The sequence below is a fragment of the Chiloscyllium punctatum genome, chromosome 40, assembly GCF_047496795.1.
Source record: "Chiloscyllium punctatum isolate Juve2018m chromosome 40, sChiPun1.3, whole genome shotgun sequence".
Lineage (NCBI taxonomy): Eukaryota > Metazoa > Chordata > Chondrichthyes > Orectolobiformes > Hemiscylliidae > Chiloscyllium > Chiloscyllium punctatum.
Window position 1 is genome coordinate 47618789 of NC_092778.1, and position 72089 is coordinate 47690877.

The window sequence follows — 72089 nt, forward strand, 5'->3', positions numbered from 1 at the left end:
CTTTTCCATCCAGAGGACTGGAGTAGAAAGATTTAGAAGTTATGCAGCAGTTATACAAAACCCTGGTTAGATCCCATTCGGAATACTGTGAGCCATTCTGGGCAGCACACCTCAGGCAGGATGTATTGACCTTGGAGGCAATCCAATGTAGGTTTACAAGAAGGGTACCTGGACTTTAGGAGTTAGGTTATGAGGAGAGATTATACAATTTATAATTGTCTTCTCTAAAATTTAGGAGGTTAAGGGATGCTCTGATCGAAGGCTTCAAGGGAAATTAACAGATAGATAAAGATAAAGAATTTCCACTGGTTGGGACTCTCGAACTAGGGGCATAGCCTGAAAGTTAGGGCCAGAGCGTTCAGGAGAAATGTTAGGAAATACTTCTATACACAAAGGGTGGGAGATGTTTGGAACTTTCTTCTACAAATGACAGTGGATGCTTGGTTAGTTGTTTTAAATCTGAGATAGAATTTTTTTTTGCAAAGGTATTAAGAGAGATTGGCTAAAGGAAGTTACATGGCGTTAGTCCACAGGTTAGCCGTAAACTCATTGAATGCTGGAACAGGCTTGAGGGGCTAATGGCCTACTCCTGTTCCTATGTTCCTAAGAATGATATCCAATAGTCATCAAGTCGGGTCATGGGAATGGTAGCATGCTACTGGGCTAGTAATTCACAGGCCTGGACTAATGTCTCTCAACTTGAGTTCAAATTTTACCATAGTAAGTTGGAATTGCAAATTTGGTTAATCAAAATAATTGCAATAAAAGTCCATTTGATTCATTAAGTACCCCCTCCCCTCTCTCCAGGTGGAAAATCTGCCATCCTTCTCTGGTCTGGCCTACACATGACACCAGTTCCAGAATAATGTTCTGTATTCTTAGAGTCCCTTGGAAAATGGCCTGGCAAGACACTCAGTTGTATCGACTCACAGCAAAAACTGAAAGAACACTCTGGGTGTATGTGCACCACCTGGACCACAGAAGGTAGCTCACCATCACCTTCTTGAATAGTTAGGGATACATGTCGTTCTGCTGTAATGTGCATTTCGTTAATGCAAATTCGCTGTAATGTGATTGGCGAATTGGGGACACTGTTTCTATTGCATGAAGCTTTAAAGCGTGTGTTGGTAATAATGCAGTTCCAGCCCCATTAGTTGAAATGGTGCTGCTATTACATGATGTTCTATTTACATATGATTGCACGAGAATGGAATTACCGTGTTAGACCAGAACCGACTGTAGGCAACAAATATTGACCTTGCCAGCAACGCTCACATCCCAAGAATGAATTTTTAAAAACATTGGCCAAGGAAGGCAGGATGACATGAAAAGGATGCATCTGGTGACCAATGATGAGGTTGGGTGTTACGAATTCAGAAGATGGAGACCATGCAGTGCCACCTCCAGGACAAGGTCCAACCAGAACTGGCAACCCCTCGTGGTTTGTCAGCCCATTTTGCCCCCTTTGAGGAGCCTGGAGACATTCCTTTACATGAGAAATGCTGTGTGAATGTACGTTTTGAAGTTATTCACCCGATTGCATCCAATAGATTGAGCAGATGATCAACCATGCATCACAAGAACTATTATCTGGTCTCTTGATGAGCTCAGCCTTCACTTGCATACAAGGCTTGAATTAACCAGGGAAAACCTGCTCCTTTGCTCTCAGCCCTGAACCATCTGCTACTTTATAGATGATGCTGATTGTTATTGTTTCAACTTAGCTGCTTGCTAAAGAATGGAAAAAATAGTCATGTTGCATCACCATAAGGAGATGGAATAAGCACACATGCAAGTTATAATTAAGAAAGCCATTTGCTTAATATTACAAAAAGAATTCAACGTGAGGCCTTTTCTGACATCTCAACTCAATACTCAAGAAACAGGAGTTAATTAATCTTCTTTTGCAATAATAGCACGTTTCTTTTAAATCTAATTAAATTTAGCTGACGGGTGAAACAGCTTAGATTGGGAAGTTTAGCAATGTGTCTACATTCAATCAGTTTCCTTTTAATGTGCAGTCATTCACATATCACTGTACTCGCAAGGATTTGAGTGTTTTTATTAGTATTGTATAAAAGTTAATCCCTCAGCTCATCACTTAAGTAAAGCATAGATTTTCTAACAGGGAATGATGGATTATCACCAATTTCTCCATCTGCTTTCATCCCAGTCTTCCCACTGTCCACCTGTTCTCTTTAGAAAAGAACAACACTGTTGAAACATAGAAGGAGACCATTTGGCCCACTGAGTCTCTGCCAGCTCTCTGTAAGCACAACTCACCCAGTCCCAATCCTTTGCCTTTTCTCCACAGCCATCCCAATGTTGTTTCTGCACACAGTTATCTATCTCACTTCTGAAGTCTGCAATTGAATCTACCTGTGCCACACTCTCAGACAGTGTTTTCCAGATCCTAACCACCTAATACACATCAATGCTTTCCTCAAGATATCATTGCTTCTTTTTGGCAATCACCTCAAATCAGAGATTTAACAACCTGATCCCAAGTCAAATAAAGGTCATGGTCACAAGCTTGGTCACATTGGTGGTTTATTAGGAGAGTCTTAATGAAGGGGAAAGAGGCAGAGAGATGAAGGGATGCAATTCCAGTGAGCTGTTATCAACTTCCAGGGCTAGTGGCTCAGAGTATATGTCAGCATTTATGGTGAGATGAGGAGAGACAGCTGAAGAAAAAGAATGATATGGAAACAGGGAAGGTTTCTGTGATTGTGTGAAGTAAATGCAGACACAGATGGGTGGGGCTGATTGGTCTGTATCTATACCATCCATGTTTGGTTTTCAATATTGTTTCCAGAATGACAGAGTGTTCTTGTAGGTACTTACATGGGTTTCCGAACAAAAATGGGAAGGTTATGTTAACCGATTACTTTGCTTGAATGTTCAGTTTAACTAGCACCAAATCCCATTCTTCCACCACACTTATGCTCGCAGACCTATGTTAGCTGCCAGTCCTGTAACACCTTGATTGTAAAGTATTGTTTTCAAATCGTTCTGTGGCCTTGCCCCGTGAACCCTATCTTTGTAATCCCCTCTGGCACCAGACTCTTTCTTGCAAGATTGCTGCATCCTGCAACACAGACCTCTCACCCATTCCCAATTTTTAATAATTTTATCAACTAATTGCGAGGTTACTTTTCAGTTTCTTACCACTTAAGGTCTAGATTTCCCTCCTGTCTCCATCTCTCTATCTGTCTCTCTCTTTCTCTACTCCTTTCCCAGATGTCATCTTTTAATCACCTGTTTTACAAACCCCTTTCGTAACTCAATGCTATGGGATATTTACTGTTGTGAAGAATTTGGGGACAGTTTACCGTACTGAAAGTTCAATATAAATACAAATTATTGTGTCTTTCAAACCTCTGCACTCGATGCTTGTCAACTGCAGCTTTTACATACTGGCTCTTTGAAGAGAAGTGGGAGGTGTTTAGAACATTGTGTTTCTACCTATGGGAGCAGGATTGGAATTCTGCCCAGGCAGAAAGGATGATGGTTTTTTTTTTATCTTGCCTGTGATGGTGTTTAATGGTCTTCTGTGAAATGACTGTGGACTGTCTCAATCCATTACTCAGTACCCATTAGCTCACAGCACATGACTGACTTCAATTCCACACCTATTGACCCCAGAAGCTCTATTCTCAAAGTGCTCGGTGCTGCTAAATTACGTTTCCCCTCCCCCCCAGCCCTGCTGTTATCCCTGCTGTTTTGTATTTAGCCAGCGATTTGTACTCACACTGAATTCTGCTGCTTTCCATCGGCTCCTGGGTCAGCAGAGAGCTCATTGAGAACTGATGGAAAACCAAAGCATGCTGGGAGAGGTGGTCTCAAAGGTTTGTCAATCAGTGAGGGGTCTCTCTCTCTCTCTCTCTCTCTCTCGCTGTCCCTATTGTCCATTTTTCTTGAATTGCTTTGCTCATAAACCATAAACAGATAGCGTGCACTGAACAGGAAGGTAGACATGTTCAATCTCTCTAAATGTCAGCTGTGGATCAATGGATGGTATCCTGAAGTTGACCTTTATGAATCCAGTGACAGGAATTCAGACCTGGAGTTCTGGGAAAGATGGGACAGGATTTTACAGGTGACAATGCATTTGAGTGGAAAAGGGATTGGAGATGGGAGGTATTGTGGGTGTGTTTTTAATGTCACAAGACGAGCAATCCAGAACCCCAGGCTAATATTCTGGGGACATGATTTTGAGTCCCACCATGGCACATGGTGAGACTTGAATTCAGCAAAATTTGGAATTAAAATTAAAACTAAAAGCTGGTACAATAGCGACTACTATTGTTTGTCATATAAAAATCGAACCAACATCCTTTAGGAAGGAAATCTGCCTGGTCTGGCCTACATGTGACTCCAGACTCACAACAATGTGGTTGACTCCCAACTGCCCTCTGAAGTGACCAGAGCAAACCACTCAGATCAAGGGCAATTAGGGATAGGCAACAAGTCACAACCTTGTCCATGACACCATGCCTGAGTTTAAAACATATCTGTTCAAGCCAACTCTTCCTTATTCTTAAATTATTTGAGATAGCACAGTATGGTGGTGAAAAATAAATGCTTTTCACTGTGCTTTATTGTATTCTTACTGTAAAATACCCATGACAATGAAATCAAAATCTAAAAGCTAAAACAATGGGCTGCACGGTGGCTCAGTGATTAGCACTGCCGCCTCACAGCACCAGTGACCTGGGTTCGATTCCAGCCTTGGGCGACTGTCTGTGTGGAGTTTGCAGATTCTCCCTGTGTCTGCGTGGGTTTCCTCTGGGTGCTCCGGTTTCCTCCCACAATCCAAAGATGTGCAGGTCAGGTGAATTGGCCAGGCTAACTTGCCCATAGTGTTATGTGCATTAGTCAGATGGAAATGGGACTGGGTGGGGTACTCTACGGAGGGTCAGTGTGGACTTGTTGGGCCGAAAGACCTGTTTCCACACTGTAGGGAATCAAATCTAACCTAATCTAAATGTGCTGTGGATCGGGATATCCGCTTTCTGGTCTAACTAGAACAATTATTGAGTAAACAATATGGAGTTTAATGCAAAACTGTAACTGTTTACAGGTTGTACAAATGTAATCTAAATGATTATATAAACTAGAGGCACACAAACTCTGGGGCTGTCTCCTACTTTTATTCCCATCATGTCCCTGGAATATCATCAAGCAATCAGGTGTTAATCCTTTCAGGCTCTTTCAGATCCATGTGTGATAGGATGGTGGTTTGTAATGTTGGTAAGGTCAGGGGCTGTTTTGTTGAGGAGAGGGGTAAAGAAGCGAGGGTCAGCATTTGTAGAATGAGAAACATTTGCAACATCAGCTAAGCTGGGGACCAGCAGGGGGTGTTGAGCAAACAGTAACCCAGTGGGAAGAGGACCAAACGAGTGGGGAGATGGGTCTCACGGACAGAAAGAACTCAGAGACTAGATGATTGGAATTCTGAGTGAAGTTCCATTCTGGCTGCTTGAGGACAAACATCTGGGTTAGCATCCCGGTACATGCTGATGGAATTCTGTACTGCTGGAGATAGGCTCTGTCAGATAATCTGACTGCTCCCTTGGGTGGTTAAAAATCCTAGGGTACTGTGTCAAGAGTGTATGGGAGTTATCCTCAGTGTGCTGGATTAGTGTTACATCAGAAAAACAGATAAGCTGCCCATTGTCACATTGCTCCTTTAGTTTACAGCTCATTGTTACACTTCCTACATTCCAACAGAGACTATAACAAAGTACTTCATTGGCTGTGAAGCACTTCAATTCATCATGAAGTTAACTGTGAAGGGTGCTATAGAAATGAAAATGTGCCTTGGGAAGGAAACCATAATACCCATGGTTTGTTACCATTGGGGTCCTTTCGCTGAAATAATCAGGGGGAACAGCATCAATTGGCTGCCTTTTCATTACGTTTTCTTGTTGTTTTAAACCAGAAAGGCAGAGGAATAGGAGCAATGCAGTGCACAGCATGCTCATGGTGCAGAGAGAATCGGGGAACACACAGAGGACAAAGGTGAAATGCATTCCAAATAGCTCTCAAGGGTTAATATATACACGTGTGCCTCATCACACCACTCATCGTTTCCACCTCCACTTTCATACAATGCTTGGGACCTGGTAAATGAGAGAAAGGATGTGTCCTTTGTTATTGTTTTTCAGTGTGATCTTGATGGATGTTAGAAATACATTGTAGAACTCAATATTTCATGTGAACTACAACACGCACGTCCTTGATTTTTGCAAGCAGTTCCATATTCTTTTTAAAAACGTATTTTTACATATTCTATGGAGCAGTTTTGAGGGCAAAAGGGAGCCATTCAGATGGCCTAAGTGAAATTTTCAAGATTTTGAAATTAATGAACAAAACTGTTCCAGACAAATTGTGTTTGCCTTAAACACCAGCTCACATCTCACGGGGAATGTGGTGAGAGTGGAGATACACAGTTGAAAGTCAGAATGAAGGTCAGATAGCACTGCACTGGAGAGGCTGTTGAAATGAGCTCTAAGAAATGTGTAGAACCAGGGAGAATAGATCATCTTGATATAACCAGAGATATCTCCAGGCAAAGAACAGACTGAGGCAATAGGTGAGAAGACAGTTTTAAGAAAGCTTAAGGTCTATTAGGATGGAACTCACCTGCCCTTTTTCACTCATCTTCAGTTGGGTACCTTTTTCATCTGACCACTATCTGAGTGGAAATTCTGATGTGAGAATTATACCTTTGTTAACTGCTGCTAGCTGACATTTTATAGTGGAGGTCATTGAGGACAGTATCGCTAACCTTCCACAATTTCACCCAGTCTTCAGGAATTGAAGATTGATCTTCAGGCCACCACTGCCAGCTACAACTGGAAGAGGACATTAAAAAAAAATGGTTTGAACATTTTTTAATAAAATTATTGGATAGTGTGGAGGAATTCATCTGATAGGGTTGAGTATCATCCAATCAGGTAGCAAGGAATTTGTTCCTTTTCCAGTTGGTTTGCGAAGACAGTGTGGACAACCAATGGTGTTGAAGATGAGTCATTTGATGAATGCTCTAGGAATCTATCTACCCACAGTTGGACAGCCTGTGAGTGGAGTTTCGTTACACAATCGTTTGATTCAAAACACCCAAGCATTTCCCATTAAATCATGTGTGTTATTGTTGGCCATCTTGTGTTTACCTAATTTCCTGGATCATATAATAAGTCTACAGACAGAAGAACATCTGCTCAGGTTTGTAAAAATGAGGCAACAGAGATTTGGCTTTAAGAAGGGAAATCTCGCTTTGCAGATCCAATGGTTTTGTCTTGTCACACATGACTGAAGGAAGGATGTCCATTAAACTACCAAATAGCCAGCTTCACTGTGGCTGCTAAATGTTATGAGTTTCAATTTGGCTTCTTAAACATGAGTTTTCAATTAGGTATATTTTCCAAACTGCATTTGTGTTGAACAAACATTTAATATTTATGATTTGGAGTTGCTGGTGTTGGACTGGGGTGTACAAAGTTAAAAATCACACAACACCAGGTTATAGTCCAACAGTGTATTTAGAAGCACTAGCTTTCAGAGAGCTGTTCCTTCATCACAATCACCTGATGGAGGCTACTGCTTCCAAATAAACCTGTGGGACTATAACCTGGTGTTGTGTGATTTTTATCTTTGTCAACATATAATACTCTTCCACTGAATATTTTGAACAAAGTGTAGAGAGATACTAATTTAAAAATTGTTGCCTTTAAGCTTGTTAACACCAGAGTTAAACAGGAATTTGGAAAAACTATGGTGAACATTTATCCTGTTACGATACCATTTGGAAATACACCAAAAACATTCAGCAGGGTGAGGACGCTGCTCACATTAACAGAATATCTAAAGCTGATGCACAAGATTTGAGAATTGCATAAATAGGCCAAGGCGTGGCTTGCTCTGATTTAATTTGAAATTGAGAAATGAATTTTTGATTGCCTTGCAATATTTAATCTTGCCGGGCAATCTATCTCCTGAGATCACTGCTCCCATATTAGCTCAAGGATTCCAATGTCATTAATCGTTTAATAGTAAACTGGTGACATTTACTGCTGTAGATTTGAAGTTATTAAGGGAATATAACATGCTTCAATGGGCACATTGAGTTTCCTGTAACTGGTAGAATGGTGTGGCTTGCTGTGAACTCAAATACCTCAAACTGATTTGAAGGATGTTGAGGATTATGTTTTGTTGTCTTATTTTACTGACATTTAATAGTAATAATGTTACATTTCCTTTATTGATACCATTCTTATTGTTGAACTTTATCATTTATAAAATGTGATAATGTGGAATCAATTTAAACCATCTTTCAAATGATCTGTGGTTTCTGAAGCTATTTATCTCCATTCACCTTTAGTCAATTACCTAAATGCCACAATCTAGTCCACTGAATGACACCTACACGCATCTTTAGCTACTGGTTCTGTTCAACTTAGGTTCCCAAATAAAGCATCAAAAGTTGCTAATCACACGTTATTTGAGACATTGGACAATGGTTGACGCACCCTGTTCCTTTTTTGAAGGTGGGAAAGGGACTTGTAAAATACTGCGGGAGACCTATCCACCCCACCCCTTATCCACGCAGTGGTGCTCACATGATGTGAGGCGGTGGACAATGGGGCAGTCTGCCCACCCTATTGATGCCCAAGTAATCGCCATTTCAATGGCTCTTCGTCATTGAGTCCATGCCAGGTGGGCAGCCTGCCAGCTTTCACTGGGCAAGCCAGTTTCAGGAAAAGGAGAGGTTCCAATGAACCCACCAAGGTCAAACCTCAAATCAGAAAATAAAGAACTGCAGAAGCTGGAAATCTGAAACAAAAACAGAAATAATTGGAGAAACTCAGCAGGTCATAGAGTCACAGAGATGTACAACATGGAAACAGACCCTTTGGTCCAACTCGTCCATGCTGACCAGATATCCCACCCCAATCTAACCCTCCTATCAGCACCCAACCTATGTCCCTTCAAACCCTTCCTATTCATATACCCATCCAGATGCCTATTAAATGTTGCAATTGTACTAGCCTCCACCACATCCTGTAGCCGCTCATTCTACACATGCACCACTCTCTGTGTGAAAATGTTGCCCCTTAGGTCCCTTTTAAATCTCTCCCCTTTCACCCTAAACCTGTGTCCTTTAGTTCTGGATTCCCCCACCCTAGGGAAGAGACTTTGTCAATTTACCATATCCACGTCCCTCAAGATTTTAGAAACCTCGATAAGGTCACCCCCCAGCCTCCGACTCTCCAGGGAAAACAGCCCCAGCCTGTTCAACCTCTCCATATATCACAAATCCTCCAATCCTGGCAACATCCTTGTAAATCTTTTCTGAACCCTTTCGAGTTTCATGACATCGTTCCGATAGGAAGGAGACCAGAATTGCATGCAATATTCCAAAAGTGGCCTAACCAATGTCCTGTACAGCCGATCACGACCTCCCAACTCCTGTATTCAATAGTTTGGTAGCATCTGTGGAGAAAGAAAGCAAAGATAACATTTTGGGTCCAGTGACCCTTCTTCAGAACTGGCCGTATCCTAACTTTAACCCTCCACAACACCCACCTCCCAACTTCCCTCATATCTCCTGAAGGGTTCAGATAGCCAGGCTCCTGCTGACACTCTGGTCTTGAACTTCACCATCCATAATCATCCCTATTGGTGGCACGGTGGCTCAGTGGTTAGCACTGCTGTCTCACAGCGCAGGGACCTGGGTTTGATTCCAGCCTCGGGCAGCTGTCTGTGTGGAGTTTACACATTCTCCCCGCATCTGCTTGGGTTTCCTCCGGGTGCTCTGGTTTCCTCCCACAATCAAAAGACGTGCAGGTTAGGGTGAATTGGCCATGCTAAATTGCCAATAGTGTTCAGAGATGTGTAGGTAAGGGGCATCAGTCAGGAGTAAATGTAGAGTAATAGGGAAGGGGAATGGGTTGGGTTGGGTTATTCTTCAGAGGGTTGGTGTGGACTTGAAGGGTCAAATGACTTGTTTCCACACTGTAGGGATTCTATGAAATGAAAGTTTCTTGATGGACTGGCTGTAGTCCTAATAGTGGCTATCACTCAAACCTGACTATGTTGGAACTGCAGGCTGAGACAGCTCTCTAAGGCAGATTTCCCCCTTTAAATGGGGACTGACACCCTGCACTGACTCCCCCCTGAGGCAGCTAGTTGTCTGGTGGGCAGATGCCTGACTGATGCTATGGTCACGGTGGGCGTACAAGGAAGTGGGATCGAGGAAGATAGCACCCTGTAAATTCTAATTCACTCTTTTAGGGGTTCTCCTGGTTAAATGGAAATTGCTTACACTTCTAACGTAAACGAGAAAAAAAGACTTGCATTTCTAAAGAGCCTTTCATGACCTCTGGATGTCCCAAAGTGCCTTTGAGCCAGTAAAATGCTTTTTATTTTGTCCTTGCTCATTATTGTAATGTAAGAAACATAGTGAGCTATGTACAGTAAACTCCCATAGTGGTAATCAACAAATCATTTGTTTTTTGAGGAATTTTGGATGAGAAATAAATATTGATCTGGACACTGTTCTGTAAAATAGTACCGTAGGACCTTTTATAGTGCCCTGTGAGAGCAATCTGGGCCTTTGGGTTTCTGTTTTATGTGAGGCAGTCTCTGGAGTGTCAGCCGTGATTTATCCACAATAGGGGCGACTTGGGGCAGGCATTAAAATTGTGGCCCAGCCAATGATGCCCGGGTCCCTACAGTGATTTAAGAACCATCTCTGAAGTGGGTTTCGAACTATAACCTACTGACTTAGAGCTGGCGTGTTTATAAATCTCAGCCTATAAAACCTGGGCAAGACCTTGACTCTTGAGTTTTAGCCGTAAGTGACAATATAATTTGTACTTGGAGTTTCACTTGAGCTGATACATTTACTGGATCTGGAGGAATTTCATCTATTATGTAAGGCAGGGTCCTGGGAACAGTCTTGCTTGGAAGGTTTATTATAATGTGATATTTCTTTGTAACTTTAATTTAATGATGCATTCTTTGCCTGACCTGTGGCACTCCTCATTCCTCAACTGTTATTAGGTTTCTTGTTCGATGAATTATACCTCTGTTTTTGAGGAAGTTTAGGTTAAGTACACATTGCAGGCGTAATTCAATTCCTTTTTCTCTCAGAAGTACCTCGCTCTGTCTCATACAGTAAGCTGCTCTGGGAAGCTTTCACATAGAAAGGGACAGTCAATTCAAGGTGTTTCAAATGTCAAGAAGAGATGTTTTTGAAGCCTGTGTTGTATTTTTGAAGTCAGCACATTCTCTGAAGCTCCCCTTGTCTACTCACTTAGCCTCATGGGAACGTGTCCCCGTTTCTCTTTACCGAAATTGACATTGAAGGTAGCTCCAATACCACCTCCTCTGCTTCAGTGAAGTGTTTGAGTAGGGAAGGCAAGAACTCAACATCTGTGAAAGTGCACAGATGGTGGAACAAACATTTCAATGGTATCTTTACCTGTCCAACGCATTATAAAAGAAGAGTGGAGGTGGGGGTCCAGTATCCTCCTGTCCTTTTTAATCTGCTCTTACTATACTTGTCAGTGTGCTCCTTTATTGTGTGGAATCAAAAGATTCCATTGTCAGAAAAGTAAAACTAACAGATTTGCCAACTTTCATTTTGCTTTCCTCGGGTTGCATACTGTGTAACAATTTGAATAAATTTCCCTATGGGCTATTTTAATGTTACCATTACTAGCTTCGATAATATCAAGCCTTAACCTACTGCAGTAAAAAAGAAAAAAAAGTTCTACTTTCAAAGAGCCTTTCATAGCCTCAGGATGTTGAAAAGAGCTTTACAGACACTGAAGTGTTTTTGCAAAGTAGTCATTGCAATGTAGTAAACACTGCAACCAATTTGTTAACAGCAAGCTCTCACAATCAGCAATGTCATCATGACCAGAGAACCTGTTTTATCTACCTTGTTGAAGTGTTCAATATTGGCCCCTCTTCTTCTTCAGGGTGTATTGGAGATACCTCTGTATCAGCCTGAGAGGGCAGATGGGGTCTTCTTTTAATAGGTCCTCTGGCATTCAGTACTATTCTAGAACACCAGTCTTGATTTGTGTCCAAATCTGTGGAGTCAATCTTGAATCCATGGCCTAAAGAGTGAAAAATTATACAATACATGTGTCTTGTCTTCCAATGTCATCAGAACAGCAAATGTTCCTCATTGTAGCTCCTGAATTCCAACAATTGTGTAAGAATAGAATTATGGAGTCATACAATATGGAAACAGACTCTTTGGTCCAACTCATCTGTGCTGACCATGTCTCAATCTGACCTAGTCCCATTTTCCAGCACTTGGACCATATCCCTCTAAACCCTCCCTATTCATGTACCCTTCCAGGTCCCTTTTAAATATTGGTATTGTATCAGCCTCCACACTTCCTCTGGCAGCTTGTTCCATACACACATGCCCTCTGTGTGAAAAAGTCACTCCTTAGGGCTTTTGTAAATCTTTCACCTCCCATCTTCAACCTATGTCCTTTAGTTTTGGGCTCCTCTCCCTGTGAAAAATAACTTTTCTATTATCCATGCCCCCTCATGATTTTATAAACCTCTGTCAGGTCTCCTCTCAGCCTCCGATGTTCCAGGGAAATAGCCCTAGCCTATTCAGCCTCTGCCTATAACTCAGACCCTCCAGTCCCAGCAATGTCCTTGTTTAAAAAAAAGTTTAACAACATCCATCCTATAGAATGGTTATCAGTTGTACACAGCATTAACCTCACCAATGTCCTGCAAGCTGCAACATGACACCCCAACTCTTATACTCAATATTATGACCAATGAAGGCAAACATGCCAAATGTCGCCTTCACCACCATGTCTACATGTGCCACCACTTTTAAGGAATTATGCACCTGCACCGCTAAGTCCCTGTGTTTGGTGACACCCCCAAGGATCCTCCCATTAACTGTATAAGTCTTGCCCTGGTTTGCCTTATCAAAATGCAACACCTCACATTTATCTAAGTTAATGCCCATTTGTCTCTCCTTGGCTGATTGGCTCATCTGACCAACGTCCCGTTGTACTCAGAGATAATCTTCACTCTCCACTACACCACCTATTTTGGTGTTATCTGCAAACTTACTATCAATATCTCCTGTGTTCACTTCCAAATCATTTATATAAATGACAAAAAGCAGTGGGCCTATATTTATGGTACATTGCTAGTCACAGGCATACAGTCTGAAAACCACCCTCCACCAACACCACCACTCTCTGTCTCCTACCTTGAAGCCAATTTTGTTCCAATTGGCTAGCTTTTCCTGGATCCCATGACCTTGCTAACCAGTTTACCATGTGGAACCTTATCAAGTCCATATAGACAATGTTTACCGCTATGCCCTCATCAATTGTGTTTGTCAACTCTTCAAAAAAAACTCAACCAAGGGTTAGTGAGACCCATTGTTTCCAACATACAAAGACATGCTGTCTATCCCTAATCAGTCCTTGCCTTTCCAAATGCATGTAAATTCTGTCCCTCAGAATCCCCTCCAACAACTTGCCCACCACTGACATAAGGCTCATCGATCTATAGTTCCCCGGCTTTTCCTTACAGCCTTTCTTAAACACTTGGCACCACATTAGCCAACCTCCAGTCTTCCAGCACCTCACCTGTGACTGTTGATGATACAACTATCTCAGCAAGGGGCCCAGCAATCTCTTCCATAGCTTCCTAAAAACGTTTTTGAAACACCTGATCAGATCCTGGGGTTTTATCCACCCTTATACATTTTAAGACCTCCAGCACCAATAAACTATAAATGCACAGGAACAAGAGGCAGCTAATCAGTTCCTAGGGCCTGTTTCTCCATGACTGATCTATACCTTAACTCCATCTATCCACTTTAGTCCATAACCCTTAATGCCCTTGCCTCACAAAAATATCCCTATAGTTTGAAAGCAGGCCATTCAGTCCACACTGACCCTATCCCTGCATTTCCCCTGACTCATGCACCAAACCTACACATCTCAGAACGCTATGGACAAGATAACATAGCCAGTTCACCTAATCTGCACATCTTTGGACTGTGGGAGGAAGTTGGAACACTCAGCGGAAACCCACACAGACACGGGGAAAATGGACAAACTCCACACAGACAGTTGCCCAAGGATGGAATCGAACCTGGGACCCTGGCTCTGGGAGACAGTAGTATTGACCACTGAGCTACCATGGCATTTTCTATTGACCCTTAGCCTCAATGCCTTTTGGGGCAGACAATTCTAGAGTTCCACTCCCTTTTGTGTGAATCCGTGTTTCTAGTTTCACCCTGGATGACCTGGCTCAAACATTAAAGTTACGCCCCCTCGTCCTGGATTACCCCCCCAACAGAGGGAATAATTTCTCTTGATCTACCCCCATTGAATCTCTGAACCCTTATGAATGCCCTAATTCAAACACCCTCTATGTTTGATTACAATGAGTTATGAAACTCTTACCATCAAGTGAAAGGTTTGTTTGAAGTTTCTCTAGTTTCAAATGGAACCATCTGTTAGGTTTTGCTGTTTCAGTCCCTGTGGCACTCAGCAGATATCTCCAAACAGACACATGCATACTGATCAGGAACTCTACTCGTGCCTTGGCACTGCATGCACCAATGGGGGTCCAGTTACACCATCTATCTTGCCCTCGAACCAAATGCTCCTGTGGGGGAACATCCTGCAGATGGCCGAGAAGTGCCTCTCAATATGGAATATAACTTTGAGGCTTTGGTGCTCCCACTGCAACAATCAGAAGTGATAACATTCCCTGCTGCTGGTGGTGCTTGGATTTCAAAACAGGGATTGTATGCCTCTTAAAGTTGTCAGCAAAAGCAATTAGTAGCTGTATTTTTGTTTCATTCATTCATGGGATGAGGACATCACTGGCTAAGCCAGCATTTATTATCTCATCCCTAATTGCCCAGAGGCAGGGTAAAAGCCAGCCACACACTGGGTCTGGAGTCATATGTACCAGGTAGGGATAACAGATTTTCTTTCCTGAAGGACATTAATGAACCAGATGGTTTTTCCTGATAATGGATTCATGGTCATAAACCTCCTCTTAATTCCAAATTTCTTTTATTATTGAATTCAAATTTCACTATCTGCCATGCGGGATTTGAACCCAGATCCCCAGAATATTACCTGGGTGTCTGGATTAATAGTCCATCAGTAATACCACTAGGCCATCACCTCCTCCTACCATGCTTGCAATAAAACACATGCAGGTGTTTCACAGGAGTGATGGTCAAATAGCTATTGCCACCAAACCACACCAGGAGATTTCAGGAGAGGTGACCTAAAGCCTGGTTGAAGAGGTAGGGTTTAAGGAGTGCCTTGAAGAGGAAAGGGAGAGATGGGGTAAAGAATCCAGAGCATAAGGTCATAGCAACTGAAGGCACAGCCATGCATGAGATGGAGCCAGGGGAATTGGCCAGAATTGGAAGCTCACTGAAATCTTGGAAGATTGTAAGCTTGGATGATGTTGCAGAAATGTGAGGTGCAGAATTGTAGCATAGATAAACCTTGACAATAGTTCTGTCTTTGAACCTTAAACTGGGGAATTTGTAAGCTTAAGACTCGTCATGTCCTCTTTGCCAGCTATTCAGAATCTTCTTTTCCTCGGAGCCTTTTAATGCAGGATTTGCAGTCTGGCCTTCCTAATTAACTCATAGTGAGGGTTTTCCTCATGCACCGGTGGGGCATTCACCAGTTGCTGCTTGGCCCTGACCTTTGTTTAACCCCCTTCTGGAACAACCATAGTCTGTATGGTGCAGTTACCACCAAGACGTTGTTAAGGAGTGAACTGAGTTCCTTGACTGGATCATTGCAGAGGACATTTAATAGTTGGGAGCATTGTTGTGGATCTTAAGACACATGTGGGTCAGAGCAGGTAGGAGGGCAGATTTCCTGCTCGAGAGGTCATTAGTGCTGAGCTTATGTTGTCACCATTAGTTATATTGTCATCATTACCAAGACTAGCTTTTTTAAATTCAGAATTATTCTGGTAATTGAATTTAAGCTCCCTAGCTGCCATGCTCGTACCTCTGAGCATTAACCTGGAATTGCTGCTTTTCTGTCTGTCACACCATTCCATACAAACCTACCACCACCTCGGCTAACGAGAACAAAGACATCCAGGTACATGTAATCCTCACCTTCTGCACTATCCTTAACCAGTCCTTAACGTGTGAAAACCCTGTCCCTCAGAATCCCCTCCAACAACTTGCCCACCACTGATGTAAGACTCACCAGCCTATAGTTCCTTGACTTTTCCTTACAGTCTTTAAGTAATGGCACCACTGTAGCCAACACTCTCTCCCACTCTTTCACGACCTTGTCATAGAAATATGGCAGTGTTCCCTCTTCGGGGTTGGGACAGAATCATGAGAGCCGATTTGCCCCTAGCTCATCACACTCTCCATCAACACTGCAGGGTTTACCTTCATCTCTCTTACACCTCCATTGTTTCAGGAATCCAACTCACCAAAGCCTTCTCAGATGCCAGTGATGCTTACATTCCGTGAATTAATGACAAAAAGGAATAAGCAGCACCACTCAAGCTGATTTGGCCATCACTTTGTGCACTAATGTATTCTCCTGTCAGACAAGACATCTCCATTCACCCTGCCTTCAACTCATCAATTATAGATCTAACAGCCAGTCATGTCTTAAGAACCTGCTCTGTTTGTGCAATGTTACTGGCGTTGAACAGAACACTTCAAATCTGTTTTAAAATATGTTTCCAAAGCACATTTTAAAGTAAGGACAGTTCATTTTTTAAAACACTAATGCAGTTAGATGTTGGTTACCCTCCCCATTCTCTTTGTTTACTGATGCACTTGAAGAGTCAAAACAAGGCAGAATATCCTCTAATCTGATTGATCCAATGTACAATGTTTATTCATCTCTCTGGACCTTTCACACAACAATATTAATGACCTGTTACATTTATATTGTAGCTTTAATGAAGTAAAAGTCCCTAGTCACTTCACAGGAGCATCTCAAATGCCTTAAAAGGGAAGAGAGAGAGAGTGAGAGACAGAGGATCCTGAGGCTGGGCATCCAGGCAGCTAAAGGCATGACCATGAATGGTGGAGCAATTCAGATGAAGAATTTGCAAGAGGCAGCAGTCAGTGGAATGCAGAGGGCAGAGGGATTGGAGGAGGTTAGTGAGAGGCAAGGTCAGGGAGGACCTTGAAAGCAAGTGACAATTTGAGGATTATGGTAATGCAGGGCAGCAAGCACATTGGGTGATGGGGGAACATAGCTTATTGTGAGGAAGGGTACAGGAAGCAAACGCCAGCATTACAAAGGAGGCCAGTCAGGCAGCATTGCATTAGGCCTGTTAAGAGACATGGAGGTTAGTCTTTCCTGTGCAGTAATTTGCATGTAAAGCCATATAAAATGATGGAGGAATGAATGTTGACTGAGTTAAATGTTTATCCTGAAGAAGGGCTTATGCCCGAAACGTCGATTCTCCTGCTCCTCGGATGCTGCCTGGCCTGCTGTGTTTTTCCAGCATCACATTTTTCAACTCTGGTCTCCAGCATCTGTAGTCCTCACTTTCTCCTAGTTCCTCTTAAATGTTTATCTGTTAATATTGCCAGGTTATAATGATGGATAGGAGCTTTAAACAGTGCTGCATTACCTGGACCACTCTATTTGATGCCTCAGTTACAATCAACCTTTTATTTACAAGGAAGCTCAATTATCCACTAGATTTGGAGATTCTGATGTTATAGAATTGAGATGATGTGATGAATTTGCGTACAAGTACTGTATGCATGTATCCTATCTTCCTTTCAGCCATGGTTCACTTTTGTTTCTGAGTCAGATGGTAAGTGGATTCATAGCTCCACTTCAGAGGATTAATCATCGCCCTTATGCAGACACTGGCAGTGCAGCAGTGAAGGGCACCTGCACTATTGACAGTGCCACTTTCAGCATGAGGTGTAACACTGATGCCTGGCCTGTCCTTTCAAGCAGCCACTAAGAAAATCCTATGGCACCAATTTGAAGAAAAGCAAGATAATTATCTACGGTTCCCTGGCCAGTACTTTTCACACAATCTATATCACTTTGATATGCTATTTATCACATTATAGTTTGGGGAGTTGACTGCGTGCAACCGGGCTGCCATTGTTCTGCATTACAGCAGTTGAGTTTAGAAAAAATAGCTCATTGGCTTCAAAGGATGTCCTGAGGTTGTGACAGGTGCTATATAAATGCAAACCTTTCTTTCTTTCCGCCTTGTCCATGTATAAGAGCACAGATGTCTCACAGCAGTCAGCTCAGCACTGTACTCCCCTGTGCTGCCTTTGGCCACATAGATATCTGGCCAAACATAGAGTGGGATTATCAAGCACATTAATCAGAACTGGTGAGTGCAGGAAGTGTGGTTAGTAAGTTTGCAGATGACTCCGAAATTAGTGGCGCAGTGGATAGCAAAGAAGGTTATCTCCAAATACAATTGGACCTTGATCAACAGATCAAGGAGTGGCAGATGGAGATTAATTTAAATAAATGTGAGGTGTCGCATTTTAAGAAGGCAAACCAGGGCAGGACTTGTACAGTTAATAGCAGGGCACTGGAGAGTATTGCGGGCAGCACGGTGGCACAGTGGTTAGCACAGTGCCAGAGACCCGGGTTCAATTCCCGCCTCAGGCGACTGACTGTGTGAAGTTTGCACATTCTCCCCGTGTTTGCGTGGGTTTCCTCCGGGTGCTCCGGTTTCCTCCCACAGTCCAGGTGAATTGGCCATGCTAAATTGCCCGTAGTGGTAGATGTAGGGGTATGGGTGGGTTGCGCTTCGGCGGGGTGGTGTGGACTTGTTGGGCCGAAGGGCCTGTTTCCACACTGTAAATAATCTAATCTAATCTAAAAAAGGCTCAGGTGTGCAGTGCATAGATCTTTGAAAGTGGAATCGCAGGTAGACATGGTGGTGAAGAAGGCTGTTGGCACGTCTGCCCTCATTGGTCAATGTATTGAGTATCGGAGTTAGGATGTCTTGTTGCCGCTGTGCAGGACATTGGTGAGGCCACTTTTGGAATACTGCATGCAGTTCTGGTCTCCCTGCTACAGGAAGGATGTTGTTAAACTTGAAAGGGTTCAGAAAAGATTTCAAAGGATTTTGCTATGGTTGGAGGGTTTGAGCTATAGGGGGAGGCTGGATAGGCTGGGGCTATTTTCACTGGAGCATCGGAGGCTGAGGGGTGACCTTATAGACGTTTATAAAATCATGAGGGACATGGATAGGGTGAGCAGCCAAGGTCTTTCTCCCAGAATAGGGGTGTCAAATAACTAGGGGGCATAGGTTTAAGGGGAAAAGAGAAAGATTTAAAAGAGTCCTAAGGGTCAACTTTTTCAGGTAGAGAGTGGTGTGTGTATGGAATGAACTGCCAGAGGACGTGGTGGAGGCTGGGACAATGATAACAGTTAAAAGGCATCTGGATGGGTGCATGAATAGGTGAAAGTGAGATGCTGGAGATTAGAGTCAAGAGTGTGGTGCTGGAAAAGCACAGCAGGTCAGGCAGCATCCGAGGAGCAGGAGAATCGAGGTTTTGGGCAGAAGCCCTTCGTCAGGAATGAGGCTGTGAGCCGAGGGGGTGGTGAGATAAGACGACCTGGGGGAATGCAGTGAGAGAGAAACTCACTGAGATCCTTGTAGAGAGAGGAGGAGAACTTCTTCAAATTGGACATCCTTGGAAGAAGTTCTCCTCTTCTCTCCACAAGGATCTGGATGGGTATATGAATAGGAAGTGTTTGGAGGGATATGGGCTGGATGTTGGCAAGTGGGAATAGATTCAATTGGGCTATCTGGCCGGCATGGACGAATTGGACCAAAGGATCTGTTTCTATGCTGTACATCTCTATGACTCTATCTAATATGCAAGTGTCACGAATTTCTAAAATTAATACATGCACAAATCAGGAACTTGTATTTCTGTAGTGCTATGCATGAACTCAGTGTTTACAGTCAATGAACATATGAAGTGTAGTCACTGTTGTGAAGGAGGAAGCTTGTTACTTGTGACTCATTGGGTAAAGCAGGATCAGAGGATTGAGGCTTAAAGTCCCTGAGGGCAGAACACAAAATCCAGGCTTGACAATCTCATTGAGCACTGAGGAAGTGCTGTAGTGCTTAAGACACTCTTTCAGAAGAACTGTTAAATTATGGCCCTATCTATTTTATCAGGTGAATACAAAGGATCTCATGGCACTGTATTGAAGAAAAGCCGGGGATTTCTCCCCTCAAGGAATATCATCAAAATATACTGACGTCCATTAACTTGCATTTTTGTAGTGATTTTCATGACCTTTGATCTTCCTAAAGTATTTTACAGGAAATAAAGTACTTGTTGAAGCGGGGGCATGTAATGGAGGGAACAAAGCAAACTCCCACAGACAGCACTTACTAGGGAGTTTGTGATTTTGTTCCACCCAAGGTAACTTGCCCACAGGTGAGACAATTATTTATGACCTTTAGAGAGTGAAAAAGAAACAAAAAAAAATGACGTAACTGAGATATCTTAAGAAAAACCCAAACTACTGGTTAAATAAAAGTGCTGAGAAAAATTGTAATGTTGACTTCTTGCTTCATCAGTTGTTTATCACTCACTCTGAGTGGGGTTCCAAGTCTGAATTAAACTCACTAGGATCCTGAACTGCTGTCCTCATCTCACCAAGGTGAGTTCATGTGCAAGGTTGCAATTAAAGCTGTTATCGTTTAGCTTACATCCATCCTGGGTTGCAAAGAATTCCCTGGATGAAAACATATCAAAGGCCTTGTTTTCAGTGATGAATTACTTGAGTGCAGAATAATTCATATCACTAGAACCAGTTCCTTCCTAATGTCACCCTTTAAATTCAAGTGTTTTTTTCTCTCTGTGAGCTGAAATCAACCATTCAAAACCTTGCTATTCTCTTTGATCCTGGGCTGAATGCCCGACCCATATCCGTTCTGTTAACAACCTGCCTGTTCCCACCTTTGTGTGTACATAGTATAGTCCTATAACCTCCTCCAGCCCCACAAAACTCCATGATATCTGTGCTCCTCCTCTTGTACATCAACTCTGTCACCCAATATTGGCAGCACATCTTCAGCTGCCATGGCCCAAAGGTTGAGAATTCCCTCCTTAAGTAGAAAGAGTACTCTATCTTCCTTAAAATGCTTCCTAAAATCTATCACTCTGATCCTTTGGCCTTTTATCCTAATGTGTTTAGGTACCACCTCTTGTTTGATAACACTTCGACAAAGTGCTTTGGTTTTTTAAAAAAAATCTACATTAAAGGTGCTAAATAAACACAAGTTATTGCCCAGGCCGTGATTCCCAGCACAAACAAAATTGCCTTACGGCTAAGTTTCTGCTGCCTTATGGTATTTCTCACAGCATAAGGATCAAGTAAATTGAGTCTGTCTCATATCTTTGCTGAATCACTTTCCCCAAAAGCCTAACCCTTGTCATCTGGATGTTTGTGTTTATCTGTTTTGTCTGCCTTGTGTAAAAATAGATGCTTCAGTGTGTTGAGATAAGGAAATGAGAGAGTCTCCCTGCTGATAGATATGCTCCAGAATGGGTCTTGTGCTCTCGTCTTTGTTTTCTGCTGGTTTTCTCCCCTTGAAAACACAGTCGACTTATCATCTTAAAATTTGTTGAGCTTGCTCTGTGTGAATTGGCTGTCATATTGCCCTCCATTATAGCAGTGACTAAACTATTTGACTGGCTGTAAGGTGTTTTATGATGTTCTGAAAGGCACAAACATTTTCTTTTGGTAAAGTATTGGGTAAAGTATATTCTGTGTTGTGTTCATTTTGGCTCTGACTGCTCCCTCACCCAGAGCAGTTAAGCTCTGATGGTGGTTATAAAAATGCAAGTTCTTTCTTTCAGTCTCTTCTTGTCATCTCCATTTGCATTTGTTGTAGTTCTGCAGCGAATGAATCACACCGACTGGGGAGAGCTGCAGCTAGTTACTGTGAAGTGTGTCAGAGTCAACCTCGCACACCTTCCCGGTGGTTTACTTGAAGTCTCTTGATGTAGCCCTGGCCCATGTGAACTCATGATCAAAGCTGCTAATTAGGAAGCTATCATTTGGCACTGCATGGGGGTGGGGGTGGGGGTGTGTGGGGTGGGGTGGGCAGCAGCAAATGTACTATAGACCACAGTGCTGGTGCCCCCAGGATAAAAAGGCACCAGGTTCAATCCCTGATGCATGCCAAGTTCAATTGAGTCTGCGGTTTAATTAGGATTAGAGGAACAGGAGGAGGCCATTCTGCCATTTGATTATGCTGCAGCTCATCTGAATGTTAACTCTGTCTGCCTGATTTGTAACCCTTAATGTACGATGCCTCGCAAAAATGCAGTTTTGGAATATTCGGTTGGCAGCCCAGCTTTGCAGGTTAGAGTAGCAGCTTGCTTTTGTTTTAACAGGTTCTTCCTAACATCACCCATAAATGGTCCGGTCTAATTTTAAGGCTATGTTCCTGTTATGCTCGTGTCTCCCCACTAGAGAAAATACTTTCTCTTCCTGCAATGATCAAATCCTTTAATCATGCCGCGTGCCTCAAATAGATTGCCTCCCTCTATGAGAGGGAGTACGAGCCTCATCTGATAATTTAACCCTTTTACCTCCTCCCTTTGTCCTGGCATCTGTGGTGCAGCCACTTGGAAGGCTAATGTCCCATTCCTGATATACGGTGCTCAGAACTGTGCACAGTTACTAATGAATGAGCTTCTGATGCCCTTACAGGCAGTTCCAGATTGTATCAGCTCTTGAGGGGGGCCGGCGACATTTGGCTAATGGATGTTGCTAGAAGTTGAAAAACATTAGGCTGGCGGATCAATTTTGCGTGCTGTAGTCTGCAGGTACAAGATTAAAATTGTAGACTCTCCAGGGGGCAGCTAAATCAAGTAAATATCGTACGGCTGCCTTCTCTTATCAATAATTCAGAGAGTGACAGGATCTATCATCCTACTGCAATCGCTGAAGGCAGAAAGAGGAAGCTCAGCCTAATAGCCTGGCTTACCAGCCGCATATTGTCAGCGAATGTCTTTCTGATGAGCAATAAACAAGACAAATACATCATAAACGCACAGACGGCCCCTAATAGAAAGTGGGTCTGTGCATGTTTCATATGCTACAACAGTGATTATGCTTCAGATGCTCTTAATTGGTTGCAAAGTACTTATGGGGCACCTTGAAGTAGTGAGAAGTGCTGTAGAAATGGAGGTCTTTCATTCTTTCTGCTAAGAAAGACACATCGCACCCACCAGTCAGCAACAAGACAGAGTCCCAGAGGATGATCAAATCCTTGTCCGGAGGCTTTAATGTCTGCAAGAGAAATGGCGCAGACAGGAAGTTGACACGTATTTACTGATCAAATTAGCACTGGGAGAACACAGAAGCCCTTGTGGGCTCTGGTGAGTGTTTTTAAAAAAAGCAATTTCCTATGCCTCACAGGGAGTTAGATCTCTGGAGTGGAGTCCAAACTTCTCTGAGTAAGATTGCTCCTCACTCACTCACAGAGCCTCAGTTGACACGTGTTGTGTGGAAAGGGGAGGGCGGCAGTACTCCCCAGTGTGTTCACCAACATCGTCTTCTTCATCAGCCGACAACTGAAGCTGAACATCCAGTCATTTGTGTTTGAAGATCTTTGGTTGTATATTATTGTCCACCACATCCAGTGGACTGTAGCAGTTCAAGATGGCAGCTCACTACTGCCTTCTCAAGGGGCAATAAATGCTGGCCCAGTCAGTGATGCCCACATCCCACAAATCAATTCTTAAAAAAAATCCGACCTATTGTTCGATTCATTCATGGGATGTGGCTATCACTTGCAAGGCCAATTATCATTGTCAATATGGGAAGGATGTGTTGAGCCACTGTCTGGAAAACAACAGAATGGCTTGCTGGGCCTTCCTCAGGTTAGATACGGTAGTTAAGAATCAACCACATTGCTGTGAGTCTGGAATCACATGGAGGTCAGACTGGGTAAGGAGAGCAGATTTTCTTCCCTAAAGTACATGAGTCAACCAGATGGGCTTTTACAACAATCAGTAGTTTTGTGGTCACCAGTACCGAGCCCAGTTTTTGGATTCAGGTTTGTGTCATAGAATCATAGAGTTGCATAGCATGGAAACAGACCCTTCAGTCCAATTTGTCCATATATCCTAAATTAATCTAGTTCCATTTGCCAGTATTTGGCTCATATCTCTCTCAACCCTTCCTATTCATGTAACCATCCAAATGCCTTTTAACTGTTGTAATTGTACATGTCTACACAACTTGCTCTGACAGCTCAAACATGTACCATCCTCTGTGTGAAAGGTTGCCCCTTAGGTCCCTTTTATATCTTTCCCCTCTCATCTTAAACCTATCCCCTCTAATTTTGGACTCCCCTACCCTGGTGGATCTGGCTATTCACCCAATCCATGCCCCTCATGATTTTATAAACCTCTATAAGATCACCCTTCAGCCTCTGACACTCCAGGCAAAATAGTCCAAGCTTGTTCAGCCTCTCGCTATAGTTCAAACTTTCCAACCCTGGAAACATCCTTAGTAGCAGCAGTGTGTACCATCTGCAAGATAAATTGCAGAAATCTGAGACAGATCTTTAGATTGTACCTTCTAAACCCACAACCACTACTACCTAGAAGGACAAGGGCAGCAGATACATGGGAATACCACCACCTGCAAGTTCCTCTCCAATTCACTCACCATCCTGACTTGGAATATATCATCGTTCCTTCACTGTCACTAGGTCAAAGTCCTGGAATTCTCTCCCTAAGAGCATTGTGGGTCTGTCTACAGCACATGAACTGCCATGGTTGAAGAAGGCACCTCACCCCCACCTTCTCAAGGGCAAGTAAAGCTAGCCCAGCCACTGACATTAGACTCCCACGAAAAGAATTTAAAAAAAACTTACTGAACTTAATTAAAATTCCTCAGCTAATGGGATTTGAAATTGAGAGTTTTGGATCGTAACTCCAAGCCTTTGGATTTCTAGTTTGAGCAGAACACTGTGAAACTGTAGCCAACCACAGAAGAATAGTGAAAGATTTACATAAAGTAGTTCTTTGGCTGTAAAGGTCCTTTATAGCAGCATATTATTGTGAAAGGTGCTATCAAAATGCAAGTCTTTACCTTCTTTTGTTTCGTTGAGATATTAACAGGTGCTTATAACAGACAATGTGAAAGAACCATATTATTGTTCTCTGCAATAATTTATGCTGCTGTATCACGGAAGACTGATTGCTCTCTGTTGGGGAGTTTCAAAATGGAGAAGCTCTGGGGATGTCTAAGGTTTTGTAATTCTGGCTGAAATTTTCCAAATGGACTGGAATTTGTGTCATCCGTGTTCAGTGTTGCACCTGGAATGTCTAGAGAATACAGGCAGAAATAACAGGCAAGAATACAATCAACTGATTCAACAAAACTACTGCACCCACCACAGTGGCTGAAATATTAAAACTAAACACCTTCTCTCTCCCTCATTCACACCCCTCTCCCCATCCCCATCCTCACTTTTTCATTTGAACACCCCCATCTCCTCTCTCCCCACCATCCACACACTCTGTAGGTTAGAACCTGGAGAGTGAAAATCTGATTAAATGCTCCAACCACACCCCCCCCAAAACTCCATCAGCATTGCACTAGATTTCTGTCTCTAGAACAATACAGCATCAAAGCAGCCTAACTGGTCCATTATGCCTCTGTTAGCCGTCTGAAAGAGTTCTCCAATTTCTCCCACTCCCTTGCTCTTTTCCAATAGCTCTTCAAATTCTAATTTCTGCCCTGACACACCTCCGCTTCCCAGCACTCCCTACTTTCACTTCAGATATGTATCCAAATTTCTTTAAAAGTTGATATGAAATCTGCTTCAACCACTCTTCCAGACAGAATATTCCAGAGTGCTAGGAAGGACTTTAATGTTAACTTTTACATTTATTTCTTTATATTTGTGCATCTACGAAGAACACGGCAATACTGCTTTGTATCTAGGTACTTTCATACCGAAGATGGCACCATGTGGATGTGAATTTGCTCGCTCAGCTGGACGTTTCGTTTTCAGACATTTCATCACCATGCAAGGCTCATCAGTGAGCCTCTGGCGAAGCACTGGTGTTATTGTTGTTTATGTGTTTAGGTTTACTTGGGTTGGTGGTGTCATTTCCTATTATTTTTCTCAGGGGGTGGTAAATGGGATCCTTAGTCAATGTATTTGTTGATAAATCTAGAGGAACTGACATCACCAACCCAAGGAATCCTGAACGCATAATTAAAAAGCGAGCCATACCACCAGTGTTTCACCGGAGGCTCACTGAAGATGTTCCCTAGTATAGTAACGAAACGTCTAAAAACAAACCTTCCAGCTCAGTGAGCAAACCGACATCCAGAACCTCAACCTGAGCTACAAATCTTCTCAAAACGTGATGGCACCATGTGTGCCGATATTGTGCATGTTTCACTGTACTTCTGTACTTGAGTACATGTGACAATAAAGTTTAAATTTTAAAAAATCAATTAACAAATCAGCTTCTTCATGTTTACTCCAGTGCTATTGTCGGTTACTTTAAGTCTGTCTCTCTTTTGGCTGACTTTTCTGACACTGAAAACTATCTTTGATATTGCACACCTCTGCTGAATCTTTCTACACCTTTCAGCTCCCAGGGAAACAATCCCAACTTCTCCAGTCTCTCTGTAGAATTGGTCCCCTATTGTATCCACCACCTGTGTCCTTCAAGTCGGATGTGATTGTGGGTTTACACGGTTTTGTCTAAGGACCTTTGGTGAATTTCTGCAGTGCATCATGTAGCTGGTACACTCTGCTGCTACTGATGTAAACCTGGAATCAAAAAACAGTGTTGATGACCAAAAAAGTAACTAGATTGTTGTCCTTCTCCGAAAGATCCATCTTACTAAGTCTCTTCTGTACCCTCTTAAAAAGTCTTGAAATCCTTCATAAAGTGCAATGCTCAGACTGGACACAATACTCTGTTGCACAATACTCCAATACAATACACGAATTTTTCATTTAAAAAATAGAATGGTTCCTTTACTTTTGTTCTCTATTCCTTTTTCATGAAGACCAAGGATTCCATATGGATTTTAACATCCCTCTCAGCATGTCCTATTTTGAAGATTTGTGAATCGTCACACATAGGTACTTTTGTGTACTCGTTTGCTTGTTTCAACTACTCAGTAGGTAACTTTATAGACATCAAGGCAGCTTGTAAATAAAGCTAGGAATGCAAACAGAAAATTTCGAAAATACTTACACAGTTAATGGTGAGGCCCTGGGAAGTGTTGTTGAATAGAGAGACCTAGGGGTGCAGGTACATTGAAAATGGTGTCTCAGCTAGACAGGGTGATGAAGAAAGTGTTTGGCACACTTGCTTTCATTAGTCATGGCAATGACTACAGGAATTGGGACATCATATTATGGTAGTATAAGACATTAGTAAGACCACATTGCACACGACTTTGGTCATCCTGCTTTAGGAATGATGCTGTTTAACTGGAAAGGGTGTAAAGAAGATTTATTAGCATGCTACAGAGAGTGGAAGTTTTGAATGGTAAGATGAGGATGGATAGGCTGGGGCTATTTTCCCTGGATCCTAGAAGGCTGAGGGTGACCTTATAAAATCACCCTTATAAATCATATGGATTGAGCGAATAGCCAAGGTCTTTTGGTTTAAACTGAGAGGGGAAAGATTTAAAGCGGACCTGAAGGACAACTTTTTAATGCAGAGGGTGGTGTGCGTATGGCACAAGCTGCTAGGGAAACTCGTAAAGGCCGGTGCAATTATGACATTTAAGAGACATTTGGGCTGGTAAATGGATAGTAAAGGTTTAGAGGGATATGGGCCAAATGCAGGCAAATGGGACTAGTTCAGTTTAGGAAACCTGGTTTTTATGGATGAAGTGAATCAATGGGCCTGTTTCTGTTCCGAATGACTCTGTGACTCACTGGGTCGGATTGACGGGAGGGTCAGGGCAGTATACAACAGGTTAAAGATTAATTATTTATCCTAAACATGCTATTTCAGAAAGGCATGCATAAGTGTACAGATTTCTGTCAATAAGGAATTCTCCCAGTTTATGGAAATAACTTTTCACTGTGAACTCAACACAGAAGACTTAGGATTAAGCCTGAAATGTGACTGTCATATCCCATGTAATTTACCATAACTTTGTCACTGATGGCACTTGTTATGTCCTTGCTGGGGAGGAGCCGGTGTTGGACTGGGGTCGACCAAGTTAAAAATCACACACCAAAGTTATAGTCTAACTGGTTTATTTGGAAGCACTAGCTTTTGGAATGCTGCTCGTTCATCAGGCAGCTAGTGGGGCAGGATCATAGACCCGGAATTTATAGTAAAAGATCAAAGTGTCATACAAGCCCGTAGTGTTAGGTGCATTAGTCAGAGGGAAATGGGACTGGGTGGGTCACTTTTCAGAGGGTCAGTGTGGACTTGTTGGGCCGAAGGGCCTGTTTCCACATTGTGGAAAATCTAATCTAAAACTGATGTGATGTATCGAACAAACCAAGATTGCTGTTAGGTCTTTAATTGCTTAGAATAGGGTTGCAGGTTTTGATTAATTAATATGTAAATCCCAGAACTTCTTTCAAGTCACATTTCTGAGATAACTTAAGGTTTTTTAAAAAAGAGATGACATCTCAGCTCAGACAATGCACTAAAGGTGTGAGTCTGTCTGTATCCCAACCTTGAGCCAGTACTTCCTTGCTGAGATCACCAACATCCTTAACAGGAAAGTTCTCTGAACCTATAAAGTTTCTAACAATCACTGAAAGATCAGAATAAAATACAGGCTGTAAAGCTGAAGGTTGAAAATATCGCAAACAAATGGTGGCAATGTTAGCAAAGGTGGAGCAAGTAAATTTGTCAACAAATCTCCCAAAGTGGTGTAGTGGTGGGAGATCACTGCTCTGAGGAGTGAACACTAACTGGCTTTATTCAATGTAACTGTTTCAAAGGCGTGGTAAGAGAGGACAGCTTACTGAAGGTTGACAGACACGGGCACCGGTTCTGTGTGATCTAACACCTCTATGATTTAGTTCCTTTTGCACAGGCTCAGCTGCCATTCCTACATGTCCTTCCAGTTCTTTTATGGTTCCCTGTTTAATCATTACTCGTTATCTGTTTAGTATCACTTGCTGCGCACTCCCACCTTTTTTGGCTAGAGGTATTAATCTCCACCAGAGTTCTCAGCTGAAGATGCATGGGTTCCCTTATCATATTCTTGGAAAGTGAATGCTGTGTTGGAGTGAATGGAGCTTCTCTCCAGTCAGGAGTGTTTCGACAGCTCCATGGGAGTGTAGAAGTGCATCATCTGTGCTGACAGACCAGATTTTTGGACCAGGGTCTGTAAGAAGCTCCTATATAGTACAGCAGACTGCAGGCTGGTGATTTTGACCTTGGGCTTCTTTAATGTTGTTGACTGTCCCTTTATTTCTTTGTGAGCTTGCAATTGGTGAATTTTCATAGTGCTCATTTCTTCTCTATCCTTGTAGATAACTTTGATTTGCAGGGATGTTTGATATTCACTTATTTTATTTCTTGCTGTTTGCCACATACTCTGCTGTGGTTTTCTCCCACACTCTTTCAGCTCTCGATGCTGTCAGTCTGAAGCTGAGGTTTTGAACAGGTCAGTGCTGCTGCTGAGCTGCTCTTCAGTTTTTAAATCAGTTCTGACGTCAGATTGTGGGGCTGACTTCTGGTTTAGCTGTAGCATCTCTGTACTTCACTCCACAGCCTCTACTACCACTTAACCTCCAGTAACATGGGTCTCATCACAACTGCTACCATGTAGTAATAAGAGACCTACTCTTCTCAGTGAGTGTTGGCATGCTTTCATTTAACATAACTGCCTTCAAGGTCTTGACAAAAGTACACATCCCACTGAAGCCTTGAAGACTCAAGCTCCATTGTAATCTGATGTCATTAGGTCCTAACTCTCATGCTCAGCTGCTACTCTTAGAGTAAAGGTGTAATTAACCCTTTACCTACAGGTGACAGAACACATTGAGAAAGCTGTGAACATAGTACAAAGAATCGTTAGCTTTACTTTTTGTACAAGTTGGTTTCTTTCTGTTATGCTGTTCTGAGATGTTAGGCAGCATCCGAGGAGAAGGAAAATCGAAGTTCCAGGGAAAAGCCCTTCATCGAAACGTCAATTTTCCTGCTCCTTGGATGCTGCCTGACCTGCTGTGCTTTTCCAGCACCACTCTAATCTTGACTCTAATCTCCAGCATCTGCAGTACCCACTTTTGCCTGTTCTGAGATGTGTCTCCCACTCCAGTCTTGTGAGACTGGGTGGTCCAGGATGCACATCTCGATTCAAATGTTGTCGATACCTTTCCAGTCAGATGGAAGAATAGATATTCTCTGTCATAATCAAGTCAAGGTTTTCCAGACAGAAGACAGCTCAATTTTTTTGTTGATTTAAATGAATGTTTGGGAACTCCGAGATGGTGGGCATGTTGTTACTCAACCAGGCTGTGAGCTTCTCTCTTGGACTATCCATTGGGCAATCAGTGACCCAGCTTATAGCTGTACAGAAAATCTTGTGCCAATGGTGAGCTTTTACGATATTCATTCTTAGAACAGGGACAATGGTGTTTCGGACATGTTTTGTATCTATATCTAATGGCTGGTGAGCTGCTTTCTCAAACTCCTGGAGTCCACCCACTGTAGGAACACACAGAGTGCTGTTAGGGTGGTGGGGTGAGGGGGTTGGGAGTTGCAGGATTTTGGGGCAGTAGCAGTGAAGCAATGGCTCCACAGTTTCTGTTATATGGGCATGCCAGCTTACCAGGCTGTATGAGCTATAGAAAGCTGGCACCATCCTCTGTCAGTGCAGAAAATACAGGGCCACTTGGTCACATGTGGTCAAGAAAATAAAAACTCAGTTTCTAGCTAATAGATAAGGACACATAGTTCATTGCATGTCAACAACTAATTACAGGTTACAGTGAAAAAGTGATTCAGTGATATGAAAGATACTGTTAGAGAAACTTTGAGGAGGACCAGATATTACATATCACTTCTTTGGATGCTAAGCTGTTCTGCTCACAAATTCAGCTAACACAGTGAGTGGCACTCATGCAGCTTCTCAGTATTATCTCTTCCAGACCCATAGGCAACATCTCTGTGTCTGGAGGGTGTATTATTTGGAAGGGAACATTCAGGTATTGGTGCCTCCATGCCCCTCTACCTTTGACCTTTAGGTGGTGGAGGTCATGCCTATCTTCCTGGCTGTATGAGATTTACTGATGATATTATTTGGCCATTCTCATTAAAATTGTTGTAAGTGGCCTCTTCCACTTATCAAACTGTCTGCATAAAGTCATGATGCCAAGCCATGCTCAGGACAGACTGAGGTCAGTGAAGCCACTCTTAAAATATTGGATTTTTCTTTTATCCTCAGAGCTTGAAAAAAATACACAGATGTGATCAATCAGCTCCAGCCTCTGTTTAACAGTCAATCTAAAAGATTAAGGGCTGAACCAGCCGAAGGCTGTAGAGATGTACCTTGGAACTACTTGGCAGTCCTGAAAGGACAGAGCATGGAGATGCCAGAGGGCTGTAGGGCTGGGCAATGTGAGACTTTACCCTCAACTTCCCAATAATTCCCCACTGCACCCACTTTCTGCTGGTTCACCTTTTAAGCATAAGTCTAGGCTCTCATTTCTCAGTGTTAGGACACCCATGGAGACCTTCAGCAATATTTTGATATGTACCAGTTGGATCAGCCGGTCCCAATTGCCGTTTACTGTGTTTTTTTTTTCTTTTCCTGGATCCCATTTGAACCTCGACCTCTCTTTTCCCCTTTAAGCTGCTGCTTTAAAATTGACCTTTTTGACCAAACTTATTTTGACCTGTCACAATATTTCCCTACGTGGCTGAGTGACAAATTTTGTTTGATAACATTCCCGTGAAATACATTGGGGTATTAAAGGCACTGTATACCTGCATGGTATTGCTGTCCTTTGGAGGATCTGTTACACAGCCACATTCAGCACAATTACCCAATTGGCACGCATATCATTGAGTTCCAAACTAATGAGATTAACCGCTGATAGACAAGAGCTGCAATGGTCTTAAAGAGATCTAAACTGAGGGTGACAAGCCAAATGATTCCAGCAGCCTCATAATTAAGATACATCTCAAACCATTACCATCTTTTAGAGATCTCTTATTACTTCAGAATTTAGTAGTAAAGCCAATAAAAAGGAATTAAGTGCAGCATTTGTTCTCTGCTTCCTAATTGCAATGCGGTGAAGCTGCATAACCATAAACTTTGTTGAACAATTACAGTCCTTTCGCATTATGGAAGAGGAGAGTTCAAGAAGAGGTCATTTGTCCCATCATGCCTGTGCCAGCTCTCTGAAATCCTACTCTCCAAATCTTTCCAAATCAACAGCTTTTTCAAGTTTTCTCTCTTGCTTAAAATATCTGCAAGTGTCCTGTGGTACTGTGGGTAGCATACCTGCCCAGATGCTCAGAATTCATTTTATAAGTAGTATGGCCGAGGGAGATGTGCTCATAACATGACCAAATGGGTTTTTTTAATCAACTTTCAAAATGCACCAATGATAAGAACAGGAGAGACATCTGGTCAGTTATTTGCAGAAGGCAATGGCAACCCCTTGTAGTACCTTGCTGGGCATGAGCTACTGAATCTAGAGTGTGGTGCTGAAAAAGCACAGCAGGTCAGGCACCATCCATCAGGATGAAGAGCTTTTGCCCGAAATGTTGATTCAGCTGCTCCTCGAATGCTGCTTGACCTGCTGTGCTTTTCCAGCAGCACAATCTCAACTCTAACCCCCAGCATCTGCAGTCCTCCCTTTCACCTAGATGAGTTATAGAGTTATTGAGTCATAGAGATGTACAACATGGAAACTGACCCTTCGGTCCAGATATCCTAACCCAATCTAGTCCCATTTGCTTGTACTGGGTCCATATCTGTCTAAACCTTTCCTATTTATATATCCATCCAGATGCCCTTTAAATGTTTAATTGTACCAGTCTCCACCAGTTCCCTTTGCAGCTAATCTCATACACACACCACCCTTTATGTGAAGAAGTTGTCCCTTTGGTCCCTTTTAAATTTTTCCCCAAAACTTATGCCCTCTAGTTCTGGGCTCCCTCAACCCATGGAAAAGACTTTATCTATTAACCTATCCATGCCCCTCATGATTTTATAAACCTGTCTAAGGTCATACCTCAGCCTCCAACGCTCCTGGGAAAACAGCTCCAAGCCCATTCAGCCTCTCCCTATAGCTCAAACCCTCCGGCTCTGGAAACATCCTTGTAAATCTTTTTTGAGTCCTTTCATGTTTCACAACATCCTTCCGATAGGAGGGAGACCAGAATTGCACGCAATATTCCAAAAGTGGTCTAACCAATGTCCTGTACAGCTGCAACATGACTCCTATTCTCGATGCTCTGACGAATAAAGGAAAGCATACCAAACACCTTCTTCACTATCCTATCTACCTGCGACTCCACTTTCAAAGAGCTATGAACCTGCACTCCAAGGTCTCTTTGTTCAGCAACACTCCCTAGGACCTTACCATTAAGTGTATAAGTCCTGCCCTGATTTGCCTTTCCAAATGCAGCACTTCACATTTATCTAAATTAAACTCCATCTGCCACTCCTTGGCCCATTGGCCATCTGATCTAGATCCCATTGTACTCTGAGGAAGGGATTGCCAAAGCCCTCTAAAGGTATGATCTCTAAAGAGGAAGTAAGAATTAATTTCCCTTTTAACATTCAAATTCAATATGGCGCCACCTTTCCAGATCAAAATAACCCTTTGCGTGAAAACAAATTCTGCAATCTTTGTGAAAGTGGTTAAATTGGTGTCCTTTGATTTCAGATACTTCTTTGTCAGTTCCTCTTTATCTCTCTTCATATGGTTTTTTTCGCAGGTTGACACAAGGCGGGAAAGGTGGGACACCCTGTTGCTTTACTGTCCCTATTGGCTGGAGACAGTTCTTGCAAGTGTGCTTGGGTCACAGAATGCTATAATGCATCAATTATTGTAGGCGATGACCGAGATTAGCTTGTGTGATATCTCCAACATGCACTGCACCAACTCACCAAGTCTTCACTGCCCGTACCTCTTCAACCCAAAGGAGCTGCAGGTTCCCTCTATGTCTCTTTGCCGTCTCGAATTGGGCCGATTCCTCCTTGTCTTTGAGGTATTATCGGAAATTACTTACATCATCATTATTAACATATTAGTGATGTAACTCTAACGTGTTACTGAAATTTGAAGAACAGAGGAATGGAAATAAAAACATAAAGTGCTAGAGAAACTCAGCAAGTTCTGCAGCATCTGTGGAGAGACAAAAATAGAGTTTATTGGTTCAAGTCTGATCTGACTCTGCTTTGGAACTCCAGAGCTGTGGGATGTGGATTCTGCCAGATCGGCTGAATACCTCCAAGACTTTTGTTTTGAGTCATACAACAAAGAGACAGGCCCTTTGGTCCAACCTGTCCACACTGGCCAGGTTTCTTAAACTTAGCTCGTCCCATTTGCCTGCAACAGGCCCACATCCCTGTAAACTTTTCCTATCCATGTACTTGTCCAAAAGTGTTTTAACTGTTGTAATTTTACCTACATCTACCACTTCCTTGGGCAGTTCATTCCATTCACACACCACCCTCTGTGTGAAAACATTACCCCTCAGGCCCCTTTTAAATATTTCCCCTCCCACCTAAAACTTATGCCCTTTAGTTTTGGAATGCCCTGTCTTAGGGATAAGACTTGGCTAATCACCTTATCCATGCCTCTCATGATGTTATAAATCTCTATAAGCTCACTGCTCAGCCTCTGATGCTCCAGGGAGAAAAGTCCCAGTCTATCAAGCCTCTCCTTCCAAAGCCCCAAACCTTCCAGTCTTGGTAACATCCTTGTAAATCTTTTTTGAATCCTTTCCAATTTAATAACATCCTTCCTATGGCAGGGCTGAGTCCTATGCACCCTGCTCTAAATGTTGCCATACTACTGTTTTTATTTCAGATTTCCAGCGTCCTCAGTACTTTTCCTTTCATTTAGAAGGATGGTGATGCTGTACAAGAGAACTGTAATCAGTATTCTATATATTAGAATGTAGGTAAAGGGTTTACAGAACTTATTAAGACCATGGGAGAGGTACCTTTAGTCAAGGTAAACATAGAGACGCAGTAAACCCAGACCAGAAGGAGTCCTGCTGTCTAATGAATGGTTTCTGGACTTGAAATATTAACTCTGCTTTCTCTCCACAGAAACTGCCAGACTTGCTGAGTTTCTCCAACAATTTCTGTTTTTATTAGAGTACAAACACACAGTAGCCAAAGATCTCATGGATTTTGGCACCCACGAGGAATAATGGTTCAGGCTTAAATCCATGGAAGTGGCACAGTCTGTTTCCACAGCAGTATCAATACAAAGCAGACTTTTGTGTCCAACTCCAGCAACGATCCCTCCCTAACAACACCATGGAGCACCTGGGACCTTTCAAGAAGGAAGCCTCCTCAATTAGGGCTGGGCAATAAATGCTGGCAATGCCGTGATGCCCCCATCCCACGAACAAAATTAAAAAGAAAGACAGTGTCTATATGATACCATTTGGCAGCGAGGACTCGGATTGTCATGAGTGTTTTGCTGTGAGTGCGCTGGGAGCCCGAACGACCACTTTGTAAATTCAGTGCTATTGAATAATGAACCATCACATCGCTGTGCTGGTGGAAGCTGCTGCCGGGTCTCTGGGCACCTTGAGTCGACCAACTCTTATGAATAATTTAAGAGTGTATTAAGGGACAGATGTAACAATCTCACAATCCCAGACTCATTCTATTGGCCTTTGTGTTCAACACCACACTAGGGGACAGTGGTACTGTCTTTCATGTAGAAGTGCTGCTTGAAAACATTTAATTTTCCAAATTTCTTGTCAGTGGTGGAAGGTTTGAGTTTGTCTGCATTTTTAGAAAAAGAAAATCTGAATGTTATTTTTTGTTCAGAAAACTGTAATGATGTTGATATTGTGGTTCTTGCTCATGGCAGGTAACTGTTTACATCACGTGGAATTTGTAAAAAAAAAACTGGCCCAGAAACCTGAATAATTCCAAAAAGGTAAAACACAGATGGTCCCTGGGTTGCCAATGGATCTAATCCTGAGCCCGTTTGCAAGACAATGTATTCCAACTTACAAACAAAACATGGGATAATATAAAAGAGCAGTTCATTAAGTACAGGAAATGTTGGTATGTCAGAAATTTAAAATTGCATCCCTGTATGGGATTGCAATCATAATTCCTCCTAAGCCTTTGCAATGCCTTAACATTGGAAGTTGCATTAAGTCATGATAGCAGTGTGTCAGTGGGTAGCAAACCTGCCTGAGATCTGAGTGAAGAGGCTCTGGGTTCAAGTCTGCAACTTACAGCCGGATTGGATAATGCACGATGACACCGTGTTTCAGTTCTGTCGAGATGGTGCCTTCCACAGGCACATATTAATCCAAAGTCATCGGTGCCTTCTCAGGTGAGTATTAAATATCCCAGGGCATTATTGAAGAAAGACCAAGCAAATCATCCCTAGAGTCTTGGCCAATGTTTATCTTTCAACCCGCATTACTTAAACAGGCAATCTGACCATCATATTAGTGTTACTTATGGGATCTTGCTGTGCAAATATGTCTGCCACATTCCCTACATTACCACAATGCTGCTGCTCCCGTGCATCTGCTGCCCTTTTCCTTCTAGGTCCTTGAGGTTAAAATTTTGGAAGATGCTGTCGAGGGACTTACACTGAAAGACTGGAGCGACTGGGCTTGTATACTCTTGAGTTTAGAAGACCGAGAGGGGATCTGATTGAGACATATAAGATTATTAAAGGATTGGACACTATGGAGGCAGGAAACATGTTTCTGCTGATGGGTGAGTGCCGAACCAGAGGACACAGCTTAAAAATACGGGGTAGGCCATTTAGGACAGAGATGAGGAGAAACCTTTTCACCCAGAGAGTGGTGGCTGTGTGGAATGCTCTTCCCCAGAGGGCAGTGGAGGCCCAGTCTCTGGATTCATTTAAGAAAGAGTTGGATAGAGCTCTCAAGGATTGTGGAATCAAGGGTTATGGAGATAAGGCAGGAACAGGATACTGATTAAGGATGATCAGCCATGATCATATTGAATGGTGGTGCAGGCTCGAAGGGCAGAATGGCCTACTCCAGCACCTATTGTCTATTGTCTATTGACACGAGTGATTTTGCAGCAGCAGCAGCAGCAATGTCTTAAGCATGATGGCAAGTTCCGAAAATGTCAAAGTCATCACTGACCACAGAGCATTGGCTGATAGATGCATACACTTTTATTGACATTGTAGGTCTACAAACTGCACATGTGGTTCAAGAAGGCAGCTCACCACTACCTTCTGAAGGGCAATTAGGGACAGGCAATAAGTGCTGGCCAGCCAATGACACCCACGTCCCATAGGTCTATATAAAAACAAAATCCTCCCCGACTGATAAATCGGACATGTCTGCCAGGTGGGTCACTTGACGTGTGATGCAGGATATTAAGTGTTCTAAACACTTACTAATTTATCTTCCCAGCTCTTGTGGAGAGAGAAACTGTGTGTGTGCACGAGATGTAATAGGAGAGTTTTTAAAAAATTTGTCCATGGGCTGAGGGCTTCATTGGCCAGGTCAGCATTTATTGCCCATTCCTATTGGTCAGAGGGCAGTTAAGAGTCAACCACGATGACAGATTTCCTTCTCTAAAGGGCAGTAGTGAACCAGTTAGGTTCTTCCCCAGCAATCATGGATTCATGGTTATCATTAAACTCCTAATTCCAGATATTTATTGAATTCAAATTCTACCATCTGCCATGGTGGGATTTGAACGTGGGTCCCCAGAACATTACCTCGGTCTCTAGATTAACAGTCCAGCAGTTATACTACTAGGCCATTCCCTCCCTTGTAAGTGTGTGTATGTGTGTGCCTATGAGCTTGGGAGAATGTCAGGTGATGCAAGCTGTAGCCAAATACTCTGTAAATAACAGATACAAATTACTCAACCTCTCCATTACACGAGGTGCCTATATTGCAAAACTGCAAATCTGTAGTACTTTATGTTCTCTCAGAGAATAGCACCATGCATAAAAGTGAATGTTTCTGCCACCTATTGTGTGTAGTTGGGTTGGAATGCTGCTTTGTACCAGAAACAACAAATCTGACATGACTTTCTTCAGAACATCGCCCGTGACTCTTTTGAAGAGTAAAACCAGACTTGCAGTTTCTCTCTCCGACAGATGCTGCCAGATCTGAGTTTCTCCAGGACTTTGTTTTTATTTCAAATATCCAGCATCCACAGTAGTTTGCTTCTATAGTGTTGACTCTTCATCACCGACTGAACTGTTTAATGAAATGCTCAGTTTGTGACATGCAAAAGAAACAGTCCTTGTTAGCGATGATTGATGCTAATAGCCTGCAAACGTAGAAAAACAAGCCCCAAATTAGGTGTCTGCCACAGAACAGTGCGTGGTCCTTGACGTATTTATTCATTCAAGATCCCCACTCAGTCTTGATCACTTATTATAGGTTTACACTCACTGAAGAAATTGTCAGAGATGCCACCTTTCATTTGAGACATTAAATCAAAGTCTTGTCTGATTCCTCAAGTCAAAACTTCTGCACCACTATTTTGAGGAACAGGGAAATTTATCCCAGATGTTCAGGCCAATGTTTATCATTCAGTCAATGAAATGGATTATCTGTCTATTATCGCAATGTCATTTGTGGAGATTTGCTGACTGCAAATTGGTTGCCCTGCTTCCTCCATTACAACAATGAATAAACATCACGAACTACTTTGTTTTTATTCATTCATGGGACATGACATGACAAAGTCAGCATTTATTTTCCCACCTTAACTGTCCATGAGAATATGCGAGCTACCTTCTTGAACATAAAGCATCTGTTGTAGGTCCACACTCAGCCCAATTTCCAACTAAATGGTTTCTTCGGAGGGTTCAAAGGACAATTATAGAGATATACAGCATGGAAACAGACCCTTTGGTCCAACTTGTCCATGCCGACCAGATATCCCAACCCAATCCCATTTACTAGCATTCGGCCCATATCCCTCCAAACCCTTCCTATTCATATACCCATCCAGATGCCTTCGAAATGTTGTAATTGTACAAGGCTCCACAGCTTCCTCCTATAGCTCATTCCATACATACTACATTCTCTGCATGAAAAAGCTGCCCATAAGGTCCCTATTAAATCTTTCATCAATTACCCTAAACCTATTCCCTCTAGTTTTGAACTCTCCTACCCTGAGTATTCACCCATTCCATGCCCCTCATGATTTCATAACTCATAAGGTTACCCCTCAGCCTCTGACACTTCAGGGAAAACGGCTCCAGCCTATTTAGCCTCCCTCTAAAGCTCAAACCGTCCAATCCTGGCAACATCCTTGTAAATCTTTTCTGAACCCTTTCAAGTTTCACAACATCCTTCCTAATGCAAGGAGACCAGCCAGAATTTCATACACTTCAGCAAAATCACCTCTCATTCTTTGAAACGAAGTGAACAGAGTGAGGTGTTGTCCTCCAACCTGGAAACAATACATCAGTTTGATCTTGTCACACATCAGGTAACCCTTATCACACAGTCCTCATTGCAACCAAACTTCATTGTATTCTCAGTCCTTTATCAGTATCTACAGAACACTGGAGGGAGCACCAAAGTCATTTACAATTGCCCTGACTGACCTGCAACCAAAAGTACAGAGTTAACTTATAGTTTTGAGAGGAAACATGGTACAACTTGTGGCATTGGCACTAAATCTGATACCACTCCAGGTGGTATTATATTAGGTGCTTGAAACAGAAAACCACTACAAATTCTTTCAATCTAAAACAAAAGGGGGAAAAAAAAGCTGATAGAACAAATCACCAGATCCATGAAGAAATTAGTTAAATACAGGCTTTGAGTAATTATAAGAAAGGTTCCACATCAGAAATATCAAATTACCTCTTCTTGTGTATCGTCGCTTTAAGTATTTTATTTTAATTAGTGCCTAGTAATCAAAGATTTTCAAAACATATACCTTGATGTTAAAGTAGCCCAATTTACAGTAAATTCCTTTAAAGCAAAAAGCTAGCAACTGAAAATGATTCTGTGCCCTTTACCACTAACCTCTAAACAGATGTTTCCATCTGCCTTCCTCGAAGTTGGCTTTGAACTTGCCTGTTCAGAGTTGAAGGGTCAGTTTAGAGTCAACCATGTTATGGTGGGTCTGGAGTCACAGCAAATTTACCCTACTGAAGCAGGCAGGGTTTTAAATAATCTGGCATCATCTCTACACCACCTCTTCCACATATGTTATGGATTTTCTATTTGTTCAAGGGATGAAGACAACACTGGCTTGGCCAATGTTAATTGCCCATCCCTAGTTGCCCCTGAGAAGGTGCTTGAACTGCTGTAGCCCATTTGGAAGTCGATCTACAACACCATTAAGGAAGGAGTCCTAGGATTTTGACTCAGCAATACTGAAGAGATTACAATATATTTCCAAATCGGGGTTAACAGGCCATCTTCAGAAGCAACCAGAAAGGTATAAGTCCAATTGACAATGAAGGATCAATAGACACAACTTCAAAAGCCATAACTGTGTGTCGTGAAGGGGAATTTCAGTTGATGGTCTTCCAATGTATCTGCTGCCCTTGTCCTTCCAAATGGCAGAGGTTTTAAGTTAAAATTTCATGGTCATCCTATTCTAGGTTTATTAATTGAATTTCACTTCCCCAGAAGTCTTGGTGGGATTTGAACCCGTGTTTCATGAGCATTTGTCCAGGCTTCAGGGACACCAGTCTAGTAACATTATCACAAAGTCCAGCTTTTCTGTACAAAAGTGCATGGAAAGTGCAATTCTTCCATTTCTTTCACACTGTCCTTGGATACAGGCATACATCTAGGCAAAGGTACTGTCTCGCTTTTGGCTCAAAGCACTCTTCTAACCTCAAAAAATAATTATTGTGACAGGAAAGCCAGATTTTGAAAGAGTTGCTGCGAGCAGTGAAGTTTACAAGGTGATTTGAGAGAGATGTTCAAAATTGATTAAAGTAAATTAGGAGGAACTGTGGCAGGAGGGTTAGTAACAAAAGGACACAATTGGCAAAAGATCCAAAAGACCCGAGGGAATATTGTTTTACAGGAGAGTGAATGTGAACTAGAAAGTAGTATAGCTTTCAAGAGGGAATTAGATAAACACTAGAAGGAACTATTTTGCGGGGTTTAGGGTAAAGAGTAGGAGTAAGGTTAATTGGGTTATTCTTTCAGAGTTAGCTAAATGGCCTCATCCTATGGTGCATCGCCATTGGATTGGAATATAAGGAAGGCTTGGTATGACTGCACAGGATTTTGCTAAGAGCCTATCTGAATTACCTTGTGCTGTTTGAAAACTGCTCATCTAAAGAATGATAAACCTGCCTTCGAGATGGTGCACACTAAGTTCACTAGATTGATTTCTGGGACTAGAGGGCTGTCCTGTGAGCAAAGATTCATTAGAATAGACAACGAAAGCTTAGTTGTAATTCAAGACACAAATCAATAGACTTCTGGGACATTAAGGAAATCAAGAGATGTTGGAATAGTGTGTGAAGGTGGGCTTGAAGATCAGACATAATCTCATTGAATGGCAATACAGGCTCAAAGGACTATATGATTTAGCCCTACTACTATTTCTTAGGTTCTTAGTATTCTAGGCTGTGGCTTTTAAAGTTGCGTCTATTGATCCTTAATTGTCGATCAGACTTATACCTTTCTAGTTGCTTCTGCAGACCGCCTGTTAACACGGAGCCTGACAGAAAAATAAAAATTCAGTGTGCGACACAATTTCCTGTAACTCATGCCCCAAGGAGTTTAGGGCTGAGCAAAGAAATAGAACAGCTATGGAATTGGAATAAATTATTCATACTCTTATTGTACTTTGCAATGTGAAATTATAGTGCGAACATGCAAACTGGACTGGCTACCTATTATATTCGCCTGCTAAATAATAGATTACTGTTTCATCACAACTGGCTGTAACCATGACATTTCTGGTGTTACAATCCATCCAGACACAAGCCTGAACTTATCCTGAATTTCATTGAGGTGAAAGCATTTATTTGGATTAGAAAGACAGCAGTGAAGATTGAAAATTGATCATGGGAGGGAGAAACTGGCTGTTTCCCAGGAAGGGCTGAGGGATAAGGAACCATGTTTGGAATCGTGGTGCCCTGATGCCATTAGCCGCCTATCTCCCTGTGTTGGAACGAGCAAAATTCAGTCTGCTGTCTAAAATCGGCACCCTTGGACTGGGATACATGTGTCATCCCCTTGTCTCTCTGAGTGAGAATGTTCAGCTGTTACCTTGGACTGCGAGCATCGCAGATGCATCTCTTTGGCTGTGAATCTCCTTTAAATCATGAAAATAAATGAGTGCATCAAGTGACGAAAAGCAATCTGCTCTGTCTGAGGCAGCTTGCAGAATGCTGTAGGTCGTTCTGACAACCTGTTTCTCCCCCATGCAAAAGGACCGTTTCACTGTACACACAAACTGTTCTGAGACGGAGTGTGGCATTACCATCTTTCTGGCACAAAATAATTTGTCAATGTCAGCATCCTGCAGAAAGTCTGTCATAAATAAAACTAGCTACTTCCCATCAGTGGTTTTCTGACAGTGCTAATGGCCCACTCTCACTGTTAAAGTTGCTGTCATACAGTCCTTCAGCCTCCACAGGCCACGACTCGGTAGCTACATCAGCAAGACACAGCCCTCATGATTGCTTGTTGTCAGCTCTGGTTCAATAGGCAGCACCTCTTACCTCTGAAGCTGAAGGTTAAGGATTCTATCGCCTCACTCCACAGGGTCCAAGTTGCAGCTTCCAGTACAGGTATTGAGGTGCTGCTGTACTGTCAGAGGTGCCAAGTTTTGGATGAGATACTAAAACTGTTGACAAAAATTGCATGGTAGTAGTCTGACAAGGATGAGAATTGTTGTTCCCAGTGCCTTAGCCAATATTTATCCCTCAACCAAAACAGAAGAAACTGAAAATCTGGTTTTTATTCCATTGTTACACATCAGAGCATGGCTTGTGCATCTGGTTGTATTGTTTCTTACATTATTACATGCTACACTTCGACAGTACACCTTTGGTTGTTAAGCACTTTAATCCTGAGGCCACAAAAGACACTATAAGAAGGCAAGAGTTTTCTTTCTTTTGCTTGTGCACCTCTGTGTGAAAAGTCCAGTGAGTCACTACCTGCGCCAATTTATGCACCTGCAATCAATCTCACAGTTTAATATATGATAAAAAAAACAATCTCAGCAGCAATTTGCATAATTGATGTATTGCATCTTTGGGAGTAATCTTCACAGTGTGAAAATGCACAAACACTGAAAGTGGAGCTGGGAGAGCAATGAAACTATGGACTTGCGCTGTGTATGGAAAATAAAGCAGATAAATAATGTATAATAATGTTTGGAAATGCAATGAATTGAAGAGGAAATTATTCAAGAATGGCATTCTGCTATTAAATGTCCTTTATCATTCTGATAAAGTATGTTATTTGCAAAACTCCTTTCAGTCCTCAGATTTACCTGTGCATTCAGTAGGAGCATCTGTACACCATTTATTCCACCATACCTGCCAAAGTTCATGACGGTATATTTGTTTCAATTCCAGTGTAGGATATCCCAACTCCAGAATCCCAATCAGTCATGAAGCAATCTCTGACCAGAACCATATCCTATTGAGCACCCACTGAGTTTTCTCTGCCCTTAACTGGAATCCTCTAACTGCACTGGGGATAATCCATGGGTCATATGTAATCTTCCAGACCTTGTTTTGGAATCTCTGCAATCTTGGATATATTTGTGTTTCCATTTCCCATTAGCCAATCTTGTCCTGTGAGGATTTTATGGATTTGAATGTTTGGAAAGGACCTGTTCTTAGTACTCTGGCACCCCAAAATTGAAGATTAATCTCTACAACAAAATTGTGAGCAAATATCCAGGGAGAAAAATCAATAAAAAAGTAGCATAAGTCTTTCTTTTTCGTTCCTTTTAATCACTTCAATTAGAAAGAGCCGGAGAGAAAAAGGATGTTCGACCGGCAATTGAAATGATCCAATTGGCTAATTAAAAATGGGTCTATTTGTTATTGGGTGTGAAAAGGTGAGAAGTCACAAGGATAGACAAGTGACCAATGGCGTGAACTTCGGGTCAGGTGGTTGGCTATGGAAGGTCATGTGATGAAATATCCAATAATTCTTTAACCAAAGCTGATGGCCACAGATTCAATAGTGAACCACATTTTCAAACAGTTATGGGATGGATTTCATCACTCTGACCCTGTGCCCAAATCCCTCAGCTATTCTATTCGTTCCATTTGTTTCCATCTCAAAAACATGGCCCACCTTCATCCCACCTCTCCCTCTTGGCTGTGAGGATCCTCATCCATACATCTCTAGACAATTCCAAAGCACTTTTTGGCCCACTTCTGTTGCAGACTGTAAACCTATGGCCTCACTTGCACCATATCCTGTTCCCCCTGTACTTCATCACCAATGTTGACTTACAGTTGATTTGAAATTTTCATCTTTTATGTCAAAGCTTCCAAATAGTCAAGCCTATTCCCTACCTTTAGCATTCCCCAGACTACAACCCTCTAACCTTTCTTTTATTCTGCCCTCATGAGCATCTTTAATTTTAATTGCTCTACCTTTGATGGTCATGTTTCCCAGTACTAGGCCTTAGGCCTGGAATTCTCTCCATGGTCTCCTTAACTCTTTACCTCTCTCTGTGAACTTTGAAGAAGCTGCTTGAAAACTAACTCTTTAACCCAATGTTTGGTCACCTGTCTTCATTTCTAATAAGTGATTTGTTTTAAGTTTGCTTTGCGACATTGTATAATGTTAAAAATGTATGCAAATGCAAATTATTGATGTGTGAACATCAGAGGTTTGCTAAGATGTATTTGGGCACAACCTTTTTCAGTTGGCTGATGAGATCAATTCTTTAAGCTTCCGCTCCAATCTATTGCGCTTCAGTAAATCATGAATGGCTTTCTCTCCCTTCTCCTTTTTTAATCATCTTGGAGACTCCACTGGAAGTAACAGGGCATCGGCAATAATTTTAAAAATCCTGTCAGAGTACAGGTGAGGTGCCGGAGGATGGTCAATGTGAGGGGGACCTGGGGACTGGGGATGGGGTTACCATTTCTCACGAAGGGAATAAAGGATAAAGCAGGAAATTACAGGTCAGCCAGTAAATCAGTTAAACCTTGGTGATGGGGAACCTATTGGAAGCAATTGTGATGGGCAAAATTGGAGAGGCAGTGATGAATCAAGAACCATCAGCAAAGGTTTTGTTAAGGAGTGGTCATGCCTGAGCTACTAGATTGAATTTTTCGAAGAGGTGACCATTTGTGCAATGAATTTGATGTAGGCTACTTGGACTTTAGCAAGGCTTTTGCCATCATGTCAGTCCTTGAGGAAGACTGAAGTTGGTGTCTAATTGCAATATCACAGTATTGCATTGTGAAAATATATAGCCATTTGTTTAATTTGAAGCATATTTTTAATGGGGACCTTTTCTTTTCTGTATTTTCTTTGTTCATCACTTTGCTTCATTTGGAAACCTCTTCAAGATTAATTTTTATTGAGGAATTTCGCTGAAATACAGAGTGAGTTAAGTTTCCCAACGTATGAACACATTGAATTACAGCAGATGTAGACCATTTGTCCCCCTTGACCCTTCTTACTGAATGGAGGGATCATAGTTGATAAGTTTGTGTTTAAATTTCACATTCCCATCTCTCGCAATAACCCTTCATTCTCCCGCTTAACAAGAAGTAAGCTATCCTGCTATGAAAATATTCAATGATCCGACCTGTCTTCCAAGCTGGAGAGTTCTAAAGTCACACAACACTCTGAGGGAAGAAAAATATTCTCCACATCTCTGTCTGGAAAAGGTGAGCCCTAATTTTAAAACAGTGCCTCAACTTCTAGATTGATCCACAAGAGGAAATATTCTTTCCACATTCTCTTGTATTGGCCCATGTCTATGTGTTGGAAGAGGAAGTGAAAAGAAGCCAGAACCAGCCTGACATCAATATGAATGTTCCCTCACTATCCCTAGCTCAAAGGTCTGAATGGCTTCCTTGAAGCACTATGGGCATACCCACACCAAGTGGAGTGTAACAGTTCAAGAAGGCAGCTCGTCATGAGTTTCTGAAGGGCAATTTGGGTTGAACATCAAATGCTGGTCCAACAAGAATGAATAAGAAAAGGACCAGATTGATACAGCTGTGCCACAGGAGATGCAGATTGTCCCAATGGATATCACTACGGTTGCCTGACAATAGGTTGCTTAAAGTTGTGGTTCCATTGCCATATTGTACACAAGCTATACTTCAACCTTCAGGGAGAGCTGTAAATGTTCTCAATGGTCAGGACAGAGGATCAGAAAGGTCTAAGAGTAGCTGCATTTCTTGGCTGCGCCTTGATTCGAGAATATTGTCGACTCAGAGACATGCACCTCTGCTGTGGGTCTTCCAGACACTGAACAGGCCAATTCCCAGTCTTTGAGCACATGTGCAGGATGGCCCAGAATTGGGCTGAGGTGAACTTCAGGGTTTTCTTCATTTTCCCTCTTCCTTTGCAGCCACGGTTTCTCGTCATGAAGATGGCGGGACTCAAGGTGTAAAGCAGGTGGGTGAAAAGGGTCAGTTAGACTCAAAATGTCAGCTCTTTTCTCTCCTTACAGATGCTGCCAGACCTGCTGAGATTTACCAGCATTTTCTCTTTTGGTTTCAGATTCCAGCATCCGCAGTAATTTGCTTTTATCTGGTGAGAAAGTTGTTACCGTTTTGAACACACCAGACTTCACGGAGAGCTTCAGAGTGTCTTCTAGTGTTTTCTTCATCCTCCCCTACAGTGCTGGCCATTTGAGGTTTGAGAAAACATGACCTTGCAGTCGAGATGAAAGTAGCTGCATTGAGCACAACTTGCACAACCACAACTTTACCAGCCATTGTCAGGCAACTGTACTGTTACCTATTGGGCAACTGACTCAGAGACAACAGGCAACTTTCCGTACAGTAGCAAGTTGTCTTCTTTAATGCCCTGTGTCCCAGAAATAGCCCATATGATACAGGATTAACGCCAATGAGTGAATGGATCATTAATTTTTACAGACTCCATGCCTGATTGAAATAATAGATTGTACTTATTATAATGTAGACTATGACTATTAACCCACAATATATTGTGAGCTTTCAGTTGGTTAATATCCAAATGGGTGCCAATACCTCAGTATGTGGGGCAATGTCATGATTAATTCCTCCTTAGAGAGCACAAAGTCCCTGCTCTCTTTAAGAATCAAGGCCTGGATGTTGGCTTGCTTCTTAGAGAGCAGCAACTTCCAGTATCATTGTGCACTTGAACATTGAGCACTTCAATCATCCCCACTCTCTAAATGTCACCATACAGCTGAAAAGCCAACACTAGATGCACTGCGCTATCTCAGCTTTCTATTAACAAAAGCAGTGAGCATTTGACATCAAAGAGCCCTGCAAGTCAACAAAAGTCATTGCGTAATGAATATTGTTGTCACCACACTCTGTACTACAGGGAGACCTGGAATCAGTGTATCAATGAAACAAGACAGCATTAGAAGAATTCCAAAAGCAATGATTAGATTAGATTCCCTACAGTATGGAAACTGGTCCTTCAGTCCAACAAATCCACACCGACCCTCTGAAGAGTAACCCAGCCAGACCCATTCCCCTACCCTATATTAACCCCTGACTAACGTACCTAACACCGTGGGCAATTTACCATGGCCAATTCACCTAACCTGCACATCATTGGGTTGTGGGAGAAAACTAGAGTACCCAGAGGAAACCCACGCAGACACTGGGAAAATGTGCAAACTCCACACAGACAATTGCCTGGGACGTGAATTGAACCCAAGTCCCTGGCACTATGAAGCAGCAGTGCTAACCACTGAGCCACCGTGTTGCTCATCCTTCAGATTCAATTGGAGGGCCATTGAAAAGACATGAGTGTCACTTTTGAGGTTAAGTTCAACAGGTTTGCTATCTTCAGACAAACCTCCTACAAAATTTCGATGGAAATTATTTACCAATGGCTAAAAATCATCTCGACTGCTAGGTCATGTTTTCTCAAACTTCAAATGGCCAGCATTCTGGGAGAGGATAAAGGAAACATTAAAAGACACTCTGAAACTCTCTATGAAGTCTGGTGTGTTCAAAATGGTGACAACTGTTTCACCAACCTGTTTCACACCTTGAGTCCTGTTGTCTTCATGACGAGAAACTGTGACTGCAAAGGAGGGGGGAAAATGAAGGAAATCCTTCACATTACCTCAGCCAAATTCTGGGACATCAGACCATTCAGAGATTTGTAAGTCGGTTACAATTATAGAAAAAGGCAAGACACAGAGGAATGAATATAAAAGTATGGATTTTGAAATCAATTGTTGAACCTAATGTAGGCCAGTGAGCTCAGGGATGATAATGAAAAAGAAAACTTCTCAACATTTAACACATTGTACAATTGACACCTTTCTTTTCAGAAGATTAGATTCTGCTGTGGACTGTGACAAAATGAACAAATGAACAAATGAACAGTTGAAGATAGTGGCTTCCATGGTTGTGACTCTGTCCATGCCCCAGTTGAGATAAGTTCAGTTGAAAAGTGTCAGTGCTGGGCTGCAGTACAGCACATTAACCTCCCTGAGCTGCTGTGAATCTCATCAAACCTGACTTCCCACTTTTTTTCAGTGTGATCCTTTTATAAATTAGACCCAGTTGGTCATCCAAGAGCCCAATGGCAATAAGTCATGCATTTAAACAAAACATTCATGGGATGTGCATATGACTGGTAGGGGTTAGAATTTCTTGTCCATCTTTTACATACCTTGAAAAAAAGACATTGAGATGCTGTCTTGAAATATTGTTGAAGAACCACCCAGAGTGCTATTTGGAGGCATGGTCTAGCATTGTGAGCCAGCAAACATGAAGGAATGGAAATTGGGATGATGTGTGAATGACTTGGAGGGGAGTTTGGGGCTTATATAAATACCTATATACCATACTGTCCTTATTTAACTAGCTGATCAAAAATTTGAATATGATTTAAGTGACCCTTCCCATTCTCCCCTATATTACCAAACAGTGAGGATCAGAGAAAAAAAGTCAGCCAACATTTCACATCATAACAACCTTGTTAGAAGCTCTATCTCCCGGACATTCATCTAAACAATGGCAGACTGCTCATGTAATTTAGATACCCTTCACAGAACAAAGGTGTATTAGTCTCTAAACTCATAGTTCATTGGGACCAGTGTGATTGTTAGGTATGTTATTAAGTTTCCAAGTTCACAAAATCAGTAATTAATTTTGAGTAGTTAGATTGGATCGCCATGGTGATGGAGTGGTTGTTATTTTTTCCATCAATGCTTTACAGCCAGTTAAAGTACATGGGTTCTGTTCTGAGATGATTTACACCAGCAATTACTGCTTCCCAGTTTGATGATGTTTAGCAATGAGTGAATCAGCTAATGTTCCATTTCTCAAAAAGAGAGATTCGTTATGCATATTAATATTTGCGATTTTGCCTTTGATGATTGTTGTATTAAAGAAGTAGCAGCAAGTGACCATGGCAATGCCAGCCTCGAATCCTAAAATGACTGACAACAAGGAAATCCATGAACTACCCTAGGATGTTTCTGTGGGTTATGACTTGCCACAGTGTCAAGGGTGAAGGATCATGGAAATCCTCATTGGACGGGTTGGAACTATTTCATCAATCAAAAATGTAATGCATTATTATGACCAGTTTGGAGATTCTGCCAGGCAAGCATCAGCAACAACCTCAATTTATATAACATTTTCAGTGTGGTAAAGTATCCCAAGACACTTCATAAGAGCGATTATCAAACAGAATTCAATATTGAGACACAAGGAGATATTAGGAGAGATGACCAAAAGATTGATCAATGGTTTAAGTTTTAGGGAGCATTTTAAGAAGGAGAGAAAGGTTTAGAGAAGGAGATCCTGAACTTAAGGCTTATGCAGCTGGAAGTGGTCACCAGTGGCGGAGTGACTGGCGTAGGATAAAATATGTTTGGTTTATCTTGTGCTTTAAGCCAATGCTGCTACACGACATCAAAATACTAGACTGGAGCATCTCAGACTGGGGGTGTCTGTGACTGTCCCTGAGGATGTTTGCTTCTTATCCCTGAATAAGACTCTTCATATCCTTATGTACAATATGGACAAGTGTGAGGTTAGACACTTTGATGGAAAGAATGGAGGTGTAGACTAATTTCTAAATGGGGAAGGTTTCAGAAATCTGAAGCACAAAGGGACTTAGGAGTCCCAGTTCATGATTCTCTTAAAGTTAACATGAAGGTTCAGTTCGCAGTAAGGAAGGCAAATGTGATGTTGACATTCATTTCCAGAGGGCTAGAATACAACAGCAGGGATATACTACTGAGACTGTTTAAGGCTCTGGTCAGATTTCATTTAGAATATTATGAGCAGTTTTGGGCCCCACGTCGAAGGAAGAATGTGCTGGCCTTGAAGGGGGTCCAGAGGAGGTTCACAAGAATGATTGCGGGAATGAAGGATTGGTCATATGAGGAGTGGTTGAGGATTCTGGTCAGCACTAAATAGAGTTTAGCAGGGTGAGGGGCGATCTCATTGAAACCTACAGTATACTGAGAGACCTGGATTGAGTGGATGTGGACGTAAGTTTCCACAAAGAGCAGAAATTAGTTCCTGAAGGCACAGCCTCTGAAAGAAGGAACGACCCTTTACAACTGAGATGAGGAGGAATTTGTTCAGCCAGAGGGTGGTGATTCTGTGGAGTCTATGCTGCAGAAAGCTGTAGAGGCCAAGTCATTGAGTGTGTTTAAGATGCAAATAGGTTTTTGTAAGGGGATCAAGGCTTACAGGGAGAAAGAGAAAGGGAACAAGAAAGATATCAGACTCAATGTTGGAACAGACTCAATAGACTGGCCTAATTCTGCTCCTAAATCTTCTCTACCATAACCCTCCTTTATTTATACCTGTCATACTAAATTATGAAATGCATCTCTTTAGTACAGTGTCTAAGACCACTCTCTTCACTCTTGTATCTTTTTCTCTGACTGATCCAGAGTCATTTGATTAGTTACATAGTCATGATTTACATGAGTTTCATTATTGTACTAATAGTTAATGTATGGTCTATTGGGATGGCTACCTCAATTAAATGGCAGAAGAAGGATCTTGTCAACTGATTAACAATTTACTTCATTATTAATCTCAAAATTTTGGTTTTGCACTGATTAGATTTGGAATGATCTTTGCATTTGACAGTGTAAATAAAGCAAATACAGATTCATCAGACATTTTTCAATTGCAGCTTGTTGACATGAGGCTGGAGAGGGAATGTGTTGCTCTACATGCATCTTGTTAATGGATCACTCACTTTACTTTAATTGTAGTAACTGGCTGACTTCAAAGTGATGCATTTTGTGCCTGGGCTTTTTTGAGTCACTGTAACACATCATTTTCACTTCTGGTTTCTGCAAATACACATTCTGTTCATTTGTGCTTCTTCAAGACACGGTGATGTTAGTACTGCAGCAACAATCTGCTGCTTCAAAGTCAGCATTAAACACTCAGTGGTCAGGTCAGATTTAGATGCAGAGGCAAGTTATCTTTACTCTAGCCTGTCCTCCTGGATCTGGAAAACTGTTGGTGCTTGGCTTAAATTCATAAATGATGTTGGTTCCATTTTCTGTGTCTGGCAATTAAAATTATCATCCAATCAGCTTTCATGAAAATCCCAGAGATGATCTGAGAGATGCAGAATGTAGCACAATGTTTGTAATACTTATTTAGGAAGGAGAAACCAATTGACTTCGGAGGATAGATGGAGCCATAGAGTCATACAGCACGTAAGCAGACACTTCAGTCCAACCAGTCCATGCCGACCATAATTTCAAACTAAACTGGTCCCACCTGCCTGTGTTTGGCTCATATCCCTCCAAACCTTTCCTCTTCATGTACTTATCCAAATGTCTGTTACATATTGTAACTGTACCTGCATCCACCACATTCTCGGCAGTTCATTCCACACATGAACTACTCTCTGGATTAAAAATAGTTGCCTCTCGTGTTTTTAAATCTTTCTCCTTTATTAATGATCCTAGAGGAAACACTGTTTTTGATGAGTACATTCAGGTCTTCTACGCTAGTAAGGTGAAAATAATGAAATAATTTGTGTTTATAAAGGACCTTTCCCAAAGTTCTGAATTGTTTTACTGTCATTCAGGCAATATTAAAATGTAGTGAAATTAGGGAAGGATGACAGTTCCTTTCACTTTGCTCTGCCCTGGGATAGTGCACCAAGCTCCACTATTCCCAATATCGTCACAAGTTTGATTAAACCGCCAAATTGCCCAGTTCTATCTAACTGTTTAATTCAGATTACAAGTATTGCGCACAATGAACAAAAATAACCTATGGCAAAAATTAGATAAGATGAACTGCTAATTTCTCATGGTAATTTATGCTTTACGCCTTTTAAAAATTCCTATTTACACACACAGAAAGATACACAAAGACAGACAAGACATGGATATTATGGATGGACAAAAAATAAATTCAGAGTTTAATCGCACCAGTTTGGACAACAGACATTGATGAGTTGTTTTCTTTTGATTTCTTCTGAATCTGTCCAACTCTTTGCTGATGTTATGATGTTCTGGATACTGATTTTTTTTTCATTCACAAATTGACAATTTAACTTTTCATTACCTTTGGTGTTTTTCTCCACATTCCTTTCAACAGGGTATTTACTGAGAGAGCAGTTTACAGAAGAAAGGTCAGAGACATTAAGGCTTTTGACAAGACTCAATTCACGCTGGATTTCATCCTTATGGCTTAAAAGGAGCCAGCGAAATAGTTGGTGCATTGGCCTTAATTTTCCAAGATACATTAGATTCAGGGAAAATTTGAAAATAGCTCATGCAACTCCATTGCTCCAAAAGGGAGGGAGACGGAAAGCTGGATTCGACAGGTCGCTTGTTTAACATCTGCCATAGGGAAAATGTTAGAAACTATTATTAAAGATATTATAACAGGGCAATGGGATAAGTTCAAAGTGATGAGCCAGAGCCAGCATGGTATCATCAAAAGCAAATCATCTTTAATTTATTCATCTTTACTGTTTATATTGTATTTAGATATATATTCCCTTTAGATTTCCAGAATGCATTTGATAAGGCACTATATCAAAGATTATAGACAAAAGAAACTGCAAATGCTGGCATCCAAGGTAGACAAGCAGGAGGGTGGAAGAACACAACAGGCCAGGCAGCATCAGGAAGTGGGGAAGTCAACATTTCGGGTGTAATCCTTCTTCAGAACTAGGGGTGGGTGTAGGGGAGCTGCAGATAAAGGGGGTTGTGGGGAGGCAGGGTGGTGGTGAGGTAGGGATAGGTGAAGAGAGGTAGAGGATACGACCTGGTTGGTCAATGGGAGGAATGAATCCGGTTGGTAACTGGAAGGAAGCGTTGACCAGAGGAATTGGAAGGGATGGGAACGGGCTGGGAGGGGAGTCAGGGGATTGGAAAGGAGGTTATTTGAAATTGAAGAACTCAATGTTGAGCCCTCCAGGCTGTAGGCTGCCCAGGCTGAAGATAAGGTGTTGTTCCTCCAATTTGCGGTCTGATTAGTTGTGGCAATGGAGGAGGCCAAAGATGGTCATGTTGGAAAGGGAGTGGGAGGGGAATTAAAATGGGCGGTGACTAGGAGTGGACTGTCCCCTTCGACAGTCCTTAGTTTACGCCACTCTCCCCACCAACTTTCCTGAAACTCCAGGTACCTTCCTCTGCAACCAGAAAAGATGCAAAACCTTCCAGTTCACCAAACACCTCACCTCCATCCAGGGCCCCAAACAATCCTTCCAGATGAGACACAGGTTCATCTGCCTCCCTTCCACTCTGCATCAGGTGCTCCCGATGTAATCTTCTCTACATTGGGAAGACCAAATGTAAACTTAGGGAACGGTTCACCGAGCAACAAAAGCCGGACCCACAGGGACCAACCAGACCTCCCAGTCACCGCCTGTTTTAATTCCCCTTCCCATTCCCTTTCTGACATGATCATCCTTGGCCTCCTTCATTGTCACAGCAAATCAGACCGCAAATTGGAGGAACGACACCTCATCTACCGTCTGGGCAGCCTGCAGCCCTGAGGGCTCAACATTGAGTTCTCCAATTTCAAAAAAAACCTCCCTCTCCATCTCCCGACTCCCTTCCCAGCCCCTTCCCCCTCCCAGAACATAGGAAAGAGATAGAATACTTGGTAATGTGGTGTAAATACAATAATTCCTCCCTCAATGTCAGCAAAACTAAGAAGCTGATCATCAACTTCAGGAAGCAAGGAGGAGGGCACACCCCTATCTACATAATGGAGCTGAAGTGGAGATGATCGAGAGCATCAAGTTCCTAGGAGTGTCAATCTCTAACAATCTGTCCTAGACCATCCAAGTGGATGTGATGGTCAAGAAGGCACAACAACGCCTTTACTTCCTCAGGAGGCTAAGGAAATTCAACATGTCCATAAGGACACTTACCAACTTTTACAGATGCATCACAGGAAGTATTCTATATGGATACATCATGGCCTGATACAGCAACCGCTCTGCCCAGGACCTAAGAAACTACAGAAAGTTGTGTGCCCAGCCCAGATCATCATGCAAACCAGCCTTCATCATTGGAGTCCATTTCCATTTCCTGTTGCCACAGAAAGTCAGCCAACATCATTAAAGACCTCTCCCACCCTGGTTATAATTTCTTCCTATCTCTTCCTTCGGGCAGATGATACAAAAGCTTAACCACACGAAATGCAGGTTCAAGAAAAGTTTCTTCCTAGCTGTTATTAGACTTCTGGACAGGCCTCTTAAATTTCAAATCTAACATTAATCATGCTTTTGTACATCTTCTTTGCAGCTGTAACTTTACATTCCTCCCCATTTATAGTGGGAGGAATGTTATGATCTGCTGTGTGTTTGTATGTTATGATCTGCTGTACTGCACACAAAACAAAATGTTTCACTTTGCCTAGGTACAAGTAATAAGAATGAATCAAATCAAATCAAATCTTTTCCAACTTAGAGGATATACAGTTAAATGCCTCATCCAAAATATGGTAACTCTGTCCAGGAGCATCAGCTTGGATAATGTGCTCATCTCCCTGGGAACGTGAAAGAATGATGACATTTGAGAGTGCTATCATTGGTGTGGATATCACGGACTCATTAAGCGTTTGCCTCATTACTAATCATGAAGCTGCAGTTTCAAGTCTATTAGATTCCGAGTGACCTTAATTCAGTTTTGCTTTTAAAGTGCATTAATAGAGAAATACAGGTGGATTGGATTTCTTATTGGATTTCTTCCTGAAGCATCTTACTGGCACGGAGCTGAAGCCTGAATGAGCTGGTGTGTGTGTGTGTGTGACCTGCTAATGGATCACTCACCTTGCTGAAAATGCAATAGCTGAGACACCCTGCCTCATTTCAAAGTGCTATCTTTTGTGCTCATGCACTTTGAATCATCAGAGCACAGCATTTCCGCTTCTGGTTTCTGTAAATACACATTTTGTTATTTTGTTTTCTTGTGTTCTTCAAGGTGACGAGGTTTGTGTGTTATGGAATTTGCTGTTTTACTGTTCCCCAAGGGTGAGAGTGCCAGGCCAAAGCTGAGGTCGGGTACACTGGTCACCTTGTCACTTTCTAATGCCTGTTCTGAACATTCCTGCCTGTTACCCTCTTCCAAGCATCTGATTATCATTCACGATTCGTGAAGCTGCCCGTCCTCTTGAATTGGAACCCAGTTCCATGATAATTTAAGGGCTATCTCTGTGAAAATTTTGAAGTGACTCATCCGGACTGGAGGTGGGTTAGCCACTCCAAAACAGTGGCCACGGCAGGAAAAATGCATTTCGGATAAGCTCATTGAAATTTAGAAGAAGGAGAGGTGGTCTCATTGAAATATTGAGGATTCTTAAGGGACTTGACAGCCTAAACGCTAAGAGGATGTTTCTCCTCATGGGAGAGTCGAGGATCAGAGGGCAGAGTCTCGGAATAAAGGGGTGCAAATTTAAGGCTGAGATGAGGAGGAATTTCTTACCTCAGGGGGTTGAGAGTCTTTAGAATTCATTGCCACAGAGAGCTATAGGGGCAGAATCCTTGTGGATGTTTAAGATTGAGTTGGATTCTTGGTCAGCCAGGGAACCAAGGGATTATGGAGAAGGAGCAGGAAAGTGTGCGAGTGGAATGTCCAATCAGCCACGATCCTATTGAATGGCAGAGCAGTACCCGAAGGGCCGAATGGCCTACTCCTGTCCCTATTTGTTATGGTCTTATGGCCTTAGGACACTGCAGGCAAACCTCTCTTCACTTTACACATTCCAATGCTGTCCCTCATTTTGAAGATGATGTCTGCTTGGGGTTAGGAGTTACTGTCATGGGTCTTTGTGTCACTGAATAGTCCGACTTTAGTCCTCAGCTTTGGATGCTTGGGGTATATCACCCTGTGAGATACTCAGGATTTGCTTCTTTTTTTCCCCTTCTGTGCTGTTGCTCTCCCTCCTGGTTAAGGGGTTTCAGTGTGAACTGTGATGCAGCTCAATGGACAGGTTGTCACCCTTTGGAACAATCAGTAGCACGTTCCTCCCAGTCACCAATGCTCAACGCTGCAGCACTTCGAGGTGAACTGCATAGTCTTTTTGTAATCTATTCATTGTCCTCCTCAGGCAAACAGAACTAGTTTAGTTTGGGAAACCAGGTCAGGCATGGATGAGTTGGACTGAAGGGCCTGTTTCATGTCCTGTATGACTCTATGAATTTGTGAGCGTTGAGAGAAGAGGGCCTGGTGAATAAATGGCTTCCAGCTTCAGAAACCCTCAGAGCTGCTTTCTCAGAAGTTTTGCCTGGCTGCTTGTAGGATTGCTGATGGGATTTCTTCAGTGTTCATATGTAATGCTGAGGGCAGTCCAGCCCTCACTTCAGTTCTGGAGTGTAGAAATGATAACTGATTAGATTACTTACAGTGTGGAAACAGGCCCTTCGGCCCAACAAGTCCCCACCGACCCGCCGAAGCGCAACCCACCCAGACCCATTCCCCTACATTTACCCCTTCACCTAACCCTACGGGCAATTTAGCATGGCCAATTCATCTGGCCTGCATATCTTTGGATTGTGGGAGGAAACCGGAGCACCTGGAAGAAACCCACACAGACACAGGGAAAATGTGCAAACTCCACACAGAGAGTCGCCTGAGGCAGGAATTGAACCTGGGTCTGTGGTGCTGTGAGGCAGCAGTGCTAACCACTGTGCCACCTTGCCACCCACTGGTTTCGGACTATCGGACTTCCATTGATTTAAAATGTCTTTGTTGTCAAATATTCACTGCCATTATAGAAAGATGAGCTGGTAAAATGGAATCAGTGTTAGACCCCTTCATTTATTTTGGTGTTTTTAGAGGGACAGTTGTAAAGATTTGGGAATTGCTCAACACATACCATTGTCTCTCCTTATATGGGAGCTGGAATATATGGCTGACGACATGTGGATTGTTGGATAAATGTTGTTTTAGCAGCATTTAAAATCAAAGATAAGTTTCTTACATGCAGAACTGACAAATCTGGTACAGAGTGGGCAAGGACACTGCATTTCTGTCACTGGCATTGTTACTCACCAAGGTTGGCAATAATTTATTTGAATAACGAATATATTCAAGGAGCTATATGACCTCTTGCTGTTCACGTATTTTCATATACAATTCCTCATTTGGCTTGTTCAAAGAGAAGAGATTTCAGCAACAGCTTGCATTTATATCACAACATGAGCACCACCGACGTTTGGAATGGTTGTTTGCTGATATTTGCAAAGACAGATTCAAAGACAGCATGCGTGCCGGGATAGTGTGGAGGCTGTACCACCTCCTGCTATACTGTTCTGACTCAACAGCACAAAAGGCAGCACTATGAAACAGGGCGCTAGGTCTTTCAGCTCCTCCCTTACAGAGATTCCAAAAACACCAAACCAAAAGAGAAAACAAATGGCTCAGGAACATTATGCAAGTCTCTGGTGGAACAAAAAAGTGTTCTTTAGGTCTGCCTTGATTTATTATGTGGAACCTCTTCTCCATTCTAATTCTCTTTTATTAATCTCTTACTTCTGTTGAATTATCAAACCCAATCCATAACAAATTGAATGCTTGCTATAAAATTATCCTTACCTGGCCCTGCAATGATATGATTTATTACTGTCACCTGTACTGCAATACAGTGAAAAGTATTGTTTGTGTGATATCCCGACAAATCATTCCTTACTTAAGCACATCAGGGTAATAGAACAGAATGCAGAATATAGTGTTACAGCTACCGAGAAGGTGCAGAGAAAGATTAATTCTAATATATGAGGGGTCTGTTAATAAATCTGATGATAGTGCTGAGGGAGCTGTTCTTGAATCTGTTGGTACGTGTTTTCAAGGTTTTGTATCTTCTGCCTGAGGGAAGAGGGTTGAAGAGAGTATAAGTCGGGTGGGAGGGACTTTTGATTATGTTAGCTTCTTTCCCAATGCAGCAGAGATCGCAGACGGAGTCAATTTATGGAAGGTTGGTTTTTGTGATGGACTGGGCTAAGTTCACAATTGTTCGTGATTTCTTGTGGTCTTGGGGCAGAGCAGTTGCCAATGAAGAGGTGACTATTGTTGGCTGATCTTCCAAAGTGCACTGAACTGCTGCAGTGTCTCTCCACAGACGCTGCCAGACCTGCTAAGTTTCTCCAACACTCTATTCTTATTTCAGGTCTCCAGCTCTTTGCTTTTATTTGAGTTTGTTAACCTTTTCCATGTTTTGAGCATTTCTGGAATTTGAGAAAATTTCCTTAGCCATTCCCCATGGGTTGTTAAGACTTGCTTGTAATCCTGAGTTTGGACTCTGTTATCATTTGGGAGTTGCATAAATACAGTTGATCTCACAAACATGGTAACTGTGGCACACGGGGCTGTTGAAGTGAGCGAATAGGGTGCTGCTAATTGGAATGCCAATTTGAAGCAGCATGTTGACATATGTTGGTCTTGTTCCTGAAACGTTCTGGTGAGCCGGAAAATTTGTTTTCTCCACAGAGAAATCACTCACTTCAAGCTTGTTTATGTGTTTACCTCTTGTGCTTGCATAATTGGTGTATTTGGTCAGAATTCACCAAATGTTAACATTGCATCAAGATACAGGAGCTGCCCTGCCCATCTGCAGCCATCGCCATGACAACATGTCGGCTTGAGAGGACCAAGGTCAGTCAGAAAATCAAAGGAGGGAGCACACATCTGGAGTTGGCAATCCAGATAGAACATGTGACAGAACATGAAACTGTGTGTGTGTGCGTGTGTGTAATTGCGTGCACCTAATCTATCTTAAACTGATGATTAAGGAGTAATAAAGGTATTGAGGCTGGGGACTCCAATCAACATTTCAAACTAGAATATTAATAGGTTTGTGTTTGACGCATTAAGGAATGAAGATGGGCTGATGTAGTTGAGATACAGATTAGCCATGAACTTGGTGAATAGTGGAGAACAGGCTCAAGATGCTGAAAGACCTTCTCCAGATTCTACACCTCAGAGAAATGATCTTGTCTGGGCATATTAGGCTGAGTTTGTTTTGACCCAGGCGGAATTTCACCAAATGTTTGGCAAATTGACTATTTTGCCAAGTTTCAAGGAGGGTTTCTTTCTGTGAGGCCTAGCAAGATTTCTCACTCATCTTTCCGTAAAGCATATCTTGTTACATGTGCACATGCTCCTATGATAACTCGCTGTTAGTCCGGAGCTGCCCTGAAACATTCATGTGAATTGGCCAATACATGGCAAACAGGGGGAAAATTCGCACTGTGCTTTGCTGACAGGGATCTGGAGATCCTGCTGGTAGGGGTGGTATGACTGTCATCTTCCCTCAGGACTGGTAGAGGAGACTTTGCCACTAGACCCTGCCAGCCTAGTCTGAGATTGCCTTCTGGATCAGTTTGGTGTCCACTGTTCGAAGGAATGCCTGGCAATACACGAAGAAGGTCAATGACCTTCCTTGCTGTGCCAGGGTAAGTGCCACCATCTTGTGTCTGCTAGCTCACACTCTCTCAATCATTACTATTTAACCAACCTCTCAACAATGCTCATGGCCCATTCCAGTACTGCCTGCAATAGCATCCTTCACTGTGGTGTGATACGGTGGCTCAGTGGTTAGCACTGCTGCCTCACAGTGCTAGGGACCTGGGTTTGATTCCTGCCTCAGGCAACTGCCAATGTGGATTTTATATATTCTTTTGTGTCTGCATAGGTTTCCTCCCACAATCCAAAGATGTGCAGGTTAGGTAAATTGGCTGTGTTAAATTGCCCATAGTGTTAGGTGAATTAGTCAGGGGTAAATATAGGGTAGGGAATGGGTCTGGGTGGGTTACTTTTTTGGAGGGGGGGTGGGGGGGTTGGTGTGGACTTGCTGGGCCAAGTGGCCTGTTTCTATACTGTAGGGAATCTAATCTAATCATTGTCATTCACCTCAAACCCTCCTCGCTAATGACCCTGTATGGCCTCTGAGCTGTTTACTCAATTTCCTGGGACATTTTAGTGGATGTTTTAGCTACATTAGAGTTAGCAGTACATGCTGGTGAACATATCACTATCACATGAGCTATATCTACATCCTTCTCAAAAGCAGGATATTTTGTCTTCAACCTTTTTCCGTGGTTGTGAATTCCATAGTCTCACCACTTTCTGGGTGAAGAAAGCACTTTCTCCTCATTTACCCCTTACCCTTAAACTATGACCCCTAGTTCTAGGCTCCCCCTGCAATCAGGAACGTCTTTCCTGCATCTAATCTATCTAGTCCTGTTAGAATTTTATAGGTTTCTGGGTGAGTTACAGTCATTCCCGGGGATCTGTCCACAAAAAGTCGGAGGAGTGGTTATCAGGATCCATTGCTGCAGGAGGGAAATTGGGGAGCTCAGTTGTGGGGAGTGGAAACGACGTGCTGGGGTGTAGAGGGGATAAAATTGTGAAAGGTGGAGGGGTCAGCCACCTGAAAGGTGGTACCTGAGTGGGGAGATGGGGAGGTGAGATGATTGAGCATGAGAGAGGTCAGGTCAGGCAGGAAGGATTTGGTTCTGATGGGAATGGGGGACAGTGCAGGTTAGGAAGAGATGACTGGATACCCCCTTGCTGGAGTTGGTCATTGCCTCATATGTGTGAGGTGTGAATGTTGCTTGCCACGCATCAGCCCAAGACTGGATATGGTCCAGATTTTGCTGCATGTGGAAATGGATTGTTGAATCTTCTGAGGAGTTGGAAAGGGTGTTGAACCTTATTCAACATTTTACTCCTGACCTATGTTGGAGAGCATGGCTGAAGCACTTGAAGGTGGTCAGATCTTAGACATGACAATAGGGACCTCCTGTGCAGACAGCCTGAAGTTGAAATGACTGACCTCTATCAATTAAAATCTTTTCTAATGATGTGTCATTGACCTGAAATGTTAACTCTGTTTTTCTCTCCACGGATGCTGCAATTCTGCTGAGTTTCTCCAGCATTTGGGCGTAGGTAAGGGTGATCTTTAATGTCTGTTCCTAGTGGTCCTTATAGATGACTGTCTTCAGTTTCAAAAGCTCCAGTTAGATGTCAATGCTGTTATTTCAATACCAATTTACCTGTTCAGGCGGATGCTTAAAATCCAATGATACTCCTTGAAACAAGTACCAAACTCTTCCAAAATTCCTAAATACTAGAATTCCCTCCCCAAATCATTCCACCTATCCACCTTTCTCTCCCTCTTTAATGTAGTCACTAGAACCCATCTATTCACTCAAGATTAAGGACACATGAGCCAATATCTCCTCAAGTGGTTCGGTATCAAATTTTATTTAAGAATAAAGAAAGAAAGGTTTGCATTTATATAGCAACCTCCACAACTGCAAGGATTTGCAAAGTGTTTTACTGCCAATGGAGTATATTCATTATTGTAATGTCGGAAACAATCACCATTGTGAGGTGCCTCCAAGTGTTTTATCCTGCAAAAGGTGTTATATAAATTCAGATTGTTATTGTTGCTGCTTGTATTCTTCTTCAATCAACAAAATCAAAACTGCTTCCATTGCTCATCCCCTACATTGCTGTGGGCCTTGTTGGGTTTTGTGACTGCCTGGCTCCTTTCCTCTCCAGGTCAAAGTTCAGAAACTGGGATTTTCTTTTTGCTGTGGCTCTCTGTCCCACATGATGATTGGAAAAATATTTCTGTCCGTCACTGGCACATTCCCCAGGATGGGGTCATTCTGGGTTTCATTTCAGTTGGAACTCTGCTGTGCAATCATTCCTCGGCTTTGGTCAAATGTGAGATTCCGACGCAATTATTTTGTTCCATACCTGCTGCCAGTTACAGAGTCGCTGCATCAAATGGAGTCAAGATGTGGAAAGGGAGTGCAAGTGCAGCCCAGTGCAAGGATGTTCTTCCAAAGCCTTCTAACATTACCTTCTGATGTTGACTTGTATTTAGCATCTGATTACATTTACACAAGAGTGAGTGAGAGGCAGAAAGAAAAGGAGAGTGGAATGTGATCTTTTCTGCGACGGCCTGTTATTTCTTCATCTCTATATGTTGCATAATTTGAAATTATCTAAAAAATGCAGATCCCTCAATTTGTTGCAAGTGACATTTAAATAGAAATGATGTCATGTTTTAAGGACAATACGCTGGATTCACAAATTCAATGAGATGGACTTGCATTTCTATAGCACCATTATGGACAACCCCAGCGCATTTTACAGCCTGAAAAGAGTTATTTGAAGTCGACGAGGAAACCTGGCAGCCAGTTTTTACACAGTAAGCTGTCACAAACATGAACCCTCCCCCTCCCAGTAACTGGCCAATATGATCTCTCAATCAACATGACTACAAACAGATGATCAGATTAATGGTTGCTGTGTTTCCTACATGATTAGATTACTTACAGAGTGGAAACAGGCCCTTCGGCCCAACAAGTCCACACAGACCCGCCAAAGCTCAACCCACCCAGACCCATTCCCCTGCATTTACCCTTGCCCCTAACACTACGGGCAATTTAGCATGGCCAATTAGCATTTTTGGACTGTGGGAGGAAACCGGAGCACCCGGAGGAAACCCACGCAGAAACGGGGAGAATGTGCAAACTCCACGCAGTCAGTTGCCTGAGGTTGGAATTGAACCCAGGTCTCTGGCGCTGTGAGGCCCACTAATTACACAGCCTGCACTTCAGAAAGTATTCCAATTGGCAACAAGGGGGGTTGGGGTATCCTGATGTCAGGATGGACATAATCTGAATTCTGGCTTACTCTTTCTGGGCACATTGTACGGTGATCAGACATTCTGTCCCATTGTAATAATTTCCAATGTTAATCAAACATTGTGTGGTCAGGGGAACTAGGGGGCCAGGCTGAAGGTGGGCAGTTGTGTGTGGAGAGGGGTTTGAGAGAGGAGATGAAGGGGGAGCTGGGATAGGGAAAACTCTGGAAGCCATTCACGTGTAGCGCCAGATGAGACTAGATTGAAGCAAAATTAGAGGCAGAGAGATGAAGCAGAGCAAATGGCTGCCAAAGGCCTGATCAGATTGTAAAGGAACAGAGGAGAAAGACTCCATCTACCTAAACATGGCTATTTGTTAATGAGGTATGTATGGGTTGTTTTGGGCAGATCCAGTAACCATTAGCTATACCTGGCATAAAAAAACACTTTTCAGTGTGCTCCTCTGAGGTAAGGTGGTTCTTGTGAGAGAACATTAATAAACTTTATTAACCTGAACTGTCACGATAGCCCTCAGTTTAGTAGAGTTGCTGGCCCCATGGAAGTTCAGAGTCAGAAAATACTCAATCCCTTCAAATAAGGAATCCGTTCTGCGTGTGCCTCACACAGCGAACTGCGCTGTCTGTGATAATATAAGGTCTTTAGATGGTAAAAGTTCTGCTACTGCTTCATCCTGTTCCCTCATGATAGTACTGTCCCAAATGAGCTTCTCTTTCAAGTTTCCACGTTTTGCAATTATCCACAATGCAGTGCAAAGGAAGACTCAACCCAGTACATGTCCTGGTCTGGGTAAACGATGTCCTGTAAAGGGTTTGGTAAAGGCAAGTCTATTCCCACCATCAGTGTATTTGCTATGTTGACAGTGGTGACCAAATTCTATTTTGATTTCTTTTAGCTTTGCTGTGGGCTTTCACTCCCTCTGGTCCATGACACAACTATCTCTATTGTGTGGCTATGCTTTTCTGTAGGTCTTTCTGAACCGGGGAATGTGTTAATGATTGTTGCCTGTTGTATTTCATTGTCAGGAAAACGAATTGTTATTGGAATTCTTCATTATAAACAATTGCCGGATGCTTTTTTTACCATCCAAGGAAAATGTAACATTGCGGAAAACTGTTCAAATTGTGCTGGAAGCAGAAACCAGGCAGACTCTCAGGGAGGTCCTGAGAGGAGAAGAACAACCCACATTCAGGACAGCAGCAAAGTCAATTCACTTCATAAGGTGTGAACACCTAAAGAGGCATGTGGTAAACCAAAATGGAGAGCAAGCCAATAAACAGAGACAATACTGTGGCTTTAAGAGGGATATTAGTGGGCGGCACGGTGGCATAGTGGTTAGCACTGCTGCCTCACAGCGCCAGAGACCCAGGTTCAATTCCCACCTCAGGCGACTAACTGTGTGGAGTTTGCACGTTCTCCCCGTGTCTGCGTGGGTTTCCTCCGGGTGCTCCGGTTTCCTCCCACAGTCCAAAGATGTGCAGGTCAGGTGAATTGGCCATGCTAAAATTGCCCGTAGTGTTAGGTAAGGGGTAGATGTAGGGGTATGGGTGGGTTGCGCTTCGGCGGGGCGGTGTGGACGGGGCGGTGTGGACTTGTTGGGCCGAAGGGCCTGTTTCCACACTGTAAGTAATCTAATCTAATCTAATTTGTCCTGTTTTTTTTGAAGAGAGGTTTTAAGCCAGAGGTGATGACTGGTGCACTGAAAGCCCATAAAGTAAACAGCCTGTAAGACCTTAGGGTGCTCACAGGTACAGACAAAGCCCAGCAATGTCAAAGGGATGTTGTATTTGCAAAACTGTAAAACTGAGGATGTGCAGAAGTAAGACACAGTTTCGGAAGAGTGGAAATATCAGTGATCACGTATGCAAAGAGATCCCAAAACCATTGCCTTCCACTTAAAGGCAAACATACCAATGGCATTCCAAGGATAAATCACTATCTTATATGCAATAGTGATTCAAGTTTCATAAAGCTTATTTGTAACAAAGGACATTTTAAAATTATAAGCATGATACAGAAACAACTGTTAATATCGTGTCAGGTCAGACACCATAGTCGAAGAAACTGATAGCAACTGATAAAGACAAATGACATTATCCAAGTGGAGCAACTCCTAAGATGAAAGGCATGTTGCAAGTTACGCTACAACTAAAACAGTGGATGAGAGCTGGAAATGGATACGTGGTTAACAAGCGACACACTGTGGAGAGAGAAGCAGACCTAAGATATGAGTCTTCTTCAGAACTTCGGGATCCTAAGAAGCTGTTGAAAGATGCAGTCAAACAAACATTTCCTGACTAAAATGGATAGATTTTTGTTCAACAAATGTGGTTAAAATTTACTGAGCTAAGGAGAGCAGATGGATTTGAGATTCAGAGCAGCCGAAACCTAACTGAATGGTTCAGCAGGCTCTAGGGGCTCAATGGCCTCCGCTTTTGTGTCCTATTTGAGAAGATAATTTCTCCTGCAGTCCCGAATGACACTCGGGTGGTTCAATGCTATACTTTCTTCACAAAGTCTATCAAGCTTGATACACATGTTTCACAATAAAATCTGTAAAGTGATCTGGCCATTAAACATTCCGGCTGTGTGTAAATGAAACCCAAACTGGAGGAACGGAAGCTTTAGGCTACAATTGTGCTCAAATCAGCAGACTGATAAGTGCTTCTAAAAATTTTATAACATCAAATGGGGAAAAGCTCTAATGTTCTGTTCACATGTATAATGAACAAAAGGAACATTGCGTTTCTGTGTAGCAGTTTGCTTACTTGCCAGCGAACACACAACGCTGTAATCTGCAACCTTGACAGGACATTCCAATAAATTCATCAATAGGTTAAGGGTATTTCATTTCAGTGTGTGCTGAAATTCGAGGAAAGTACATCAAAGAAACCACATCAATTTTCTTTGGCATATTTTTGCAGTTCCAGCTACTTTCTCCTTCCAATGGTAGAGGTTTTAGCTGGAAGGATGTACTGGCGGTGAAATCTTCCAGGACATTTCTTTGCAACGTAGTGCCACAAAGACGTTTTACGTTTTTACAGCCATTTTCCTGGTGTTGAGATCTACTTTACCCTTCTGCAATTTCTTTAGAAGTTCCACCTTGACTTAACTGCCTGATGAAGGGCTTATGACCAAAGCGTCAACTCTCCTGCTCCTCGGATGCTGCCTGGCCAGCTGTGCTTTTCCAGCACCACACTCTCACCTCCTTAACACTTTTCCTTCTGAGTCAATATTCAAACTGGTTACTTTCTCTGATGTTTTGGTAGGAACGCTATGACATTGGAAAGCTGCGATGATAGAAATCCTAAGAAAGAAAACAGAAGATGTTGGAAGAACTCTGCAGCTCAGGCAGCAACTGTGGAGAGAGAAACAGAGTTAACATTTCAGATCCTTGACCTTTTGCCAGGTCTGGGAAATGTTGGAAAAGCAACCAGGTTTCAAGAAGCAATGCGTGGGATCAGGACCAAAGCAAGGTCTCGGACAGGGTGGAAGACAAGAGAGACTAAGTAACAGAAGTTTCTATGGTCAAAGGGAGTGGTGATAACAGAAGAAAAGAACTACTGAGAAAAAACAGAAATAATCGGGGGATTAGCTCAAATGATGGCTCGCTCACTTAGCATGCGAGAGGTAGTGGGATCGATGCCCACATTCTCCAGTTTGGTTATGGGCGGCATAACCAAACTGTGGTTAGCACTGCTGCCTCACAGCGCCAGAGACCCGGGTTCAATTCCCGCCTCAGGCAACTGACTCTGTGGAGTTTGCACGTTCTCCCCGTGTCTGCGTGGGTTTCCTCCAGGTGCTCCGGTTTACTCCCACAGTCCAAAGATATGCAGGTCAGGTGAATTGGCCATGCTAAATTGTCCATAGTGTTAAATGTAGGGGAATGGGTATGGGTGGGTGCGCTTCAGCGGGTCGGTGTGGGCTTGTTGGGCTGAAGGGCCTGTTTCCACACGGTAAGTAATCTAATCTAATCTAATCTAAAAAAGGCAAGACCAAAAATGAGCCAAGTAAAAGATGGGACAGAGACAATAGTTTGAAATTGTTAAGCTCAATGTTGAGTCCTGAAGGCTGTAAGTCCCTGAATGAAAGATAAGGTGCTAGTCTTCAAATTTATGTTGGGCCTGATGGAAGAGTGCAGCAGGCTAAGTACAGAGATGTCAGTGTGAGAGTAAGATGAAGAATTCAAATGGCAGGTCACTGGTGAGTTGCCGTCATGATCTCGGACAGTACACATGCTGAACTGCAGCAGGGATTATGAGGAAACCTTCACACCAACTGCCAAATAACGCTGGACCGCAACGAAAGATGTTCGCCTGATAGGCTGGTATTGAGTCTTCATTATTGAATCATAGCCCACGACAGAAAGATGTCAAATGTTACATGATGCATGATACATGTTCCATGATTTTTCTTTCTCTTCTTAATTATTATCACTTACTTATTGACGTTTCAGTTGTTTCTGAAATTGATTGTTCTCAATCATCCGGTTTTGTGCAGTCAGGGGCAGCCAATTTACTGGTGGCTCATTTCCCATCACCACTTCTGGGATTTCCCAGTGAGCATGACGGTGGATGTTGAATATTTTGCTGATCTCTGGGGACCATTTTCAAATCAGTAATTCCTGGCCTCCTATGGTGCCGGGGCACCACAAGGAGAATATGAAATATAAATGTTAATTTTGCCAAACATGACAAAAACTTGAATCCATACCACACTTTTAACATGATGAGAAGTTCCATGGTGTCCCAACATCGTACTGAAACAAATAATTGACATTAAGCAAGGAAAGGGACATCCAAAGATGTGCAGGTTAGGTGAATTGGCCATGCTAAATTGCCCGTAGTGTTAGGTGAAGGGGTAAATGTAGAGGAACGGGTCTGGATGGGTTGCTCTTCGGAGGGTCGGTGTGGACTTGTTGGGCTGAAGGGCCTGTTTCCACGCTGTAAGTAATCTAATCTAAAAAAAATCTAAAAATTATTATAGGTGGTCAAAAAATTGAGAAGAATGAGAGATGATCTCATTGAAACATATAAGATTGTTCTGATGAAGAGGCTATACTTGAAATGTCGATGGTCCTGCTCCTTGGATGCTACCTGACTGGCTGTGTTTTTCCAGCACCACGTATTTTGACTCTGATCCCCAGCATCTGCAGTTTTCTCTTTCTCCTAGATACCAGTCTTCAGCCAATTTAACTCACTCCATGTGATATCAAGAAACACTGGATACTGCAAATGCTAGGGGACCTGATAACATTATGGCAATAGTACTGAAGGCTTTTGCTCCGGAACTTTCCGCACTCAAAGCCAAGCTCTTCCAGTATGTTTACAAAACTGGCATCTCGCCGACAATGTGGAAAATTGCCCAAGTATGGTCATTGCACACAAAATTGCCCCCAAGTATGGTCATTGCACACAAAAAACAGGACAAACCCATCCCAGTCAATTACCACCCCATCAGTCTACTCTTGGACATCAGTAAAGTGATGGAAGGTGTCATCAACAGTGCTATCAAGCAGCACCTCCTCAGCAGCAACTTGTTCAAAAAACACCACTCAGCTCCTGACCTCATTACAACCTTGGTTCAAACAGTGACAAAACAGCTGAATTCCAGAGGTAAGATGGGAGTGACAGTCCTTGACATCATGACCATATTCGAACAAGTGTGGCATCCACTCTCCACTGGTTTGAGTCATACCTGGCACACAAGAAGATGGCTTTGATTGTTGGAGGTCAGTCATCTTGGCTTCAGGACATCTCTGCAGGAGTTCCTCAGGATAATGTCCTAGGCCCAATCACCTTCAGCTGCTTCATCAATGACCATCCCCCTGTCATAAGGTCAGAAATTGTGATATTTGCCGATGATTGCAAAATGTTCAGCACCATTCGTGACTCCTCAGATATTGAAGCAGACTATGTTCAAATGCAACAAGATCTGGGTAATATCCAGGCTTGGGCTGACAAGTGGCAAGTAATATTTGTGCCACACAAATGCCAGGCTATGACCAATAAGACCCTTCAGCAAATCAATTTGTCTGCTAACTTTTATCACAGAATGTGCTCCTAGCTGCAGTTTTAACCAAGGCCAGAGTTTAAACCAACTTGACCAAATTTCCCAGCATGTTTGACTGTAGCTCTTAAACAATCTTTTTGCCCCTTCTGCTACTGACCACTTGACCACAATGGCACCCTGTGGTGAGCTGGGGTTGCAACTATTTACAATGTACATTAACAACATGGATGATGGAAGTTAATATATTGACACCAAGTTTGTGGATGACACAAAGGTCAGTGGAAAGGCAAGTAGTGAGACCCAAAGAATCTGCAGAAGGATATGGACTACTACAGTGAGCAAGCAAAATCTTGGCAGACAGAATATAATGAGAAAATACAAGGCTGGGGAATAAAGGAGCTGAATGTTATTTAAATGGAGCAAGACTACAGAAAGATGAGCACAGAGTGATTTGGAGGACTTTGTGCATGAATCACTTAAAATTGGCATCTAAGGTCCAAGGGCAATAGAGAAGGGAAAAGGACTCTTGGGTTCTATTTAAAAAGGAATGGGGTATAAAACTGGAGAGACTAAAGCTATACAAGGACTAGTCAGACCACATCTGGATTGCCGTGAACAGCTTTAGTCCCCTTATCTCAGGAAAAATATACAGTCATTGGTGGCAGTCCAGAGAGGGCTTCTGGGTTGATTCCAGGTATGGAAAGTTTATTTTTTATGAGGAGAGGTTGACTAGAAAGGATTTGTACTTATTGGAAAGATTGAGAGGAGGCCTTATTGAAGCATATTCTTCAGGCGGTTTGACAGAATAGATGCAGAAACGTTGTTTTCCTTTGTGGGAGAATCTATGAACAGAGGGCATAATCTCAGCGTAAGGATTTTCCATTTAAGACAAAGATGAGGATGATTACTTTCTGACAAAAGTAGTGAATCTGTGGAATGTTTTTACTGCACAAAGCTGTGGAGGTTATGTTTGAGGCGGATGGACAGATTTTTAGCCCATAAGTACTCAATGGTTATGGAGAAAAGGCAGGAGAATGGATTTGAGGAATATCAGATCAGCCATGATCTACTTGAATGACACAGCAGACTTGATGGGCTGAATGGCCTACATCTGCTCCTATGTCTCGTGTTTTTGTGGCAAGACTGTGGAGTGATATCATGGGGATAAAAATACAAACATTATCTGTCATCGGCCTGGACCCAATGAGCATGGAAATTGTATGTAAGTAAAACTTGGAGCTGGAGTTTAGGGGATCGGACTGACTCAGGATACATTTAAAAATGGCTGGTGAAGCTTGGATCTAGGGGGCCGATCCCATCTCTGGCAGATCGTATATTTTAACCAGTGCAGGAGACTCTGGGGCGTGACTCACACAGGAATCAAACTGAGTAAGGTTACTTGAACTCAGTGCTGAGTTCAAACTGGGAGGAGTGAGGACTAGAGGGCCTAACATATTCGGAAAACAACTGAGATAAAGTCCAAGAGAATGGAAGCAGACCCCACTCCGGTATTTCCCTGGTTCCGTGGGTGTCTGGAATCTGTTCCTGGGGTCAGTGGATCTGACTTTATCCCTGTCCTGCCTTTGGGGAGGGAAAATTCGGCCCAATGGGTAACTTCAAGCCGAGGTTGGTTTGGCGATTTGGGAAATCTCTTGCTCTAGTTGCCTGCGTTGGCAGGTGATAACACCACCCTACCTTTTAATCGGGAATCAGTGCAGAGGAATTTTGGATGAGCTCATGTTTGGAAATGTAGACGATGGGCGAACATTGAAACAGTAAAGTCTGGAGTCAATAACGGCATGGATCAAGCATAATTAAACACCTACCTGGCCAATCGCAATAATCCATGAAGGAGACTGAATTATCTTCTCCTTCAGCAAACACTGAGTAACTGTAAACTTGATAAACCTGCACAGAAATGGGACCATGACCAAACTGCAATTGACTGGTCTGAATGAATACAACAATTACTGTCTAGTTAAAAGGAAACATTCTGTTTCTAAATTGGTCTGGCAGTTAGCATGGGTGTTTACAGCCTGAGTCACAGCTGTCACCTACCTCAGAGAACAATTCTAACCCTTATCTCGGAACATTTGAAGAGAACCTGAAATTTAAAGGTATTTGAAATAAACAGATTCATTTATTAACATTAAGAACAGGAGGAAGCCTCTCAGCCTCTTGAACCTGTTCAGACCTTGAACGAGATCATGACTGGTCTGTATCATGTGGCCAAGGGAAAAGTTGAGAATGTCATCTTTTTAAAACTTCTACTTTCACTATCCTTCGGACTGCTCATTAGTGCAAAACTTCCCCAACTCATATGTTGTCAATAGCCCACCTCATGTGATCCCCTACAATCACAATTTTATTTCCAGCAATAAAGTGAAGAACCTTGTTTAATATCCTGTAACAGATTTGATTTCCTACGCTCCCTGGTTTGTCTCTGCTTCTTCGGAGTTAACTTTAGCTTTGTTTGTTTGTGGTTATGTGTCGTTGGTATCCCCCATGGCCAAATGCGGCCCCAAAGTCTCAGTTCACATCCCACTTTGACTTTTATTGGAATATAGAAGCTGTACTTACTT